Source organism: Dipodomys spectabilis, unplaced genomic scaffold (genome assembly GCF_019054845.1).
Source record: "Dipodomys spectabilis isolate Male_0828 unplaced genomic scaffold, ASM1905484v1 ptg000458l, whole genome shotgun sequence".
In the NCBI taxonomy this organism is placed as follows: Eukaryota; Metazoa; Chordata; class Mammalia; order Rodentia; family Heteromyidae; genus Dipodomys; species Dipodomys spectabilis.
This window is the reverse complement of record NW_024871135.1, coordinates 737,435-809,523: the sequence shown is the minus strand read 5'-3', so window position 1 is coordinate 809,523 and position 72,089 is coordinate 737,435. Positions and strand designations below refer to the sequence as shown.

The following is a 72,089-nucleotide window of genomic DNA, read 5'->3' as shown; positions in this document are numbered from 1 at the left end:
TTGGTGTGAGCTCTTCTTTGAAGGCCTTGTAGAATTTCACTGTAAATCCATCGGGATCTGGGCTTTTGTTAGATGGGAGGACTCTGACTGTTGTTTCTATTTCAGTGTTGTATATGGGCCTGTTAAGATGGTTTAACTCGTCTTGGTTTAGTTTCAGCATGTCAATATTTGATAAGAAAAGGTTCATTTCTTCCAAGGTCTCAAACTTATTAGCATAAAGTTTTGAGAAATATTCCCTTATAATGTTCTGAATCTTGGTTGTTTTTCTGGTGATGTTTCCATTCTCATCCGTGAGTTTATTTATTTGGGTGTGTTCGCTTCATTTTCTGATAAGATTTGCTAAAGTTCTGTCAATTTTGTTGATTTTATCGATGATTCGACTCTTTCTTTTGTTGATTTTTTCTACTTTTTTTATTCTATTTCTTTAATTCTTATTCAATATTAATTATTTCTTTCCATCTACTGCATTGCGGATTCTCTTGCTGCTCTTATTCAAGGAGGCTCAGATGTCTCATTAAATTGTTGGTTTCAGATCTCTACAAGTTGTTTGTGTTGGAATTCAGGGCTATAAACTTGTTTCTGTGTACTGCCTTTGCTGTGTCCCAGAGTAGGTGGTAATTTGTGTGTTCATCTTTGCTGAATACATGAATATTTGATTTTCTTTTCTAATGTCTTTCATGACAAACTGGTCATTCCACAGTTTGTTTATCAGCCTCCATGTGGTACAGGACTTTCTTTGGTGGCTTTTGGTGGTGAGTTCTAATTTTATTCTCTTGTTGTGTGAGAGAATGCAAGGTATAGCTTCAATGTTTTTGAATTCGGAAAAGTTTGTTTTGTGACCTAAAATGTGGTTTATTTTGGAAAATGTTCCATGTGCTGCTGAGAAAAACGTGTATTCTGATGCTGCTGGATGAAATATTCAGTAGATGTTAAATTTAGGTGATCTATGCAGTTGTTTAGAACTCTCTGTTTCCCTGTTTCTCTGTTGAGTTTTTGCTGAGTTGATCTATCTAGTGGGGAAAGTGGTGTGTTAAAGTCCCAAACAATTAATGTCTTTGGATCTATGTCAGATTTGAGGGAAAGTGTGTTCCTTGAATAAATTTGGGTGCTTGGTTGTTTGGCGAATAGATATTTCGAATTGTAATATTCTCGTGAAGGAAAGATCTCTTAATTAGTATGTAGCAACCTTCCTTATCTCTTCTCACTAATTTTAATTGGAAGACTATTTTATCTGTTATTAGGAGTGCAACTTCTACCTGTTTATGGGGGCTGTTTGCTTGGTAAATTTTGTTCTAGCCTTTCACATTGAAAATGTGTTTGTATGGGCAATATGTTACTCCTGAAAGCAGCAGATAGAACGATCTTGCTTCTTAATCCAACTTGACAGTCTATGTCGCTTAATTGGAGAGTCAATCCGTTAATTTTGAGAATTAGGATTGAGAGCTATTTGTGAGTTCCTACCATTTTATGCCCCTTCTTGGTGGCTGCATCACCTGGGTTCTTCCTATTGTTCTTGGATTCTCAGTTTGGGTGTGGTATCTTGGCCTTTATTGTAGTCTTGTTGGTTTTCTATGTGTATGATATCATTAAGTTTCATTTATAGGGCTCGTTTGGTATATATATATTGTTTCAGTTGTTCTTTGTATGGAAGGTTTTTTATTTGGCCTTCGGTTATGAAGGAGAGTATAGCTGGATACAGTATTCTCGGTTGACAGTTCTTTGTCTTTAGGGCATGGAATATATCATTCCAGGCTCTTCTTGCTGTAATTTTCTCTGCTGAGATATCTGAGGTTATTCTATTTGGTTTCCCTTTGTAAGTGGTTGATCTTTCCTCCTTGACAGCTTTAAGGATTTTTTCCTTGGAATTGATCCCTTGGGGATTAAAATGTCACAGTGGGATATCCTGTCTTAGTCTGGTCTATTTGGGGTTCTAAAAGCTTCTTGAATCTGAATAGGCCTATGATTTTGCATGTTAGAAAAGTTCTCTGCTTGGAAAATGTTAACCAAATTTCCTAGATCATTAACTTCTGACTCTAGGTGCTCCTCTACACCCATTATCCTCAGATTAGGCCTTCTGAGGGTGTCTTCCAAATGTTGAATAGATCTATCATAATTCTTGAATTTGTCTTGGATAGTTGTATGTTCTTTCTCTATAATAACCTAGCTGTCTTCAATCCATCAGATTTGATCTTCTGCCTGGTCTACCCTGCTCTCAAGACTTTCCACTTTGTTTTAATTTCTTTTCCTTCTATTTGGTCAGCTTTGATGACTTCAAATTCTTTGTTGGAGCTTTGTTTTAGATCTTATATGAACTTCATTACTTCCTTAATTTGGTGATGTGTTTATTCTCAAATCACTTAGTTTATCGGTTATGGTTTCCTTGGACTCCAATTCTTTCTGTTGGGCTCTATTCAACATTCCCTTTCCGGTCTCCCTGACTTCTTTCAGCTGTCTCTTATTGGATTCCATGAATGCCTCTATTTGGTAGGAAAGTAACACCATTTTTGTGCTAGAACTCTATTTTAAGGCAAGCATCAACCAAAGTCCTGTAGTTGCACAGTCAAAAGTCTGGGCTTTTGTCAGTATCAAATATGGAGCTCTCTGGTGGTGGGAGAGGGTCCGCCTTCCTTCCTCTGCTTTCTGAGAAGGAGTGAGGATGTCAGGGTTCTACTCATGCCAGAGCCTTGGTTACTGGGCTCTCTGGTCTGCAATCTGCAGCGTGAATATATCTGTTCCTTGTCAGTTCTTCTTGGTGTTCAGTAGAATACGCACACTGTGTCTGGCATCTTTTTGACTGGACACTCTCTGTAGGCATGGTGGCTCCAGCCTCTGATGCTCAGATCTGTTTCCTTGCCTGGATACTCCATCTCTGGCCAAACTCACTGTACTCTGATGGCACACTGGGTGTGATTCTCTAGCCTAGGACTGTTGACTGGAACACTAAAACTGTTGTCTATGCGAAACTTTTTTTAGCCTAGACTTTCTACCATCTTCCTCCAAACTCTAGATTATGACTTTTTATACTCTAACTTGAGACAATGATCTGATGTCAGTTATTTTCTTCTCTTCTCCTTCTTTTGCCCTTCCACTTAAATAATTTTTATTTAAAGAAACATATTTGAGCTTGTATTTCTAAATTCTTCAAAATTATCTGAATTTCTTGATACTTCTGGCAGCCTCCTATATCTTTTTCAAGGGAATATTTTGTCACTACCATTTTTATCCCATATGATATCAGATATCTTCCTGCCTAATTCAGTGCAAGATATCAATTACACTCATCCAGATATTTCAACATTTGTACCACCATAAAATCTTTTTTTACATAGAAATCATGATTTTAGTATTTCTGGGGAGGTGTCATCTGTCATTTTTGAATGACCCTAAATGATACTTACATGCAAACCTGTTTTAAACCAATATACCATTCAGTAAATGAATGGATTAACAAAATGTGGTTGAATTCTATGCTTCCAAATCAAAAGGGATTGGAAAGATTTTTAAAAATCCTGCTAAATAAAATAAGCAAGACTCAAAGAAACAGATTCCATAGTTTCCTTCATTTGTAATAATAGGAAATGTATAAAATTACACTAGCAGATGAGCAGAATGGTTCAAAAGCTTTGTATATACGATCATACAAGATCATGTTTAACAAAATGAACACCTAGATATGGAAATAGAGGTTTTTCTTAGTGGTTGTTTTTTTTTTATTGTACTATGTGATTTCTATTTTCTTTTGTGTTTTCCCCTATAGTTCATCCCCTTCTGTATTTGATTTCAGTACTGTGTGTATTGCACATGCATTTATCTCAATTTGACAAGGCAAGATGAACAACAAATTGGGGAGACAAAGGACAAAGGGCAAACCAATGCAATAGCAATACTCACAAGACAACATGTTGGAAATTTACATTAAAACTTGTGAGGGGTTTGGGGGGAAAGGAAAAGTGTGAGAAAAATGAGGTAGTGGGTAAAATTTCGACATGTCATGTATTCACTACCTTACAATTAATGCAACCTCTGTATGTATCACCTTAAAAATAAAATTAAACTAAAAATAAGTTACATAAAGTATAATTTCACTGTTTTGCTATAGTAAATATTATTCTATGTGCATTACCTTTTTAAAAATGAACACTATTTGCATCTAATTTGAATTAATTACACCTTTCTTTATCAGAGGTTTATCAACTTGATTTGTTATCCAAATATACAATATTTTCACAATATACCTGCCATAATTTTCAAAAAAAATATAATTTTAGTATTGTCTCATAGTAAGACAGAAAACAGTTTAATTCTCTGGAAACTCCTAAGTTTTAAAACTGAATAATTGTTAAAAGCTCAGAATATATGTGTTCTTCAAAGTTCTTACATATACTAACCACTCATTTTCAAATTGTGAACATTCCATATCAGAGATATTCAAAACAGTACCTGTTTGCATGTTATTTAATTCTGCAATAGCTGCAGTTTCTAAAGGGGTGTTAGATATTGAGAAATCAACAGAAAAAAATAGCCACATTCTGGTGGAGTTTATAACTACGAAGTATGTGTAATAATTAATTCCTCAAGAGTAAACATTTGTTCATCAGAGTAAGCTATTATTTCTGTGACCATCAAGCCCAAGCTTTTATGCCATAAAGTCTTCCTAGCCCAACAGTTTCCAATATGTAAGGTGCACCTTAAAATTCCCTTAATTCACATCATTAATAACTTATCACTGTTGTGAAAAAATACTACACTTGTGCTAATATGATGCCCTTCGTATTGTGGAAAGTACACTACACTAAACATTGCTGCAATATTTTTCTGATTTCTAGAAATCAGAACACTTGCAAATATTAGTTATATTTTTTATCTATCATAGATATTCAGGAGACTAAGATGAGAAGATTATGGTTCAAAGCCCACCTAGTCAGGAAGATTCCTTAGATTCTTATCTCCAATAAACTTCTCAGGAAAAGCCAAACTCAAGTGGCACTGAGGTTGAAGTGGTAGGGCATGAGCCTTGAGCTCAAACCAGCTCAAAGAGAGTGGCCAGGCACAGAGTTCAAACCTGAGGACAAATCAAAAAATAAAAACCAACTCCAATCCTAGCATTTTTCTCATTGTATACAGAGGCATGTAATTAAGAAAGTTTCTTCCTGTATTACGAATAGATAGAATAACCCAGACCTCACACAATTACTCTCTTCATGCCATGTTACACCAAAGCCTCAAAATTTGTTTGTTCTAAGTTTATAAATTAATATCATCCATTTGTTGATAACTCTGTCTACATTATTCACACTATCATTTTATACATGAAGTGTTGGAATTATCAATTATCTAAGTTCTAATTATACCTCGCTTGAAAGAATATTTTAGGCAAATAAAATGCCAGATTCATTTGTGAATTTGTAAATTAAAACCTTTACTTAAAAAGAATTTTGTAGTATCCTATAGAATATGAATATAGAATATAGAATCCTATAGAATATAGAATATTACAAACAAAACCAAAATATTTATTTTAAATCTAAATTCTAATTTAGCAAGGTCTACAAAGTCCTACATTAGATGAACTTTGTATTTTTCCAGGCTTAAACTTTTTTAATCCTTCATTATTTCTTTGAAATCCAACAGAATGATGCTTACTTTTTCAAATTTTTGATTGGGAATCATGAGCCATTTTGCATCTAGGAATGTTGTGTAATGAAGAGAGCATTTAAAACACAACTGAGGATTATATATGAGTTGCATTTCAATAGGAAACTTGCCTTCTCAAAACATAATGACAAAATTAGCCCAAACTTCCAACTATGTATTCCTGTTTGGCATGTTTCATTGAGATAAAATTATCCTACCTGGTCCAGGGAAGGTATCACTATGTAATCCCACTCTCTAATCTCCGGTCTTAGTCTGAGTGCTAGAATTCCAGGCTTGTATCAAATTTCCCTGCCATAGTTTGGTGGTTTATTTAATCTAGATACCGACTAGCAATCTGAACTTCTATGATCTTATACATTAGATTGACTGCTCAAACTGTTTATGTACTATTTTCAAAGATGTTCTATCATTTGACCCAGGATATGAACATTTTCAGATGCTCCTGAAGGGGTCTCCAATTCATTCTTCCATGGATCCAATCCCTTTAATAATGATTACTTGAAATCTTATTATCTCTGCTCCCTAGGTATGTAATATTCTCAAACTTCTTTGAAGAAATTTCACTTGAGGACTTTATCACTTGATCTAGTCCTACTCAGGATATATTTTCTATTGTTTTCTAACATTTCTCCATATTCTGAGTTGTTTTATTTGTGTAGGTGTGTTTGCACATATATGTGCCTCTGTGTGTATGTGTATGTTTGTAAGTGTGTATGCAAAAGCCTGAGCAACCTTATTCAGCAATCTTGCTCATGACTAGTATTCCATCACTTGAGCTCACATCTATAATTCTAGCTACTCAGGAGGCTGAGATCTGAGGATTGCAGTTCAAATCCAGTAAGAGTATAAAAGAAAGGTTCTGAGGTACTTATCTACAATTAACCACCAGAAAACTGGAAGTGGCGCTGTGGCTCAAGCGGTAGAGCACTAACCTTGAGCTGAAGAGTGGAGAGATATTTCCCAGGCCGAGTTCAAACCCTGCCACAATCATCAAAAAAAAAAAAAAAAGAAAAAAGATAAAAGAAAGAAAAAGAAATGAGATTTTGGCCACCAGTTCATTGCTAGTATAATTCCCGCTTTCTCACCATGGACTATTTTTCCAATTAAGTCCATGCTCTTATATCTAACTTGGTTTGGAACCAGAATTATTCTTCCATTGTACATTTTACAAATTTGTGTGATTAGCAACCATGATTTGGAGATAGAAGTTGAAAGAGAGTGGCCTAATCGTTCATGTTCCTCTTAGTATTAATTATTTCTCAGTGTCACTCTACATAATGGCCTTGGCTTTATTGGTTCAATGTTTTCTTATTTGCAAAGTCTTCTATAGTATATTGAACCATTATACTTAAACACAGAACTTTTCTTTCTCTTATTATTCCTATTGTTTCTTCTACTGTTAGCTTGTGTACACTTGGGAAATAATGCACAACACACACACACGCAAAAATAAACTTTTCTGAGAATCTTCTCCCAGTTAAATTTAATTTAAGAGCACTTATGAATTTTGAACTTAATCTACTCCTGGATAATGGTTTCCTTTATGTTTTTATAGTAAAAATAGTGTACAGAGGGCTTAGAATTACATAAATAAGGTAATGAGTACATTTCCTATTGCTACATCCTATTTTGTTTTTCCTGTGGTATCTGTTCCCTCCCCATCTACCCAATTCTCCCCCCCTTCCCAAGTTGTAAAGTTCGTTTTCTACATAGTGTCTTATTCATATCATTGTTACAATAGGTCATCCTGAATTTTTGTTTCAGCATTTTGTTGTTTCCCTTCTCCTCCCTACACTAGAAAAATGTATATGCAAGTTGCAGGGCACCAACATCACATCCAATGAAAACAAGAGTTATATCATGGGGGAAGAACATGGAGGAGAAATGAAAAAAAATCACATAGTACGTTTTAGATACATTTAAAACAATTGCAATAAAGAAAAAAAACAAGTTGTATCCCTATCTTGGGGCTTATTTTACTTAACATTATCTTATTATATGGCCATATGTACATGAATAATGTTTTTTTAAGCCATTTAAATTTTATATTTTGTATTTACTAAGTTGTGTCTGAAAGGCGTGTTACCTCATGTCCAAAGATGTCTTTGTGCTAGTACAATGAAGGGTAAAAACATTCATTTTTACCTCGAGCAGTGCCATGGATTATTACTGGACGTAGAAGGAACTTTTATTGCAGGTGGAAACTGATACCAAAAGAGAAATTGAACGTGGAGAAATAACAAAGTGCAAGTTAGTTTGTGTGTTACTTTTTGCTGTACAAGAAAAGAACCCATTGTCCAAATTCAGAAACACTGAAGTCATACCTTGCATTCTCTCAGACCACAAAGGAATAAAATTAGAATTCAACAACAAAAGCCACCAAAGAAATTCCTGTACCACATGGAGGTTGAAGAATACACTGCTGAATCATGAGTGGGTCATGGAAGAGATTAGAAACAAAAATCAATTATTCATGATATTCCTCAAAAATGAACACATTGCCCCATTTGTTAGGAAATGGAAAAACTTGGAAAAAATTATATTAAATGAAGTAAGCCAGGCACAAAGAAACATAGGTCCCATCGTTTCCCTTATTTGCAATATCTACTATATGTATGAGTCAAGCGGAAAAGGTCAGATAATGTGATGTTAGGAAAATGAATCCTTAGATATGTATTTTAATGTTTTTTTCCTTTCACGCGTTTGTATCTAACGCATTTATAAGATTATCTCTTTGTAGCTTTGTATGTCCCTCCCCCACAATATAACCCCTGCTTTCACTATATTTGATGTCAGTATAACTTGTAGAGAAGATGGGGAAAAACAAGTCATTTAAGGATACAGGTGGACTTGTTGCAACAATGAGAAGTACAAGTTGTCATGTCGAAAATAAGCTTAACAATGTTGGTGGGGGGGGAAAGCGGGGAGGATTGGGTGGGGGGTGGGAGGGAGGCTGGGAAGGGATGCAAAGGGTAAACAAAGGAGGAGGCTGCAATGCTTGATAAGAAATGTACACATTAACCAGCCCATGTAATTGTAACCCCTCTGTACAGCGTGTACACAAAAAATAAAAATTAAAAAAAAATGAACACACAAATTATCAGCTCCCCTGGGACACAGCAATGTCAGTACTCAGAGGCAAGTTTATAGCTCTGAGTCCCTACATCAACAAATTCGAGAGATCTGAAACCAACAATTTAATTAGACATCTGAGCCTCCTAGAAAAAGAGCAGCAAGATAAACCTCAATACAGTAGATGGAAAGAAATAATTAAAATTAAATCAGAATTAAATGAAATAGAATCCAAAAAACCATAGAAAGGATCAACAAAACAAAGAGTTGGTTCTTCAAAAAATCAACAAAATTGACAGACTGTTAGCAAATCTTAACAGAAAAAGAAGAGAACACACCCAAATAAATGAGCTCAGAGATGAGATTGGACACATCACCACAGAAACAACCAAGATTCAGAACATTCAAAAATTCATCCAAAAATCATACACCACGCTCAAACAGGATTCATTTCAAGGATGCAAAACTGGTTTAATATACGCAAATTAATTAATATAATTCATCACATCAACAGGAGCAAGGATAAGAACCACAAGGTTATCTCAATAGACATAGAAAAAGCATTTGACATGATCCAACACCCCTTTATGTGAAGGTTCTAGAAAAAAGTAGGAATCCATGGAACATTCCTCAATACAATAAAGGCTGTATAAGACAAACCTACAGCCAGCATTATACTTAATGGTGAAAAACTAAAGCCATTTCTCTTAAATCAGGAATGAGACAAGAATGTCCACTGTCTACACTTCTCTTCAATATAGTGTTGGAATGCCTAGATACAGCAATAAGACAAGATGCAAGCATTAGAGACATCCAAATGGGGAAAGAAGAAGTAAAACCCTCCCTCTTTGCAGATGACATGATCTTGTATTTAAAGAATCCCACAGAATCCACTCTAAAATTCCTCAAGCTGATTCAAAATTTTGGCAAAGTAGCAGGGTATAAATTTAACCCTCAAAAATAAATGGCTTTTCTGTATGCCAACAATGAGAAAAGGTTGGCTGAATTTAGGAAAGCAACTCCATTCAGAATAGCCCCACAAAAAATAAAATACCTAGGAATTAACTTAACCAAAGAAGTGAAGGACCTCTATGATGAAAACTTTAAAAAACTGAAAAAGGTAATCAAAACTGAACTTAGAAAGTGGCAAAAACTCCCATGCTCCTGTATTGGAAAGATCAACATCGTGAAATGGCAATACTTCCCAAGGCATTCTACAAATTCAATGCGATACCTATCAGTATTCCAACCTCATTCTTCAAGGAAATACAAAAGGCAATTCAAAAATTCATCTGGAGCAATAAAAGACCCTGAATAGCTAAAACGATCCTTAACGGAAAGAAACGTGCAGGAGGAATATGAATACCGAATTTGAATTCAACTACAAATCCACAGTAATCAAAACAGCTTGGTACTGGCACAAGAAAAGACTTCAGGACCAATGGAATAGAATTGAAAACCAAGAAATGAACCTTCAGACCTATAGCCATCTAATCTTCGATAAGGGTGTTAAAAAACAGAATAGAAGAAAGACACCCTCTTCAGTAAATGGTGCTGGCAAAATGGGTAATATACTTGTAGAAAACTAAAGCTAGATCCTTATATATCACCTTGTATTAGAATCAACTCCAAATGGATCAAAGCCCTCGGAGTCAAAGCAGACACCCTGAAAACATTACGTGATGGAATAGGAGAAACACTAGGTCTCCTTGGCACAGGCCGAAATTTTCTTAATAGAGACCCAGAAACACAACAAATCAAAGAAAGGTTGGACAAATGGGATTGCATGAAATTGCAGAGCGTCTGCATGGCAAAGGACATAACTAGCAAGATCAATTGAAAGCAGACAGATTGGGAGAAGATCTTCACTAGCCCTACAACAGACAATGGTCTCATATATAAAATATACCTGGAACTCAAAAAATTAAATCCTCCAAAAACAAATCTTCAAAGAAACAACTGCCCAATAAATAAGTGGGCTAAAGACTTAAAAAGAAACTTCTCTGAAGAGGAAAGAAGGATTGCCAAAAGACATATGAAGAAATGCTCAACCTCCCTAGACATAAAAGAAGTGCAAATCAAAACAACATTGAGATATCACTTCACTCCAGTTAGAATGGCTATAATCAAGAATTCTAATAACAACAGATGCTGGAGGGGATATGCTCAGCGGAAACCTTACTGAAGTGTTGGTGGGAGTGTAAACTTGTTCAACCACTTTGGGATGCAGTATGGAGGTTCCTCAAGAGACACCACATAGAGCTCCCCTAAGACTCAGCAATCCCACTTTTGGGCATATACCCAAATGTTCACCAAGAAGGCCACACTAGAGGTACCAGCATGACTGTATTTATTGCAGCATTATTTACCATAGCTAAGGTATGGAACCAACTCATATGCTCCTCAGTAGATCAATGGATCAAGAAAATGTGGTATATGTACACAATGGAATGCTATGCCTCCATCAGAAAGAATGACATTGCCCCATTTGTTAGGAAATGGAAAGAGTTGGAAAAAATTATATTAAATGAAGTAAGCCACGCCCAAAGAAACATAGGTTCCATGGTTTTCCTCATTTGCAATAACTAGTATATGTCTGAGTGAAACAGAAAAAGTAAGATAAGTTGATGTTAGGGAAATGAACCCTAAGATATGTATTCCAATGTTTTTTTTTTCTTTCATGTGATTGTTTCTAACACATTTATAAGGTGATTTCCTTGTTCCTTTGTATTTCCCTTCCCCACGGCATAACAATAACCCTTGTTTTCACAGCATTTGATGTCGGTATAATTTGTGGAGGGGATCGGAAAAAAACAAATCATTTAAATAGGGATACAGGTGGACCCATTGCAACAATGAGATGTACAGGTCATTATGTCGAAAATGAACATTACAACTTTGTTGGTGGGGGGAGGAGGATTGGATGGGGGGCAGAGGGGAGGATGGGAAGGGATGGGAAGGGGAAACCAAGAAGTAGGCTACAATGCTTGATAAAAAATGTACTCATTATCTTGCCCATGTTATTGTAACCCCTCTTTACAGTATTTTCACTATAAAAATATATATTCATTGTTAGAAAAAAAAAAGAATCCAAGGTTTGAAAGAAACTCTTTCCCTGACTTTTTTCGAGTGTGTTCTTTATTCATATAAAAATTGTCTGTAAACTTCTTCTTGAAAGTATTACAAAAGGAAACAATGTGCCATTTGAAGGCCAGCATAGAACAAACGGAAATAACGTTGTTTTAAAAGTGTTCTATTGCAAGGCAACAAAGACTTGGTGGTTATAAATTGTCTTATGCATGGATATTTCACTACTGAGATGATTCTGTTGTTGCAGGAGTCACTTATTAATTCCTTTATTGTTGTCCTGAATTCTCCAGCGCAGTTAGCATTCCAAAAAAGCATGACCCAGCGAGTATGATCAGCAAAAGGAGCCTGTTCCCAAACCAGTGCTTTAAGGATGGTCCCAAAGAAATATGTGCGTTTTTTCGCTTGTTTGTTTGTTTAGTTTGTCCTGGTTCTGGAGCTTGAACTCAGAGGCTGTACCATGTCCCTGAACAAATGTCTTCCCTGGCCAACTTCCCCCAAAACTGGTACTCTACTGCTTTAGCCAAAACTCCACTTCTGGCGTTTTTGGTGTTTAGTTCCAGATAAGAATGTGACAGACTTTCCTGCCTGGGTTGGCTTTGAACTGAGAAAGTAAGAAAGCCAAGTGACATCAACTGTACCAAGATTTCTGTTTTGAACCAAGAAATACTAGACGAAGTTTATGATAAAGCTAATATTTGACAATTCTTAAAAGAAAAGAATATGTCTAACAAAGAAGCCATAACTTAAATAACTCCCCAAATGTAGGTGGACTGAATCATTTTGGAAGCATTTTTTCATCTGCTTGGGAAGATAACTATTGACTTCATAGATCCTTTTGGGGAAACAGTCATATTTGCCTGTTGTCACTGGCTTTGTACACATGTATGCTGTACATACTTCTAAGGGCCTTACATAAAGGAAGTATTGAAATTCTCAACAATATTTAAATAAGATGCTCCCTATATTTATTTTCACATTTGGGGATCACTAAGTACCAAAGTTGTGTAGAAGGCTAGGGTTAGAATATGGACATGAAATCTGTCTCCTAATATTATGAAGATAGTTCATGTCATTTTGAGTTACAGTTTCTCAAGAAATATAAAATAATGTAAAACAGTAACAGAAACATAATTTTCTATCTTTCCTAACTTTCCAACAGAAATTAGAGAATCCAGTAAAGTTACACCAATCCCAGGATGGTATAGGATTTTATAGGATCACTAGATGGTGAAAAAGAATATAAAAAAATGCTTCCCCTGGAACAATGGGAAACAAAATCTATACCTACAGATTTTGACATAACTGGAAAATAGTTTCAACTATGCTATGTCTTTGATATTTTAGGTTTGTTTACACAGCAACTTTCCTCTCTCAGGAAATGACTCTATTCCTACTTAAGGTTTTGCAGCTTATAACCCAGCAACAAATAATGCTTCTAAATATAAACAAGCATGAAACTAACAGTAACAAAGGCTACTTCCGTTGCCATAGGTGATAAATAAGAATGCTCTTGGGGAATACTCAAAAAATTTTGAACTTTTTCATACCTTTCCTCTTCTCCAACATGAAAAGTTCTAGCAATTATATGTAAAACATTAATAAAGGAATTTTATATTTTTTATTGTTCACACTAAAGCAAATACACTTTTCCTCCTTGCAAGCCTGACTTCGAAAGAGTCAGACACTCACAATTATATTATAGACAAAAGTTTACTGCTTTGGCTTAGGTGTTTTCCTGCCTTTGGGTGTTGCTCTCTATTATTTTGGCAACTATATAGAAAAACAAGAAAAATCCATTATGTTTTGTTGAATTTTTCAGAGTCAAGCTGTCTTCAAACACAGTTTTCTGTTCCCTTCTTCACTGCTAATTAAAATTTAATTATTGCTCTTTAAATAACAAAAACATACTTTAATATATATTCTCATTAAAACAGATGAAAACAGGAGTGTCTGCCATTGCTTTTAAAATTTTTTCCGAGTATTTTCCTTGGCTATTTTCATTATTGCCTTTGTTCCAGTCTTCTGATCATGAACACAGTGTTACACAAAAAGATCTTTCCAAAATATAGGATGTTGGGCAGAAAAAAATAGATGTATAATTAAAAATTTTCATCTCTTAAGAGATTGAAAAGCTCAGAAGACATTTTGCTATTTCTGGCATGGTGCTTAAACTAAGTGAAATGCATGTAAATGTGACAGTTATTACAAACAATAATTATGGCTTATACTTTTCTGCTCCAATGAGATGAGTAACTTTACTGTCAATGAAATCTCTGACAAGGTTGGAGAGCATATTGATTTTAAGGTAGGAAGGTTAATGTTAGAAAGCCAAGGGAGATTCCTAAAACAGCACTGCCTATCACTTATCAGTTAATTATACTTATAAGTATATATAAATTTGTAAGTATATAAATACATAAATATGAATTGATTGAGAAATGTGTGACTTACACAATTGATTCAATGGTTACCCAAACCAGAAAACACTTCTCATTTATATAAACTATTATATCTAGTGAGGATTTAAAAATTTTTAGAATTATATTTTAACATTTATGCCAAAATATTTGTTTATTTTTAACAGTTTATTTTTAAATTTTTTGGTTGTGGGGCTTGAAATCTGGGCCTGGACGTTGTCCCTCAGCTCTTGACCTCAAAGCTAGTGTTCTACCACTTGAGTCACTGCCAGTTTCCTGGTGGCTCATTGAAAATATTGTCAAGGAGCCGGCTCCAGTGGCTCATGGCTGTGATCCTAGCTAATCAAGAGGCTGAGATCTGAGGATTGCGGTTCAAAGCCAGCTGGGGCAGGAAAGTCTGTGAGGCTCTTGTCTCCAATAAAACCACTAGAAAATAGGAAATGGTGCTGTGGCTCAAGTGGGAGAATGCTCAGCTTGAGCTGTAGAGCGTAGGGACAGTTCCCAGGCCCAGAGTTCAAGCCCAACGATTGACCAAATTAAACAAACAAAAAGTCTCGAGGACTTTCCTGCAAATGCTGGCTTTGAACCATGATTCTCAGCCATCAGACTCCTTAGTAAGTAGGATTACAAGCAAGAACCGCTGGCACCTAGCTACATAATTATTTTTTACACATTTATGAAGTATGGAGTGGTAATCCCATTCATTTATATGTTGTGTAATGATCAAGCTATATCATATCCATTAGTTTCTGTATGTAACATTTTTTTTTAGTGAGACTGCTCGAAAAGTTATCTTTTGGCTGGGATGAAATATCTATTCTTAACTATAATCACTTTGCTCCTTATGGTATACGATGAAATATCTATTCTTAACTATAATCACTTTGCTCCTTATGGTATACAATTAATATATTTACTTTTAGTATTGGACGTCTGTTAATTAAACTCATAGAAAACATGAATTGTATGGTGAGAGAAGTTTATGGTTCCATTACTTGTTTTAGGAAAACAATTATGCCTTTTGTTTTCAATTATATTTCTGTGTGAATGTGAACTATTCATTGATTTAACTGTTAAAGTTGATAACTGTTACATTATATCAAGTTGATTCCAAGTTGCATTTGAAAATTGCACATTTAACACAAATATGCTTCCACTTTCTTCTACCACATAAGTAAAGTAACTGTAAAGCAAATCTTGGTGTTAGTGGCTCATGTGTAGAATCCTAGAAACTCAGGAGGCTAAAACCTGAAAATTTTATTTCAATGTCAGTCTAAACAGAAAAAAAGTGAAAACTTATTTCCAATTGTCCAGCAAGAAGGAGAAGATGAGAATGTGGCTCAAAGGATAGAGTGTGATCAGCCATGAGCAAAAAGTACAAGGAAGAAAATTAAACATTGAGTTCAAGCTCTTAAAATGGCATAGACACATAAGACAACAATAAAAAGTACTATAAACATCAATAATGAAGACAAAATAGTAGAAAAGATTATGAGAAATGTTGCATAAATAGCTGGAAGACAGAAATCATTTGACAGAGTTTTGATTCAGGAGAGGGAAAAATCACAGTCTCATTGGTACAATCTCATTGTACTCATTTGTGTTGAAACCTGGCTACTGGGTAACACGTGAAAGAGTAGATTGGATTACCTGACAGAGCAGACATTGCCTATGACTGACTATGCACCATCCCATTCTGCAAAAATCTAAAATTGTGCTTCCTAATCTAAATAAAACCCCATATTAGATACTATCTGGTCCACACAGACTGGGGTCCTTATTTTGAGGCTTCAGACATATGTGAGGCTTTTGTTAATAACCAGTCCTGTTGTACCCCCTTTCCTTTGTGCACCTATACCTTACAAAGCTGGCACCAAGCCAAGGCGTTGAACTAGACACCATGGCCTTAATCTCTCCCTTTCTCCAGCTACAACTCTTTTCACATGCTATCTCTGTCTTAGTATTAGTTGTTTTCTTACTAATCCCCACCAAAAAACTCTTATATTCACGTAAACGCACTATAAACATCCTAGTTCAAAAAGGGATTAAAGGTTTACCATTGGCTGAGGCTCTCTTCTGTAGGTTTTCTCCCTAATAAATCTGTGCTACAATATCTATCTTTTCTTCGTGCCTTTTGAGTCTGACAAATGATTGATTCGGTTTTATGTAATCCCATTTATCCAGCCTTACTTTGGAAGTTTTGACCTGTCCCAAGGAGCCCTCGTGTTTCCCTTAACTCTTCCTGCAAAATTCTAAGGTATTGGGACTTACATTGAGGTCTTCAATCCATTTGGAATCGATTCTGGTGCAGGAGGATATATAAGGATCTAACTTCAGTTTTCTGTGTACAGATAATTCCATCAGCACAAGTTTTTGAAGAATTTGTCTTTCTTCCATCCTGTGTTTCTGGCTCCCTTATCAAAGATTATGTGCCTATAGGAGTGGATTCATTTCTGGATCATCAATTCTGTTCTATTGATGGAAATATGTGCTTCTATTGAAAAGAATCGCATTACCACATTCCTGAGGAAATTGACTTCTCTGTAAACTGAAAAGCAAAATTGTAAGTTTAGAATACAAAATTGAGGTAAGTTTTGAACACATAAATTATAATATATAGAAAAAAATGTGGGAGAGAAAAGATAAGATGAAAAGTAGAGTAGCTATAAATTGAAGAACTCAAAAACAATTACCAAAACTATACAAGGGAGCTGGGGTAAAGCTCAGTTGTAGGACTAGACTAATATATACAAAGCTATGGGTTCAATCTCCAAGAAGACCTAATAATAAGTTAATAAATAGTAATAATAAAATAATTACTTGAAATAAATGCTTTCATATTAGAGAAGCCTGAATCCTAAAACAGCAAAAAAAATACCCTCAATTCTTGTATCCATTGACATGAAAATACAAGAATGAAGAGGAAATAGTTTACCTTTTCTCTCCTTTCTTTTCCTTTCCTGTTTTCTTCTTTTCTTTTTTCCTTTGGCACTACTGGTGCTTGAAGTTGCTAAGGCTCTGACCACTTTAGATTATTTTTCAGATGAGGTATTCCTTTTTGGCCAAGCCTCCCTTGAGCAATAATCTCTTACCTATGATTTCCACAAACGAGAAATAACAGGGAAATTACCCTATATCTTGCTTTCTTTTTTGGATTTTCTCACGACTTTTTTTGGTCAGAACTGGCCCTGGATATCAGTCTTCTAAATCTCTGCCTTCTAATTAGCATGGCGTAGTTCATCTAAAGCTTGGACCCATATTATTTTTCATTGTAAACATTCAATATTGACTTCTGTTTTCTAGATATCTTTAAATTCAATTGAGGTTAGTATGGATCTTTATGATGTTATAAGAAGAACATAGAGAATCCCTTGAATAGTTTTTTCAGTTTCTTTAAATATTTATAGTATGAGAATAAAAGTAGGACATTAATATTTCACAAGTACCTTATGTAGACTTCAATTGTTTTAATGATTTTGTGCACACATTAAGTTCAATATAATTTTATCAACTCTATATGAATAGTTACAGACACGTTTCTTTAAGTTTGTCTCATGCTTCCCTTTTATAATTAAACCCACTACTTCCCTTGGTCCCATCCCAAACCTGTTTCATCCTGGAAACCAAAACACATTTTTTCTCCGATTTCTAGGTCATGCAATAAATAAGCTTTTAGGATTGCCCTCAAATCTATGGTAGATTATTCCCTGTTGTTGTATGCCGTAATATTGTATTGTATTCACTCGATTAGCCTTCTGGTTCTGTTATTAGAGAATGTAGCACAATTCATTTCCCATTCACCTGAAGAAAGCCTGAATTGATTTCCATTTCTTTAACTAGAGGAAATAATGCTGCTATAATCCTCTGTGTTTTGGCCTTTGGGTGAATGTTACAGCTTATTTCTATGAGACAAACCTGAAGAGCTCAATTCCTGTGCTATACTCTAGGTGGTTGCATATTTCATATTCTAGAAACCTGTCAAAATGTTTTCAGAAGTGGCTTTCCCATTGGAGATTCCTGCCAGCATCCAGTTTCTCTGTTTCTTGATAGCATTTAGTATGGTCAATATTGTATTATGTGCAGTAATTCTCATACATGTTTTATGATGTCATTTTTGTTTTAATGTACCTTTATTTAGTGACTGATGATACCTTTCTTGGGCTTATTTTTCACAAAATGTATTTTGCTAGTTTCTAATTGATGTTCTTTTTTAACATTAGTTTTTGAGAGTTCTATGTAGAGTCTAATTTGAGACATTCTTCAGGTATAGGATTTGCAAATATTTTATCCTTGACTATCGGTACACTTCATCAACATTATCTTCATCATCATCATTATCATCATCTGTTGGGTCTTTGTCCATCCCATGAAAGATGGACGGAGTCTGAGGAAAGGTAAGTGCGGCCGCTGGCCCTTTACCCAGCCTCCCTCAGCCGGGAAAAAAAATCTGACGCAGCAGGAGGTCAAGTCAAGCAGGAAGAAACTCATTTATTAACAAAGAACAGCATTTTTAAAGCAAAAAAGAGCAGGTGGCATGACAAGGGAGGAAGAGAAACCAATCACTGTCAAGGTCACACCCTATCATGAACCTAAGCTTCCATGGGCTGGTTACACACTTAACATAAAGCAAATTGAGCTCTGCCCACTCAACTCCCTCTCAGCACCATCTTTGCTGCCCATGTGCCCTACAATAATCATCACCATAATCATCATCATCATCATCATCATCATCACTATTAGTAGTATTACTACCATTAGTTTTGTACATGTATGTATGGTCCTGGGACATGAACACAGGATCCTTGAGATTAGTCGCAACTTGTTAATAATATACCATTTCAGTCATGCCTCACTTCTGGCTTTTTTGCTGATTAATCAGAGATAAGATTTTCAGGGACATTATTTTGTGGGCTGCCATCCATCAGCAATACTCACATCATAGCCTAACAAGTAGTTAGGTTGAGATACATGAGTCCCCTGCATATGAGCTTTCACAGTCTAAATTATTTTATACATTTTTGAGTTCTACTATATCAAGTTTTCCTTTCCTATAATTTTAATGCCAAATTTAGGTATGCTTCATCTCGAAAATTGTCAAGGCATCTTCCTATGTTATACATTTACATCCCTCTATTTGTTTTATAGGCCACCTTCAAATCCTGCTTGAAGTTAATATTTGAATAAATTATTTTAAGTCAATGTTCACTTTTTAATTCTCCCCAAGATTGTCTAACCTATCACCACTTATTAAAGAGAATGTCACTCCACAAGTGTTTGGTTTTACACTCTTATTAAATATTCCTTGATAATAATTATGTGGCTCTAATCTGGTGCCCTACAGACACATTGAGCTGTATAATCTTTCCTCTATAAATATAACAATTTTACACTAGCAGCTTTAATATTGGATAGAGAAATATATTCAAGTTTATTTTCCTTTGTCCATGAGTCAAAGAGTGATTGTCAGGTTTTTTTTAGAAATTTTCATAATCTTATAAATAAAACTGTGAAGCTTGGCACAGTTAGCTCACGATTATTATAATAGCTGGATAGGAGGCTGAGATCTGAGGATTGTGGTTCAAGGCAGCTGGAATATGAATGTCTATGAGAATCTTATCCCCAATTAACCACCAGAAAACCAGAAGTGGCACAGTTGCTCAAAGGGTACAGCACTCACTTAGAGCTGAAGAGCTGAGGAACAGTGCCCAAGCCCAGATTTCAAGCCCCATGTATGACCCCCCAAAAAGGGGAGTGGGGACAATTAATATCTTTGCTCAATTGTGTCCTCCAATACATAAAAAGTATAAGTCTCCATTTACTTAGATTTTTGCTTTTATATTCAGCATTGCATAATTTTCATTGAGGGAAAGTCAACAACACTTTAATACATTTTGACAATATGTGGAGATGACACAAAGAAATTCACAGAAAACAGATGAAAAATAAGGGGCAATGGAAATGGAGACAGACAGAAATGGATTAATCAAGCCCTTGATCAATATGTGAGTGTGTAAGATATTTCAATAAGATTTCTTTGTACAATTAATATACACCAATTAATAAATATCTTCCAAAGGCATTGGTATTCAAGTATGTCATAAAGGATAAATACAGATTTTGTGGTGAAATGAAAGATAAATGAGAAAATACATACTTATAGTAATTGTGTAAATAAACTAAGAATTTGGTCAACATTCTGAGGGCTCATGGCTCATTAGAATAGAAGGCCCTTGGTATCTAAGATAAGACTAAAATGTTAGGCTTCAGCCTATCTTTAAGACTGCTCAATGGTATTGCCTTTTGAGTAAATATTCTCTTTATTGTTGTTGTTATTGCTGGGGGTGGTCGTGGGCCTTGAACTCTGGGACTGGGCGCTGTCCCTCATCTATTCAGCTCAAGGCTAGGTTTCTACCACTTGAGCCATAGCGCCACTTCTGGTTTTCTGGTGGTTTATTGGAAATAAGAGTCTCATGGACTTTTTTTGCCCAGGCTGGCTTTGAACCACGATCCTCATTTCAGCTTCCTGAGTAGCTACAATTATAAAATGAGCCACAGGCACTAGGCTTTAATCAGTATTCTTAGTACAAAGAAAAATACAAGTGATTTGGAACCAAGCTGTAGAAGGCTGCCTTTTTGGCTTCAGAAGAGAGCTGCCTGGTATCATATGAGTAGATAGATTTAGGAAAAATTAAACATATAAGTCCACATGGAAGGCTACAATACATTTTAGTGAAGTTCCAAAAATGATAAGGACATGAATTGCAATAACTAGCTTGGTAATAAGGGACATGTTTAGGAGTTCTGTCTGTATTGTTACTGTTGTAAATGTACAATGTCATTTTATTCATTTTTGTTGTTGTTGTTTCCTTAGTATGTTCTTTCCTCTATGGAATATCCCCTGTTGTCACTTTTCTCGATTTTGATACCTTGCATCTTGTATATACATGTCTAATCTGGGGAGGGTAATGGGAATTACAAAACGCTGAAACAAGGAAACAGGATGACCTACTGCAACACAGATACCAATAAGACTATATTGGAAATGAACCTTACCACTTCATGCTTCGAAGAGTGGGGAGAAAGGAATGTGGGAGCTCGGGGAGGGAAGGGATAGTGGGATAACAACAAGGAAGGAAAGGGGTAATAATGATCAACAAGTAATATACTCATTGCCTTACTTATGTAATTGTAATCCCTCTGTGCAACATTTTAACAATAAAATAAAATAAAGTAAAATCAATAAACGACACGTTTGGCAAATAAAGTAAAATGCTAACTTACAGACAAATGAAGATAATAATAAACAGGTATGTCTATATACATGTATATATACATCTGTATATTGATATATATGTATACATGTATAGGTATTTGTGTATGTACACATATAAGTATGAATATATGCATATGCACATAGTGTGTATACATATACATTTATTTAAAGAGACTTAAATAAGAAATATATTAATGCCTATGAAAAACCCTAACCATCCTGCCTATGAAAAGCTGAAACTATCCTGAATATGTTATCAAAAAATCCAAATACATATCTTTATAATGATATACCAAAATCCAAATAATATATGGAAAAATCATACCATACCTATACACTGCATACATATAGAGATTAATGGAAATAGAAAAAACAATAGAATAGCAGTGCACAATCAATATGTAGAAATTGGAATCTTTATATATTGGTGCTTGGCACTTAAAGTGATATAGTCCGTTTGTTATAAATACTGGAAATCTAAGATATTACACATAGAATTGCCTCTATGATCCAGCATTTTGAATCATAATTTTTTTTATTTTTTATTTTTGGGTCCGGTCGTGGGGCCTGAACTCTGGGCCTGAGCTCTGTCCCTCAGCTCTTCAGCTCAAGACTAATGCTCTACCACTTGAGCCACAGCGCCACTTCCGGCTTTTTTCTTTTTGCTTATGTGGTGCTAAGGAATCAAACCCAGGGCCTCAGGCATGCCAGGCAAGCGCTCTACCACTGAGCCAACTTCTCAGCCCTTGAATCATAATTTTCTATACAAAATATATTTCAACATATGTCCAATGAAACACATGTACAATTATATACATAAGAAAACCTTTTATAATAACATATAATAAAATATTGAAATGCCCATTGAGGGGATTATAGAATTATACACACACATACAAATCAATATGGTATATCCCTGGGAAAAATTTATATGGACTTGTTTTGGAAGCTAATTTTACTTGGGAAGAATGGATAAAATAGACTTCAATTTCTAATTATATCAGCTTTTTAAAATGGACACAGACGTAGTGGTAGACTATGAAGTAATGGTTGGTCAAGTGGAGGGTAGGTTGAAATGATGACAGGAAGTGTTGAATAATAGATATTGGAGTACTTTGAGAGTGTAGCTATGATAAAATGTTCTAGAACTGAAGATGATATTCATAGTCCAACTCTTTAACATTCTATTAATCATTGTACTTTATCGAAGAATTGCAGATTGCATTTGCATTAACCTTAAGAAAAATTTTAGAATAGTAATGGGTGAATCTGAGTAATAATTTAGAATTTAAAATCACAGAATTCTATAATGCACACGTTTAATATGTTGATGAATAAGACTGTCAATAAAATATGATCGGTGATATATCCTCTGAGTGACTGTATATGACACTGCAAGTCAGTGAATACTCTACAAAATTATGTAAATTGAGGAATGAGATAGGACTGAAAAGAATGAGGGATAATGATCATCAAGATGCATTGTATTGAGCTGGGAATATGGCTTAGTAGTAGTCTTAGGGGAATGGTGTGAAGCCCTGGGTTTGATTCCTCAGTTCTACATTAACAAAAAAAGCTGGAATTGGCACTGTGACAGAAGTCATAAAGTGCCAATGTGAGGAAAAGAAGTTCGTGGACATTGCCAAGGCCCTGAGTTCAAGCCCCAGGAGGGTCAAAAAGAAAATGATGCATTGTATTAAGATAGGCACTAACGGCTCATGCCTGTAATCCTAGATACTCAGGAGACTGAGGATGGAGGTTTGAAACCAGCCCAGGTAGGAATGTCTGTGAGATTTTATCCCCAATTAAATGTCAGAAAAATCAAAGTCCTGCTGTGCCTCAAGTGATAGACTTCTACTGTTCATCGAAAGGAGGTCACACACAACGCCCAGACCCAGAGTTCAAACCTCAGGAGAGAAGAAAGACAGGAAAATAACTCACTAAACACTATTCATAAATTGCATGGTCAAACAGCAACTCCCATGCAACTACTTAAAGTCAATTAAAATATGATTAAAATAGAATACAAGTCATTTTGTGGACCAAACATAAATAGAATACAAAGGTTGTTTACAGGGACAAAGTAAATTTTATCTCTTAGTTAGAGTTGAAATTTGTTCTTCAGTCTTCTTAAATCATTTATGAAATTGACAATACTGCCAATTATAGGTCAATTTCCTTGAGGAACAGATTGAATTCTGATGTCTTTTCTTAGCAAACCATAGAGGTGAATTTTTTGCCTCTTGTTGAAGTATATCTGATATTTTAAAGTAGATTTGTCCTAATGTAATATTTATTAAATCAATCATTTCACTAGGGTGATGTTAGTCAGATTTTTTTCCAGTAAATCCTATCCCTTATAATAAATGAGAGCATGCTGTGTCAGTCTCCTATTCATATGACAAAATATTTTATAAAATTAATTAATAAGGGGGATAGATTAATTTTGGCATCTGATTTTATACATTTCAGTTTATGTTTCTTATCCTCATTGTTTTGGGTTGGTGGTGGCACAGAACCCAATGTCAGGAACATCTGATGGAGTATGTGTTTTCATGGAAGACAAAAAGTAAAGAAGAGGAGGAATAGGTGTGGGATAGAGAGAAAGAGGAGAAGAGGAAGAAGAAAAAGGAGAAGGAGACAGAGAAGGAAAAGAAGGAAGAGAAAGAAAGGACATTTATCTTAACATCTTCATTGATCACAAGTTCTCAGTGACCATACCTCTACAACTGTGCCCACTTGAAAAGGTTCGCCACCTCTTTATGGCAACATAGTGAAAGCTAATTATTAATCTCAATCTTTTATGATTTCAGATTTAATTTCTAGAATGGTGGGTAGATATTTCTATACAAGTGTGATAACTTCTCTTCCTAAATATTTACTTGAATTAATCAGATAAGCTATTTGGCATGGAGTTGGTTTGGTTATACCACTGTTGGAGAGATGAATGAAATATTTTGAACGCAAATACATTTTATTTAACAGATAAAGAAGCTTCAAGATTTACAATTTGTTACCTTCAAAAATGACTATTTCATTCAACTTATAGTGACTTGAACTTTTCATAATTTTCTGGCATTTCCATTGAAGTATTTTGTCGTCTATAGCAAGTTTCATTCTTTCTAGTGAAGGAAAAATGAATGCTATCATGATCATTTATTTCTTAATTATTCTATAGAAAGTAGGTATAATATGAATTTCCTGCCATTCAAATATAAGTTATATTCAAGTCTATAAGAATAATTGGAAAAGTCATGGAATATCTTGCTTTAGTTTTCTTATATTAAGATTGATTCAATTTCTAAAAATGACTGTTGACATAAAATGCATGAAATTCAATTTTTCTCTGAAATGACTTGGTACTCAAACCTGAGAAATACATGACCAGTAACTATGATTTCTTCACACTCAAAAAATGTATGAATCTGCATTTTTATGTCAAAAATTTAGGGTAAAAAAAGAGAAAATCATGTAACATCAGTAGATAATAATCAAAGTTAATGACAAATTGCTTCATTCACCCTGACAGAGCCTATTGATTTTATCTTACATGAGAAATTTGATTAATGATCTCTTTGTCGCTTTTGAATAATAGAGTATTTCAATTTGTCCAAAGATTCTGTAATTTAAACCTTCAAGTGTATATTTTTTCATAAAAATGAACAGTACTTTTCCACAGTGCAGGTTCAGATTCAACAACTAAATAAATATCTAAATGTTAATTAATTAAATTGAGCCTCTAGAATTCAAATAATAAATTTATTTTATTCTTAGATATATCTATGCTGAATATGAGTGTCTAAAGCTTGTAATCCTTGCTACTCAGGAAGCTGGGGACCAAAGCCAGCTTTGGCAAGAAAGTTTTTGAGACAAATCTCAATTAATCACACACACACACACACACACACACACACACACACACACAAACACACACACACACACACACACACACAAAGCCAGAAGTGGAGTTGTGGGTCAAACTAACCTTGAGTGAAAAAAACTAAGGCATAGACCTTGAGTTCAAATCACAAGAATAACACACACCCACATGCACACATGCATATTATGTCTAGATACTTATTTTAGTTTAAAGAAATACACAATATCATGAATAGTAATATTTGTTTCATATCCTGCAACTTTTATGAAGTGGTTTTTAGTACAATTTGCTTTAAGATATAACATAGGTCATTAAAATTAATATTAATCTAGTTAATATTTTTAATTACCCATAACACATTGGTATTTTATGTATACACTTAAGAAATATTATTTGTAAAAGAAAGAAAGGAAGAATAGAAGAAAAGCAAGAAAGAAAGAGAGAAAGAAAGAAAGGAGGAAAGAAGGAAAGAAAAAAGAAGAGAGCAAAAGAGAGAGGTAGGGATGGAGGGAAGGAAGGAGTAAGGAAAGACAGCAGGAAGGAAGGAAGGAAGGAAGAAGGAAAGAAGGAAGGAAGGTAGGAACGAAGGAACGAAGGAAGGAACGAAGGAAGGAAGGGACAAAACCAATTTAATTTATAAAATCTGTTATTTAGCCCAACATAAACTTCATGTAAGTTAACCCTTTTGTAAACGCAAGGTTACAATTGTCACTTTGCTGCATGTTCTCCATGCATGAATGAAACCAACAAAGGAAGGATCAGAAATAACCAGAAAAATCTGTTTGCATCTCAAGTAAATATGTACACAAATCTTTTTCTCATTTTCTATACATCATCAAATAACTATTTGCAAACTATTTAAATTGTTATAAATATTTTAAAAATTGATGTTACCAAAGGATGTCAATATATTATATAATGTGAGCACTAGTATTTATAATGCTATTAATATTACAGTCTTCATATTATATTAATTATAACAATTTATATTATATGTTTTATCAGAAAAATTATCATACTCTGATTTTGGTGTCTGTGGGAGTCTTAATAGCAGACAGCAATTAAAATCTAAGGAGATCTGTATTTCTGAAATCAGTTAACTCATTGGAGATTGCTCAAATACATCAGAACGGCCTTAGAAAGGCTGAACATGTTTACATGATTACCTATGATGTGATTCAAGAGCCACAAAACAATCATACTTCACTTTGTCATCACTACAATTATTCCCATTATAAGAAGAATCATTCACATAATTTACACGATATAGGTTTGTCCTTAAGTTATTATTTTCTATGAAATAATATCCAAATGATACACTACACTGAGTTAAAGAAAAAGTTGCAAAAAGTATTGGACACTGTAACTCCTTCCAATTACACGTATTGAAATTCTATTCCCCTGTCTGATGACATTAGAATCAGCCTTTCAGAGATTACCCTGCAATAATGATCCTGATAAATGAAGCCCAATATAACTAGTCTGCCATGTGAATGTCCAGCAAACAGATTATAATGAACCAGAGAGTAGACCCCCATAAGACAAAGATTTGCTTTGAATAATCATTTTTATAATCAATGCTCAAGCTTCTAGAGTATGGGTAATATACTCCTGATGTTTTTAATCAACTTACTTTGAAGTATTTTCTTATAACAGCCCAATAGTGGACAAAAAGCAAAGTAGTATTGATTTAAATTTCAAATTTTTGAAAAAAACTATTCATAATGTTTTATTATTTGAACTTTATTCTCAAAACCTACAAGTTACAAATATTATTAAATGGGAATTGAATTGAGGTTCAACGCTCTATTCAACTATCATAATTAACCTTTTGAATACTTTTATTATCTTTAAGTATTTGTACAAAGGAGTTGCCATTCACTGAAACAGTTTATGAATACAATTCATCTTGATTAATGTCACTCCATTCAACATTCTCATCCACCCCTCCCAATCAACAAAGTCCATACTTATCTCAACATTATGTTATGTATGGAATTACTTGCCATTTAACAAATCATTTTGTGTATACAGTACACCTGGAATTGTGTTACCACTTCAACATCTTCACCCCCATTTCATACTATCCATTATTTTGTTTATTTCAATTCTGGGAAGTATGCAATAGATTCTTGCCTGTACTCTATCCTTTTCAATTTCCTACCCCTCTCACCTTGCCCCACACTGTCCTCTCTTGTAGTCCGCATTTACTGGTATTTATTTTGTTGGGTTTTGACTTAATCTTTGAAGAGAACTATACTATTTACACTTTCCATGGACTCTGACACTTCAGATAATTCATTTACCTCCTTGGATATCATCCAGTATATTTAACTTTACATTTATGTGTACCTTCTCTCTACCAAACATAAGGAAAGTCATACAACCTAACTTTCTCTGGGTCCAGTTAATTTCACTTAATATGATTATTTCTAAGTCTTTCATTTTCCTTAAGATGGGGCAGTAGGGTCTGGGAAGGTGGCTCAGTGGTAGAGCGCTTGCCTTGCATGCATGAGGCCCTGGGTTCGATTTCTCAGCACCACATAAGCAAAAAGAAAAAAAGCCGGAAGTGGCACTCTGGCTCAAGTGGTAGAGCGCTAGCCTTGAGCTGAAGAGCTGAGGGACAGTGTCCAAGTCCTAGAGCTCAGGTCCCATGACTGGACCCCCCCGCCCCCCAAAAAAGAATGGTGCAATATGATTCTTTCTGATTGATTAATAAAATTTGATTATGTATGTATATATACATACATATTTGTAAATAGGGATCAATGAAATTATATATATATATATATACATATATATATAATTCATATACAGACACGCACACAATTCTTGATCCCTTTTTGCAGTGAGAGGCATCTAGGCTGATTCCATATGTTGGCTACAGAAAATAATGCAACAATGAACATGATTGTACTGGCAGCTTCAGTATGGCCTTGTTTCTGCTCTATTGGATAAATGCCCATAAGTGGAATTGCTGGAGCATAGGTAGCTTTCTATTCAGTTTTGTGAGCAACCTCCATAATGTTTTCCAAAGTCGTTGAACAAGATTACATTTCTACCAACAATGTAATAGAGTTTCCTTTGGACCACATCCCTATTAGTAAATGTGATTGTTCTTTTTTTTCATAATGACATTGTAACAGGGGTGAGAAGAATCTCGGTGTTGTTTGGATTTGCATTTCTTTCATGGAGAGAGATATGTTATTTGTCATTTTTACTTTTCTTCTAAGAAGTTCTCTTTAAGTCATTATCCCATATATTAATAGGGCTCTTGTTGATTTGAGCGTTTATTTATCTCTAAATATGGGTTAGTTATGTAAACCCTGGTCTAATGCTTAGTTAGTAAATATCTCCTTCCATTCTATTCTCTTTCTATATATCCTGCTAATTTTTTCCTTTGCCATGAAGAAACTCTTAAGTATGGTGCAACTCTATTCACCCAGAAAAAGTGATATTACATCATTCATAAGGAAATGGAAAGACTTGGAACAAACCTATATTAAGTGAAGAATGTCAGACTCAAAGCAATAAAGGTTGCCCGATTTCCCTCATTTGTTGTATTAGAATGTGCCTCTAATTCTACAACTTAACACACTTGGATGGTAAAAGAGAAAACATTACATTTGGACATGATAAATTACATGGGATTCTAAACATTTATACAGTGAGATCAAAGGAGGATGCCCTTTGGAGAGGATCACAAAGGATCAATAGCTATATGAATATTATCATATAAAATAATGTTCATCAAATTGACCTCCAAGAAATGATAATGAGAGTTTTTTTTATTATTTTGCTTTTTCCATCTGAATTCGGATGCTGTTATTTCGTTTTAATTTCTGCACCTTTGGTTTATATATAAGTTTGGAAAGGGCAAGGGAAACACAGAAATGGTGGGACAAAGTGTAAACAAATGTAGCACTGCCACTCAATAGACACTACCTTGTAAATGAACTATACAACTTAGGAGGGAGGGGGGTTGAAAGGGAAAAACTGGGACAACATGTGGGAAGAGGTGACATTGTTGAAAAAGAAATGTGCTCATTATCTGACTTATGTAATTGGATCCCTTCTGTATATCATCTTTACAAACTAAAAATGGACCTCATTAATAGGCCAGATTAGTTATATTAATATTAGATAAGATTGGCTTTAAATTAAAATTGGTATAAAGGTAAAAAGAGACTAAAAAGGACATTAAATGTTGATGAAGGAAACTCTCCATCAGGGGGATATAACAATGCTAGATATCAATGCCCTGAATCATAGATCTCTCAAATTCATCAGACAAATACTACTTGCCCTAAAAATATGCATACATCCAAACACATTGTTGGTTGCTTGAACACATCATTCTTACCTTTGGACGGGCCATGCAGGTCAAAATCTAGCAAAAAATCAAAACCAAATACTTGTTTTGACAAGCTATACCTAACAGCTCATGGAACGTTCTCCAAAATAGATCATATCTTAGATCAGAAAGATAATCTGTGAAAATTCAAAAATAAAAATGGAATTACTCCCTATATCCTGTTAGACGACAATGGGACCAAATTAGATCTCATCATCAAAAGGCATCACAAAAAATTCTGAAACTCACAGAGACTGAGTAACACATTTCCAAATCATCAGTGAGTCACTGAAGACATATGGAGGGAAGTTCCAACGTTTATGGAATTCAGTGGAAGTGAACAGACAAAATACTACCTCCTCTGGGACACAAGAACACAGGCAATACTCAGGAGAATTTATAGATTTGAGTATGAACATCAACAAATTAGAACAATCTTAAATCAGCACTAATAATGCACCACTAGGTCCTTGAAAAACAGGAACAAGCCAATTCAAAAACTGGTAGATAGAAATTATACAAATTAGATAAAGAAATAAATGAATCAGTCTCAAAAAACATACAATCATAATTGACTTTTATATACCAGTAGCTCAAAAATTCGCCCAATGAATGTAAATGTAGCTATTTTCAGAGATAGACTCAACCAGCTCAAACCAGTGAACAAAACATACTTGTAAGATTCTAAGAAACAATATTTTGTTTGCCTTTTTAAAATAAATTTACCCTGTTATTAAGTTGATTTATAGAGGTATTACAATTACATGAGTCAAGTAATGTGTACATTTCCTTTTATGAAATGTCTTCAGTTCCCTCATATTTTCCCATTCCCTCACTTCTTTCCCCACCCATGTGTTAAATAGTTCACTTTCATCAATGTTCAAGGAACTTCACTGCTTCATTTTTTCCCCCTTTCCCTAAAGCTTTGTGCCCACCCCCACCTTCCTGATGACATAGAATGAATATACCATGCATAAGGTAAAGAAGACAGAATCATCACAAACTATAAATAACAACATACAGTAAACAAAAAACGGACTCTTCTGTTTCCATACCTCATAATTTGTTTCAGGATGCTTATCATGTTATATAAATGTAATTGTTTTTATAATAAAGTCAATTCAGGGATTAAAGTGTGATAAAATTATAATTTTCTTTCTATTTAGTAATGCTTTTATTTTACATTAATGTTGTAAGTAACACAATTCAAATCCTAGTGAAATTTGAAGGTTCAGGTATAAAGTTAAATACTCAGAAGATCTAATAGTTCCATTTTGGCAAACAAACTGAAAAACAGGCATGTTTTATCCTCAGGAATGTCATTATTTCATATGCAAAAAGTAATTTTACCTACATTTTCTCTTATATGATAACATATTTTCTGCTAATCAGAGAGATACAAAAAGATTTTTAATTATGATATGAAAAATGCATCGACATGAGTGAATGAAATCAGGGAGTAGATGGCTCAGAGCGGGGTGGTTCTGTTAAATATTCTCATTATTTTGAATGATCTGGTGTTTCTATATGTGTGGAATTATTAATGTATTTTATGTCTGGACAAGAAAGTTTGATTAATAGATCATTGTCTGATACCCAATGTCTGGAACCTAACCTGAGTCAGAGTGGTAAGTATGTGTGTGTGTGTGTGTGTGTGTGTGTGTGTGTGTGTGAGAGAGAGAGAGAGAGAGAGAGAGGGTGTGTGTATGTGTGTGGGTGTGGGTGTCTGTCTGTCTGCCTGCAAGTCTGGATTTAGAAGGAAATATCTTATTTCCCTGAGGTATATACTTAATTCTATTAGGTATACTCCATTAGTGACAGCAAATAAAGTTAATTAACTTTTTGTGCCATATATTTATGATTGCATGAACAAACTAAAAATTATGTTTGGGGTATGAGTTTTGTAAAAGGTCAGCTGAAAGTATAAACATTTGGAATCTTGAGAAAGATATCAATGGCAATCATTTCACTGTAGATAAATTTTGACAACACTTGCAGTGATAGATAATCTGATATCAAAATTCAATATTTATTGATTTCCATAGCTACACTATTCTATATATTTGTAGGAAAACAAGTAAAATTATGGAATCATAAAAGTAATGTGATTATTTATTGCAAACTGTTTTACAGTTAGGCCCTGATTGTAAGCGCTAGGATCAACAGAAAAAAAAACACAATATACAACATGGAGTTAGATATTTTATAATGAAGCACATTTTAATATACTCCACATTGTTAGAAAGACTAGAACTTTGGGTTAGTTTGATAACATACCATAATAAGTGATATTGTCCACTTATTAAGCAGAGAGGCTTACTCAGATGTACAAGATTGAATGTTTCAGTGTATGTTCAGCTGGTTTTATTGCTTTGGGGGCCAGTGACAAGACAATGTCAAGGAGGGAAGTATGCCAAAGAGAAATGTTTTTTACCTAGAATGATTAAAAGATAGAAGAAGAAAGAAGATGAGAGTCTATTTTCTCATGAGTTTCACTCTGAATAACTTAATCTCCAGAAGAACTATTCAGGTATGCTCCACAGTCTGGGAGGAATTGGAATGTCATTTTTCTTTAACACATAGGTCTTTCTGGGGTATTCTAAATTCAAATGGCAACATCTTCATCAATGATAATAACTTGTCTAGGAGTGGAAGCTAATAGATATTTCTGTAAATTCTAATCAGATCTCAGCAGACTAAATATTTTAGGGAATTCCTATTAAAAATTTTTCTTTCAGACTGACTGGGTCTTCATAATGTGTATCTGTGTGTTTATATGTGTGTGTTTGAATATACTAATAAAACAATGTGGCAGATAAAAGTATTAGTATGGCCTTTTGTTTTTCTTCTCATACTATGAAAGCCTTTCACAATTCCCAATTAAATCCCATCCAAGATTCAAACATCAATGCTGTCCCAAAATTTCTTTATGCTAACCTAAGTACATCCATCTCATTTCAGATGGCCATGGTATAGGAAAATTTTAAGTCTTCCAATTAAGTTGTCACCAAGGAAACAACGTACAATATTTCTTTTAAAAATACTTAGTGTGTAGAACATGTTAGCCAGAAAATTGAAGGAGTATACATTATAGAACTAAATTTAAATATTAATCACATAAATGGATATTCTTTATCCCCCAACTCAGAGCCTTTTTAAACTACTTAATTGCTCAACTCATCTTTTACCATCTTCCATGAAGTCAGTCCTTGCTGTAAACAAACCAGATGTGGTGAACAAATTAACATGTACACCATTGTTACATGCTGCTGTTCTAAAACATGGAAGTGAAAGACCATTTAATGCCTGTGAAGAGCTGATTCTAGGGATTATGGAAAGTGATTTCTTTGCACCATAAATACAAAAATCCACAGATGTTTCAAGTTGTGTTTTGTTGTTGGCATTTGTGAGATATATTTTGGAAAGCACAATGAATGAAAGCAGGCTATTTTGTAAAACTTTGCTGGCTGACACATTTACTGAAATGTTTCAAATGAGAAAACAGACAATAGGGTGGGTAAGATGTGGTATGCAGCTTTAAATACAGACAAGCAAAACAAGTAATGGGAATTTTTTTTTCCTTAACAAATGCTTTCTGGTTATATTGTGCTATACACTATAATGATGAAATAATCATTTCTTTGGAAAAGTAAGGAGAAAACACTGTCACCTGTTGAATTTCTTTTTAAAGCCAATGTTAAATGTCAAGGTCAAAGAAATTTAAATGCCTTAATAAAATATTATCAAGTATTACTTTCATTTTTGATAAAAAGTTAAAACAAACTGACAGACTGTTCGTCCATTAAGATTTATAAGTTTCCTGCTATATATTTCCTATTGTTCCTCTTTTTTGGTGGGTGATATATTTTTTTGGAATGGCAACCTGTTCTTAACCATTACCCACAAAATTTTTGCTGTCATAGAATCAGAGAGTTTTGTTGTTGTTGTTGTTGTTATTTGTTTATTTGGTCATTCATGGGGCTTGAACTCTGGGCCTCGGCACTGGTCCTACACTCTTCAGCTCAAGGTGAGTGCTCTACCACTTGAGCCAAAGTGCCAATTCTGGTTTTCTTGTGGCTTATTGGAGATAAGAGTCTCACCGACAGTCCAAAATCACATAAATGAAATGCACATCATCTTTTGTCAGTTGATATAATTGTGTTCTACACATTTATTGATAGGTTACAAATTATTCTTAAATTTTAATACATAAAAAAACTTCCTTTTTTTCTTATTTTAGTGGCCAGGACATCAGCACGACCTCAGTCAGCATTTCTCACTTTAGACTTTTCATATGGGTTAGTTAAATTTTGACCTGTGCTCCCGTCTTCTGGGGAGTCACTCATCTGCTTAGGAATTGATGCTGGCTGTTGGAAAAGAGCCCAAGGAAGGATGCCATTTAAAGCCTTATAACTTTATTCTTAATAATCCTACTACTTTGGCTGTTGAGAGTGTCTACAAGAGCAAACATTCCATGGGGAGCAGGGAGACACCATATGACCTATACTTATTTAGATTTCTGAGTGACTTGCTATCACTTGTACTGCATTTTTTCAAGTCGAATCTCTCTAAACCTACCAGTTGTAAGAGATAAGAGGAGTGGTAAAAGAACTCTTAGAGACAAATATATCTTCAACACATTTGTTACCAAGCATTCTGTCAAAGGCATATTCAACAACTAGTGAAACTTTTGTTGGCTATATCTATGTGTCTTTCTCCATTTGTGCATGTGTACATGTGTGTACATATGTATGTATTTGTGTGTATAGTAACATTCATGTGTCCATATATGGGCCTATATACGCATATATGCGTATGTAAATAAATATACATATATAAATATATGTGCATATAAATATATATCAGGTGTTCAGTGATTTAATCTACAGTTCCCAGCACATTGTGCTTATCACAAAGTGTACATCATAAACTGCTCTTAAGGATCTGTGCTATATGAGGGATATCCTTTGTACTTACTTCCCCCATTACCTTGTTTTTCATCCCTGTGAACAACTTCAGCCTACTTTCCAATAGGATAGCTTTGTTTTTGTTACTTACTGATAATAAAAGTAAAAGGTTGCTTGTAAAGAAAAAGAACTTTTAGGTCCCAAGCTAAAAGTATCTCATCAGTCTCAATGATTCATATGAGATAAAATTTATAATAGTACTTAAAGTGAAAAGGAATTCCTAGATCTGTTGTTTTGCCATTTAGAATGGCAAAGAATAATTTCACGTCACTGTTATAACTCTTACAGAATGTAAGGGTAAGTGATGGTCCCTATCATGTCCCCACAAAACCAGTGGATCCTGACGGATAATAGTAGACCAGCAGAAAATCTAAGTAGCAGACATAGAGCATGAAAGAGAAAGAGCAGAAATGAGAGAGTGCAAGAGAGGGAAAAATATCATAATACTTAAAGTGCGTAACAGATAAACGAGTTGTATGAGAATATTCATACTGCTATATTGAGACTCTACATATACATTTGAAGGTAGTTGATGTATGATAACTCATCAACATAAAATATAAAGTGATTTTGATAAAAAATAAAAATGACTCAGAAGAAATTATAAATGCAAAAACAGTCTTCACGGAAGCAAACTCTCAGAAATATTTCTTGACTTTGAAAAGGATAAATTGGCTGCAGTTAGTATAAATTTAGAAGTATGACAATTCACAAAAATATAAAAATATGTTTACATTTTTCATTATATAACCCAAAGGAGAAAGCAAATATTGTTCACATAATTTTTTAAATCACAGTTTCTCAGGTGCTGGGAAGGTGGCTCAGTGGTAGAGTGCTTGACTTGCATGAATGAGGTCCTGAATTTCATTCCTTAGCACGACATAAGCAGAAAAAATGAAAGTGGTGCTATGGCTCAAGTGGTAACACTAGCCGTGAGCTGAAGAACTGAGGGACAGTACCCAAGACCCAGAGTTCAAGCCCCACAACCAACAAAACCAAAGCAAAAAAAACAAAAACAAAACAAAACACAGTTTCTCAATTTTGTGGCCTCAATTCTGTAATAACACTACTTCAGCCTAGGGTTAAGATTTTAGGTGTGAACATTTATCAACACTACTGATTCAGACTCTACTTGATAAAAATTTTAATCAGTATTTTGTTTTTAGTTTTGCTCTTTGTAAATTCACATGCACCTATGAAAAATGGTGTGGCCATCCCAATAATATTCTCAAAGTACCTCTTAATGACGACTCACAAAATGTTTTATTATATTACAAGGAAAAAATGCTATGAAGAAAAAAATAATTAAATATTAATGATTACTAAAATAAAAAACAAAACAATTACCAGGGTTTTCAGTATTTGAAGTGTACATAGTAGATTTTACTATTTTCTCATATTCCTGTACATGTAAAACTGGATAAAGCTATGAGTAGCCTTTAAATTTACCCACTAAGATTACTATTTATAGTTCATCTCATCATTTATATGTGGCTTATATAATTATTTGTTCATCATTAACATATAACGTAAGGGAGCCCTAAAGATTTAACAGAAACTGTGTACTTTAAATCTGAACTCTTCACTCTGCTTCTTTAAACAGTCTTTGCAACTTCTCATTAGTAAAGTTTCTATAAACTCTGAAATGTACATACTTACTAGTATATGCTACTAGAAATATTATATACTTTATCAAAAAATTTTATGACCTGCCAAACAGTCTTAATTTTATCATATATAAATAAATTCCAAAAATAAACATATTTAAATCATTAAAACTTTTAACAAACCTTAACATTTGCTGCAATGATCACTATGACAGGTGCCTTGTGTAGAATAATTGAATTCCTCTTCCTACACATCTCATGAACAACAAATACCTGGAATTATTTTGTTTTTGCCATGTCAATCTTGACTTTAGTCTTAAATGTGTGCTTATGTAAGAAATAAATGGTTCTAAAATTTCACAATTCTTTTGAACTTACTTTTTGTTGAATTGTCTAGTTTAAGAAAATCAATTACACTTTATATATACAATAATGTTCTGTGCTCAATTTGGCTGCACATACACTAAAATTGGAACATACAGAGAAGATTAACATGGTCCCTGCAAAAGGATGACACGCAAATTAGTGAATCGTTCCATACTTTTACAACAACAGATGCTGGAAGGGATGTGGCCAGAAGGGAAGCCTACTGCATTCTTGGTGGGAGTGTAAACTTGTTCATCCACTTTGGAAAGCAGTTTGCAGGTTCCTCAAAAGACTCCACATAGAGCTCCCCTATTACACAGCAATCCCACTTTTGGGCATTCCCCTAAATGATCAGAAACAAGTCCATACTAAAACTACCACCACAACAATGTTTATTGTAGCATTATTTGCCATAGCTAAGATATGAAACCAACTCCGATGTCCCTCAGTAGAAGAATGATCAAGAAAACATTCTGTGTGTATGTGTGTGTGTGTGTGTGTGTGTGTGTGTGTGTGTGTGTATGAGAATGTAAACTTACACAACCACTTTGGAAATCAGTCTGGTGAGTCCTCAGAAAGCTAAATATTGACCTTCTTTATGGCCCATTCATACCACTTCTAGGCATCTATTCTGAACAACAGGTACTAATATTCAAGGACACATGCACCTCCATGCTTATTGCAGCACTGTTCACAATAGCCAGGATATGAAAAAAAACCATATGTACCACCAGAGATGAGTAGATCCAAAAACTGTGGTAACTATACACAATGGAATATTTTCCATCCATTAGAAAGGACAAAAATAATGGCATTATTAAGGAAATCAATCAAGCTACAGGAAATCATGTTGAGCGAGGTAAGCCAAAAGCAAAGAGACGAACGGCACATGGTCTCCATGATAAGTGGATGTTAAATCCAAAATGTAAGGTGATATGAAAAAATTAACAACACTTAAGAAACCAAGAACTTCCACTCATCTGGTCGAATCACTACTAAATAACCCCATTTTGCTGATCATATGTGCACACTGAAGGGAAACCAGAGGACGACACAAGACTAGAGAGAATCAGGGAAAAACATACAATAGTGGGATCCATCAGCTGCACTGGACATTGACCAAAATAAACTAAGCAACTCCATGTCACTGAAGGGAGGGAGGGAACAAGTGGGAAAGAGGGAATAACTGACGCTATACAAAACAAAAAATATACATATTTCAAAACAAAAGAAGTATATATATATATATATATATATATATATATGAAATAACTCTATTGCAAAGCTCATAGAACTCATAAATGTTGTAGACTATGATAGACAATTTGCTCCATCAAAGTTAGAATGTGTTTGTGACTTTAACTAAGCATCACTATCCCACAATATTGTGAAATTTGGGAACTTATGTAACCATGTAATCACAATAAAAACATTTGAAAAAATGATGTAGGTGGAAAACTAAGTTGCTCTAAAAAACAAAAAAGGAAAATGTTCTGTGTGTATATGTGTGTACAAACACACACTCACACATATACTATATATATATATATATATATATATATATATATACATATATATGTCTATATATTAATTCTATGCCTCCACCAGAAAGAATGACATCGCCCAATTTGTTAGGAAATGGAAAGTCTTGGAAAAAATTATATTAACTGATGTAAGCCAAGTCCAAAGAAACATAGGTCCCATGGTATCCCTTATTTGCAATAACTAGTATATGTCTGGGATAAGCAGAAATGTTGAAAAGCTTTGTGTATATGACTAAATAAGTTGATGTTAAGCTAAGTGACCCCCAAGATAGAGACAAAATTTTTTTTTCTTTCTTGCTGTTGTTTCTCACATATTTATAATGTACAACGTAATTTTTTTTGTTTTTTATACGTTTCTCCCCAACAGTATAACCCTCGTTTTCACTTTATTTGATGTTGGTGCACCTGCATCTTGTATATACACTTCTCTAATTTGGGGAGGGAAAGGGAAAAAAACAACATGCTTAAATAGGAATACAGTTTGACCCATTTTATAACAATAGATGCACAAGACATTATTTTGAAAAACGAACTTTACAATTTAGGCTGGGGACATTGGGTGGGGCTTGGGGTTCTGAGGAGTGTATTTGTGGAGGTGGAAGGGAAGGAATGGTGGGGGAAAAACAAAGGAGGAGGTAACAAAGCTTGACAGGAAATGTACTTATTACTTTGCTCATGTTACTGTAACCCCTTTTGTACATTATTTTTACAAAAAAATGTATAAAAATGTTTTGAGATGTAAGAGTTTATTTTGCCTATTTTACCCATATATTATCATTAACAAAGAAATTAATGCAAAACACTGATATGAAGATATTTTGAAAAAAGTGAGTGTGTGTGAATTCCTGCGTGTTAGCATGCTCAGAGTTTGAAATCAGGGCCTCAAGATCTCGCTACGTCTTGCTCTCTAGATTGGTGAGCAACTATATAAGCTACATCTCCATTCCTGGCACTTTGCTAGTTCATTAAAATTTTTGAAAATAATCTCATGAATTTATTTTACCCTGATTGGCTTCCAAATGTTATCCACAGATGTTAGCCTCTTGAGTAGGTATCTCGAGTAGTTAGGATTACAGGTGTGACAAACCAGCACAAGGCTTTCAGAATAATTTTAAAAGTAGAAGAAAATTTACTTCACAGAGGCCTGTTTTATCATCTCCTAGTTTTAAACATTTTGGAGTGATTATATGTGAATTTTTTCATTCTTGAATTCTTAAAATACAGTAAGTGATGATATTTAAAAGATTTAGTACTTTGTAAAACCTATAATGGAACTATGGGACAGAAGAAATTTGCCTCTCTTTGGACCATAATTTATGAGCTTAGCTCTGTGCATAATAACCCAATGTCACAAACACAGTCTGTGTTGAAGACAAAATGTAACAGAAAACAATCACCATGGAAAATAATTGCTATGCTATTATTTCTTGGACAATATGAATATTGAATTGAGAGTACCAGAGAATGGAGAGAATTTATTTACCTTTTGTGTATTGCTGAAAGACTTTTGGAAATTTGACTCATTTCCTTCCTCACTGTGTGTCTTGGGCCATGCTCTTAGTGCCTTTAATTACAATTTTTCCAAACACTAAAATGGTAATAATTAGCATCATAGCAAATATTATCTTAAGGATTAAGGGTCCTTAGGATGATGAACTCTTTTCTCATTCTTGTAGAGGCATTATCAGATGAGAGGAACTGTATTTTTGTTTGCTTACTTTCATTTATTCTTCAGTTTGAAATCTGAACTACTTAGAACCGAAAGAAACCAAAATTAGACAGGCAAGCTTTGGAAAGAGCAATCAATGTAAAATAAAAGAAATACATATAGCTATGTAAAAGGCCTAACTAAATTGTTATATAGTTTCAAGCATAAACAGAAAATGATTTAAGCAATATCAAGTTATTGAAAATGTTAGGAGTTGCTTAATTTTTTCCTTTTTACTACCTTGAATTAATTATTTTTTATAGAGACATTAAAAATGAGATTAACAAGATACTTGATTAAAAATGGACAAAAGTTTGAATAGACATGTTTTCCATAAACCCCTCTATATCAAAAGTGGGTTTACACAGTTGTGTTTAATATAACTTCTGTGCTGGCTTAATGCATTGTGAGCAGAAGTCATTAGAGAAATGTAATTCAAAATTACTATGATACTACTTTATAATTATTATAACTCTTATCAAAAAAAAATCAAAGGAACCAGGTGTGGTGGTAAAGGTTTGTAATTCCAAGCATTTAGGAGGTTGGATTTCAGTCTTAAGACAGTCTGGGGTACTGAAGATAGTAAAAATTTGCCCTTTATTACCTTTTAAATAAAAGGTAATAATGTTGGTGAGAGTGTGAGGAAAAGGAAATTTTCTACACTCTTGGTCAAAATACAGGTTAGTATTCTCCTTGTAGAAAGTAGTATGAAGTTTTTTAAAGAAATCATAGTTGAAATACCATCTGACCCACCAATCATGTGATTATTTCTCTCCGGGTAACTCGTAATATATCTGTAGTTCATTGTTATTCACATTATTCACAACAACAGCCAAGATATAAATCGAAGTTCAGTGTTCAACTACACTAATAAAGCAACTCTGGTACATGCACAAATATCTTTTTCTGTTTCACCCTTAAAAAAACAAGAGACTTCTCCCATTAGCCACAACTTACAATGACCTGAAAGATGGATTCGAAATGAAGAAAAATGTTATGTTCTGATCTTTGTAAACACACACACACTCACACACACACACACACACACAATCCTCAAACATTAAGACAGAATTTTTTTTTTAAAAGTAAAGCAAAGTGGAACTTCTGGGGCATTTAGTTCAAAATGCATAAGATACTAGATATACATTATGACCAGGTATAGAGTTGTAGTGTACAACATGAGGATACAGGGGACAACATTGGCCTTACATAGGAATGAAGCTAAGTAAGTAGGAGTTGTTCTTCCTAGTAGTGGTTACTCCTTTAGTTGTTCTTCCTTCAATAATGGATGAGATGAATGTAATTCTTTAAGTATACCTGCATATTTTCAGAAATAATAACAAACAATATAGCAATAATGTTGCACACTCAACATAGAACAAAATGTCAAGTTAAAATACATGAGATTATCCTTGATGTAAACTAATTAATACAAATAAGGGAAACCATGGGACCTATGTTTCTTTAAGTCTGGCTTACTTCACAATATGATTTTTTCAAAGATCTTCCATTTCCTTACAAATGAGGTGGTCACATTCTTTGTGATGCAAGCATATTTTTCCACGTGTGTTTATCTGTAAGTGTGTATGTGTGTATGTGTGTGTGTCATTTTTGGTAAGTATTACTGTGATACATAGTAGTATCTTCACTGTGGCCTTGTTTGTGATCACCTGGTTATATGCCCAGAAGTGGGATTACTGGGTAATAGGGGAGCATTATTGTGTACATCAAGGATAATCTTATTAGATGAGCAGAATAGCTCAATAGCTATGTACATATGATCGTATAAGGTGATTCCAAGTTAAATGAACTCCAAGACATGTTCTTTGTTATTGTTGTTCTTAATGTACTATGTGATTTCTTTTTATCCTTTTGGGTTTTCCCCACCTATGATTAATCCCCTGTAGTCACTGTATTGGATTTTGATACCCTGGGTATTTTCAATATGTTGATCTGAACTAGGGAAGGGAAAGGAAAAAAAAAACTAAATGGTGAGACAAAGGACAAAGGGGGAACCTATGCAACAGTAGTACTCAAAAGAAAATATTTTGTAAGTAAACTTGGGGGAGGGCATTGGGAGTGAAGAGGGAGAAAAATAGGGGTAATTTAGAAAAGAAATAAATTAATTACCTTACTTATGTAACTATATCCTATCTGTATATTACCTTGAAAATAAAATTTAAATAAAAATAAAATAAAATAAAATATATGAGAGCAGCAATACAGGAGATGGGAGTGGGGAAATACTGTAGTATCATAGAGCAGAACAGCTGTGGAAAGCAGTAATTTTACATTAACATAGCAAGTAATAAACTAGCGTACAGATTTTCAGCTTCATGTCAATCATTAAAAAGGGAAAACAAAATGCACAATCAGCATACCAATAGAGATAAAATAGAAAACTAAACAATTAAGATGAAGCGATGACTTGGACCAAGAATAACAAATGACACAATTAGGAAACAAATAACAAGCTGCTGCGCTGGGAGGGTGGCTCAGTGGTAGAGTGCTTGCCTTGCATGCCTCAGCACCACATAAGCAAAAAGAAAAAAGCCAGAAGTAGTACTGTGTCTCAAGTGGTAGAGCACTAGCCTTGAGCTGAAATGATGAGGCACAGCACCCAGGCCCAGAGTTCAGGCCCCACGATCGGACCCAAAAAAAAAAATAAAAAATAAAACAAGCTGCTAAGTTTAAAAATGATCACCCTTAATTCTATTGGCTTGCTTACATCACAATTTGTTAGAAGTGTAATTCAAATCACAGTTTAATAGTATGTCATTTTAATAATAGTTTACTTATTATTGATTTCTTAATATTGAATGTTTAATATATAATTTTCATTTCAGCAGCTATAGAAAAGAAGAAAGTGAAAATAATTTTAATAATATATTTAATGAATTGTAAAATTGAGAAGCATTAGAATTTAAACAAATAACATATCATTATTGCTTCATTTCTGTGAGTTAATGTAATAATTCAAAGTGTATTCTACACTTAGCACTCATCTTAACATCAAATAATAAATTATTGCACATGACTCTTGGTATTAGTTGGAAGGTTTCATCACTGTGGTAAAATTCACACCACATAGTACACGAGGGTATGACCCCTCTCGTATAGCTTAAATTGAGGAAATTTGATTTCTACATGCATGGTAAATTCTTTTCTAGGTGACATCTATAAAATTATTTACAATTATATAGATGAGGACTATTTCAGATAATACTTAAAAGTCAAATTCATTAATTAAATTTTTATTATTTCATACCAAATAAATATTTACAGAGAGACTGAATTTTTGAGTAGATGATGGTGTACGTGTGCCAGAATATACCTGTTAAGGCTTATTTTATATTCATGACATTGTTTCTAGAGTTGGATTTATTTGTCCATTACGGGTTATGTGTATTATATTGGATCTATGAAAGTAAACTGAATGTTTATTCCATTAATCCTTTGTCTAATCCCTATATAAATTATCCATCTGTTTGAAGTAATGAAAATAACAACAGATAAAAGCAAGATAAATCAGTCTGTAGTAGACAAGTATTTACACTGTTATTTTGAAAGTTGTTCTTGTTTTACACTACAGAATATTCTTGGGAATATGTGCTCCAGGCTTGCCACAACTGAAGAATATTATGGTTTGATCTATCATAAGAGAAGAAAGGAAGGGGAAGCTTCCTTCCAAAAGTCTGATCCCAGGAATGTGATCTACTTTATGGTGCCTACTTGGAAATGAACATTTTTCACAGTCAACCTTGAAAAGCCATTTTGATAGACGACTTCTGTAAGTGGTTACAAAGCATTGTTGATGGCTTTGCAAGGATGCCTGATTGCCTCATTTTGAGACAATTAACAGGAATTTAGTCAGTTGTTCTTTGTATCTTTAGGAGAAAAACCCATTGACTCTAGGCCAGGTGATCACAGGGACCCAGAGAAACTACTATCTTGAATAGTAGTCCTTGACATCTAAAACAACACACACACACACACACACACACACACACACACACACACACACACACACACACACACACACTCCATTAAGCACAGCCAGGCAGGGTTGCTATCACAGCCTAGATGAAATCAGGCAAAAAACAGAAGCTGAGAGTCATTTAACTGATAACTAATATATTTTTTATGAGGTAGACTCAAATGAGACTCCAAAGAGAGGATCAGAAAGACTGATCAGAGAGACTAAAATTGGTCACACAAAGATTGGAAAGTAGAATTCCTTGTAGAACTAATAAATCATAGAAAGCTTGTGTATGTAAGAACAAGACAGAAGACCAAATTCCAGAAATGCACATTTTCTTAGAAGTCAGCTTAATCAATTATCAGTGCAAATCTTTGAATTCTTAAATATTTGACCACATGTGGGAGAGGTTGAAAAGAAAGAAAATTTCATCACTCTATTAGGAAGTCCAATATCACATTAGGAAGTAATCAAGCACAGATTTGTAATAAAAAGAGAAAACAATTATTCCAAATGAGGGTTTCATTTCTTTTGAAGTAAAAGTTCTTAAATTAGGTGCTAGCAATTATCATACAATTGATCCAGTCCCCCAGATGAGTTGATAATTGACTGCAGTATTCCCACATGAAGGAAAAGAGAAAATTTACAAATGTCTGATGAAATGAGGTGAAGATGAAGTGTTCTAATAGTAATATCTGAGGTTTAGACACTGGTGAAGAGGTGGATTTTCTTTTCTAAAAAGCCCCCATCTTTACCTGGTGCAGTTGCTCACAGCTGAAATCCTAGCTACTTAGGAAACTGAGATCTGAGGACTACGGTTCAAAGCCAGCGTGGACAAGAAAGACCCTGAGACTATTATTTCCATTTAACCACCAGAAAACCAGAAGTGGCACTGTCGCTCAAGTGGTAGAGCACTCAGCTTGAGTTGAAGAGTTCAGGGACAGTGCCCAAGCCCAGACTTCAAGCCCCTCAAACAACAACAACCAAAAATCTCCCCTTTATGGACTACCTTCATCTCTTCCTGAGATTCAACAAAGGAGCCATTTATCACCCATTACATTTAAGTCCTAATCTAGCTACTGCAAATAGATTGATTTGGGATCTTATATAAAACGGTTCATATTTGCGGAAACAAATACCAGGAGTGGTAACTTTTTCCAGTCCTTGAACTCTGGGCCTGAGCCCTGAACATGGTTATGCTGGTAGCTTTCATGTGAGCTTGTTTGTTATTTATTGGATTACTGCCCATGAGGGGAATTACTCGGTCTTAAGGGAGATCTATACTTACTCTTTTCAGGAAACTCCGTACTGCATTCCATAGTGGTTGAACATGTTTAATTTCCCACCAACAGTGTAATGGAGTTCCCAATTGGCTACATCCATGCCAGCATTTGCTATTGTTAGTTTTCTTAGTAATGGCCATTAGTAACGGCCATTCTAAGGTAGAATCTGTCTTGTTTACTTATAGATTTTTATGCATCTTCTAGCTACAACAAACGAATGAATCCATGAAACTTATATTGCTCTGATTCTGCATTCCTTTCTCTTTTCTCTTAATATAATTTTCCCAAACCTTTCATTTTTCTTACCACTGGTGAAAAGTAATCTTTCTGATGGGTGAATATAATTCCATTGTGTGAATGTGTGTGTGTGTGTGTGTGTGTGTGTGTGTGTGTGTGTTTGTGTGTGTAAGATGACTATAGGCCAATGAATTCATTTCTAAGCATGCTGTTTCATCTGTAATTTTGTAATTCCATATTATAGTTGCATTGCTTTCTCTTCTACAGTGAAGAATATTGTTGGGATTTTGATGAGTATTGCATTGCCAATTGTTTAGGGGAAGTATTGCAGTTTTCAAAATGTTAATTCTTCCAACCAGAAATACTGAACGACTTTCTATTTCCTTGAATCTCCTTCAATTTCCCTTTTTATATTTTTTAAGTTTTCACATACAGGTCCTTCACAATTTTAGTTCAAGAATAATTCCTAGTTTTGTTGTTGTTGTTTTGTTTTGTTTAGATTTGATTTGATTTTGAGGCTAGTATATATGAGGTTGTTTTTGGATTTCACAGTGGATCTTCCCATTGTTGGTAACAGAAAAACTACTGATTCTTGTAGTTTTTATATCCTGCGACAGTGCTGAAGGTTAGCATCACCTTTACTAACTTTAGGGAGGAATCTACAGGGTCCTTTAAATATAGGGTCATTTCATCTGCAAAAAGGGATAGTTTTACTTCTACCCTATTTTGATCTGCTTTATGTTTTTCTCTTGTCTATTGCTCTTGCAAGAAAGTCCACTACAATATTGAAGAGTAGTAGAGAGTGGACATCCTTTTCTCATTCCTCATGTTAATGTCTTCATGCTTCCACCCTTAGGTAAATGCTAATTATCTCTGTCATATACACACTCAGTTTAATATTGAGGAATGTTCCATGCATTCCTAGGTTCTTAGAACTTTTAATCATAATGGGGTATTAGAGCTTGTTAAAAGCTATTTCTACATCTCTATTGACTATCATGTGTTTCTTGCCCAGGTTCTGCTGATGGTTTGTATTATGTTTATTGACAAGAATATTGAATCAAATAGTATCCAAAATGAATCCTATTTGATCATACCATATGATTTTTTGTTAGTTGCTGAAATTGATTAGTGAGAATTTTATTAAGAAGTTCTGCATTAATGCTTACCAAAGAGTTTGGTTCATAGTTCTCTTTCTGTAGTGAGTCCCTATGTGATTTGAGGAGGAGTCTAATTCTAGCTTCTTAAAATGTGTTTGATAATGTGTCTCTCATAGATACTAGATGGACGCATCTTGGTTTTTGATACTACTATCTAATCTATGTCTTCTATTTGGAAATTTAAGTCCATTGATATTGAGAGTTCAGACAGAAATATCTGATAAGGTCTGTTATGTTATACACCTGTTGTTAGGAGCTGTGTCTCATCTACTCTTAACATATTTACCTTTTTCTCTGGTAGGGAGCATTTTATATAACCAGTTCCTCTTCTTCTTGATCTCCTCTATGTAGGATATATTTGATTATATTTTATCCTGATAATTTGATGGAAATACGTTGTTTCAAGTTTTCTTTGTCATGAAATATGTTTATGTATCCTTTAAATGTAAAGGAGAGTTTGGCTTGGGACTGTATTCGTGATGCTAGTTGTTTACCTTTAATGTTTGTCATATATAATGCCAGGCTTTCCTTTTTACAATATCAGCTAAGAAATCTGTATTTATTCTGACTGTATATCCTTTATAAATAATCAATCTTTTCTCTATGGCATCTTTAAGAATCCTTTCCTCGATTTTTAATAATCCTCTAATGGATTATGATGTCATGGTGGATTGTTCAGTTCTAGAATTCTGTTTGGTTTCTACAGGCTTCTCTTCTCTGAATGAGCCTATCTCATGTTTGGCATGTTCTCTGCTAGAATTCTGCAATATGCTTCCCATCCATTTAGTTTCTTGCTCTTCTCCTTCTTGATACATATCTCCCCGAAATATGATCTTCTAACTGAGTCTTGAAGTTCTGGCAAGATCATTTCTTATTTCTTGGATTTGTTCTAAATGATTATTTCCTCTTTCCTATTATATCTATTCTGTCTTTGACCCTGAGATTATCTTCTATGTCATCAATTTGCTGTGGAGACTTTCTACTTTGTTTTTGATTTCCCTGTCTTCTAATTGGTTATTTTTAGGGGTTATTAATTTTCAGAAGTGGCAGTTTGGTTATTCTCTTTCACTAATATATTCCCTCTATTTCCTTTTTGTTACTCCTTCCTCCTAAAATCTTGTTTTTTACATAAAATTATATCTTTATATATGCACATATAAACTCATTTGGAGGATTTAAGGTAAACTGCAACTTAATTAAAGATATACAGAGGATTATCAGGATGAACAAAAACGAGTATTTTTTGTTAACTTCTGAATTGAACTATCATTATTATTATGGTTAGGGTTAGGATACCAGACAGAATTAGAATTAGGGTTAGAGAAATAGCAAATTTAGGTTCAACACAGGATGACCTATTGCAACAATAATACTCACAGCACATTGTACTGAAAATGAACTTTACAGCTTGGGGAGAGAAGAGTGATGGAGATGGGAGAGGGAAGGGATAGTTGGACAACAACAAAGAAGGGAGTAACAATGGTCAACAAGAAATGTACTCATTACCTTACACATTTAACTGTAATCCTTCTGTCAGCCTCATTACCTACTCAGGAAGCTGATTTCTGAGGACCGCAGTTCAAAGCCAGCCCAGGCAGGAAAGTCTGTGAGAATTTTATCTCCAATTAACTACCAGGAAACCAGAAAGTGGTGCTGTGGTCAAGTGGTACAAGCGCACACCTTGAGCTAACGAACTCAGGGATTGTGCCCAGGCCCAGAGTTCAAGCCCCACGACCGACAAAAAAAAAAAAAAAAAAGAAGTGTGTTAAATATTAAGTAAAGCTGAACTTTTTTAGGTTCTAGGAATTCAGGAAAATCTGGGATATTGGAAGTACAGTGTATTTCGTAATATCAGGATTTGAGATCAATGGGTATAATGATTCCTCTTATGGAACAAGATAGGTTCAGAGTGAGAAAATCTGTAGGGTTTAGGAAAACCTGCAATTTATTTCGAGGATTACAGTGAAATTTCAATTAGGATTGCACAAAACGAGCATTTTTCATAAATTTTAGAATTGGGATACGATTAGTAGCAAGGATATGGTTAGGATTCCAGCCATAGTTAGGGTTAGAGTGAAGGAGAAAAAAAAATGAGGGTCAAATTGAAGGTAAATTTTAATATAAGCCTGGTAAGAATTAGAATGAATGTGAACTAGAGTATTGCTATTAATATTAGAATCTACTTGCAATATTCAATATACAAGTTAAGATTAAGTTTAGAGTTAGAAAATGACTAAGATATTGGAAAAAAATTGAAACCTATGTTTGGAAGGCTTATTTGAATCAAGTTGGGATGAATGAAAACTAGTGTAACACTAACTAGTTAGTGTTAGTATTAACATAATTTGGATTAAAATCAGGGTCAGTATTTTGTTCTGATTATGATCAGTGTTATGAATAGGAAAGTTTTACTATAAAATTGAGTTTTCACTAACAAGTAGAAGCAAAAATGTGAGCGTGAATAATAACTAGAGCATTAACATTATATTTATTTCTCAGTGACCATTCTTGTAATGATTAATGAGGGTTTTCCAGCCAGGTATAGGTTGAGAGTTAGCGTTAAGTAAAGGACTAGATGATATGTAAATCTGAAATTGTTTTAGGATACAGTGGTTCAGGAAAAGGTAGGACTAATGGAAGCTACAATATTTTTCCTGGTAAGAGAATGTGAGGACAAGTAATATAATGGCTCATGTTAGGGAACAAGATCACTTCAGAAGTAGAGTCAGGATATTTGTTGGAATTAGGGAAAATTGAAACTCATTTCCAGAGTGCAAACTGGAATATTCATTACAATTAATAAAAAACTAGAGTATTTTTAATGTTAATTTTAGACTAGCAGTAGGTTGAAAATTAGGTTTCAGTTCCAGCTGGGCTTACTGTTAGCATTAGGGAAATGGAAAATTTAGGGTCAAACTGAAAGTAAATCTGTGACTAACAAGTCAAGATCGAATTAGGATGAATATGAAATAGGAAACTGCTAATAATATTAGAATTAGGGTATGATTAGTGTGAGGGTTATCATGAATGTTGTGTTAGAAAAATGGCACGATGTTGAGTAAAACTAGAAACTATTTTAAGAAAGATGAGTTGAATCAAGGACAGGATGTATAAATTTAATGTACTTTTGTGGCTTTTAGAATCCAAAGGCAATTGGTTCTAGGGTTAGGGTTACTTTTCTAATTAATGAACTAATGAATTAAAGGCACAATTCTTTTTTTTTTCAATGCATATAAGGTTTATTATCCTTATTTATTTAGTATTATACATATAACACTTCATTTATTACATTATATCACCTAGATTATATTTGCATATGGATTATTTTTTTTTAATTTTATTTTATTTGTGAACATACTGTACAGAGGGGTTACAAATACATGGACAGGATAATGCATACATTTCTTACCAAGCATTGCAGCCTCCTCCTTTGTTTACCCTTCACCTCCCTTCCCAGCCTCCCCCCTCCCCCCCAACCCAATCCTTCCCCCCCTCCCCCCCACTGACATTGTAAAGCTCGTTTTTGACATGACAATTTGTACTTCTCATTGTTGCAACAGGTCCACCTGAATCCTTAAACGACTTGTTTTTCCCCATCTATTCCACAAGTTATACTGACATCAAATATATTGAAAGTGGGGGTTATACTGTGGGGGAGGGACATACAAAGCAACAAAGAAATAATCTTATAAATGCGTTAGAAACACATGCATAAAAAAAACATTAAAATACCTATCTAAGGGTTCATTTTCCTAACATCACATTATCTGTCTTTTTCCGCTTGACTCATACATATACTGGATATTCTTACAAACCAAGACAGTCACAATTTGCGGGAAAAAACAATTTTCTACATGAAAATGTGTCTTAAAATATTTTCCAACCAGGATTAAATAATAGTGAACACGGTGTCATTCATTAAAATTAGGTAAGTTGATGATAAAACTTTCAAAAATATCCAAACACATAAATTGGAACTCAGATATGTTATTGGGAAAACAAATACTTGCTCTTGCTGGGAAATTTTGTGTCTCTGTGTGTGTGTGTGTGTGTGTGTGTGTGTGTGTGTGTGTGTGTGTGTGTGTGTGTGCACCCACCACAGGTCTTCAAATGAGGCCTGGGACCTGTCATTAGCTTATTCTGTGGAAGTATGGCACTAAACCACATAGCAACAGGCTTTCTTATGGCTTTTTAGTAGTTATTTTGAGATACATATCTCATGGATTCTCCTGTCTGGACTTAATCTTCTGATCTCCAGAAATCCTTGGGTTAGTGTTACTGTGGGTGCTACCACAAAGTGACAGTTCATTAAACTGGGAGCAATATGGAAGTACTCATGCAATATATGTAGTAACCAGTTCATTAATGTGGGAGTAACAGGATCACATTAGATTGCCTTCAAACACATTATTTCTGATGAGTTTAACTGAAGGCCAAAGCATAATCCAAACCTATTAGCCACACTGTATGAAGTAGCACATATTCATGGTGCAGAATATGTACAATGAATTAAATCCTGAATCAAAAGACTTTGATGGGTTTGCACCAAAGAAATAGAGTGTCATTGAAATGAAGTCAAGACTGGAGGCCTGTAGTGAGCAGGAGAGCATCTGCTTAGTGTGTGTCCAACCCCCAGGACCATAAAAACGTAGAAGAGAAAGTGCAAGAGAAAGAGGAAAGGAAAGGAGGAGGAAGTGGTAAGAGAGAAGGAAGGGCATAACAGGAGGGAGAAGAGGATCAGACAGGGAGAAAGTAGAGGTAGGAGAGAAGGAAGAGGGAAACAGGACCCTGGAGAAGAGGAGCAGGAAAGGAGGCAGGAAGAGGAAAATAAATGCAATATAACACCAAGAGTTGTTGGAAAACATTTTGCATAAGCGATCTGCATATGCATGGCAGGATTATTTTCTAATCAGAGAGACAGCTAGCACAGTGACTATATGGGTGAAACCTGTTGCTCAGTCATTTTATTCTCTTTCTTCAGTGAGGAGTTCAGAAGAAATGCTGAGTTCGGTGTTTTACAGATATACTTCAGGAATTCTTTTTCATGATTCAAACAAGGGAAAGAACTAAATGCAACTTGCCTTAATTAAAAAAGAATAGAAGCTATATTTATTTGTATTACTATGCATGAAGAAATCCTGAAGATTTCTGGTTAATTCAGAGGGCCCCATGAAAAATATAGGACAAGAGGAAAGCAAAACTGTTTTTAAAGTATAATAGGTTATCATTGATGAAAAGTTTTACTGGACATTTTTCGTTTTTCTTTTTGTTTTGTTTTTGTTTCTGTTTTTACCAGTTGTTCATTGCTCCAAGGCTGTGCCCTGGAGCCCTTTCCAAATCACCACGTGAAACTCCATTTCTGTAGTCCCTGTGGGTGTGGGTGCCTCCTCAGGTCACCCGTTGAGATGTGTGGCCAACTCCTTTACGGTGGATGTGCAGTGAGTGGATGTGTGTGCATGCTCCCCAATATTGCCAGATGAGCCCCGCCCACCCTTCCCACCTAACTTCCCAGTCTCAGTTGCTCCATTTCACCCAGGAGCTGGCAGCCATGGGTCTGTAGTTGAGGCCACTGCTGCCCTCTCCTCCTCCAGCTGTGCTGGTACTGGTCTTCTGTGCTCCTGAGTGCGTGGCCCATCATACGGAGACACTGCCTGCCCCCATGAGTGCGGGGTGGGGGATACCATGTTTGTACAATGCACAGTCCATGGGTAAAGGAAGGCTGGGCATGAAGTCTGCCCCCATGGAGACAGGCAGCCCAACCTTGGTTCACCTCATCAGTTTTTAAGGGGGTCTGGGTACTGGAGCCATGTGTTGGCCCCTCTGCCAGCTGGCTTGTGACAGCTGCAGCAGCTCAACAACCTGGAGCCCCTTCAGCATCTCTGTGGACCTCCATTTTCTGGTCCTTGTGGAATCGGTACAGGGCCAACCCTACATATGCCAATCAGTGCCAGAGAAACCTGGACTTGCAGCACACCAGCTGCAGCACCGGGGGAATGAATCCCCTCTTGCTTTGCTGTGTAGCCTCCTGTGTCACCCTTCTGGCCCACATGGGCCCAGCTCTGGGTGCCATTCTAGGGATACTCCATTTGGAGGCAATGGGCTCACACCCTACCCTTGTTGTTCTCCAAAGCAGGAGAAAGGACTTGGCCTTGGAAATGTAGGCTGCACTGATGGTAGCCAGGATGGTAGCCAGGATTTGGCATCTGCCCTGCCTTCCCTCCTGGCTTTGGCACTTGAGTCTGGGTTGCTTGGTTTGGTCACTAATGGAACCTTGTTGGCTACAGCCCACCGCAAAGGTCCTGCACCTGCTGCAGCAACAATGAGGTGTCCTGGACCCCCTTAGGGTCACCACATGGACCTCTGATGTGTCTACTTGGGCGGGGTGTGCGTTTCATCTCAGGACTCCCATTAGGAAGTGCCACTCCCCTTCGTGGTACTGCAAGCAAGAGGTGCCACATATAATTTCTACTTTCTAACATTTTCCTTCACTGAGATAAACAGAACTTAGAGATTTAAATAAGTTTTATAAAAACAAAATATATAACCTATATCACTTCAACGTTTTAAACCATTGTAATATTTTTTATCCAGTAGGAATTCTGTCTGTAATTACTTATTTTACATTTGAACGTAACTAATGTAATGTATTTTGTGTGTATTTTACTATTGTAGTTTAATTTCATTTGCACTACTTACAAACAATTTTTTTTCAAATTCTGAGTTTTAATCAAGTGTTTATGGATAAGAGTTTTGTTGTACTTTTATTTCAGTTTTCCATTATGGCCTTATGAATACAAACAATAAAATCTATTCTTGCTATTATAAAGTTCAATGATTATGGACTATAGACTCAAGGATATAGCATTACATATCATACAATAATGTGTATCACTTTGTTTAATACTGATCCATAAAATAATTAATAATTCAGGTGGCAGCCACTTCATCTGGCATGCTGGTCTGTCTGGTGAAGTAGGATCCTAGTGGCAGCCTGCCCATATCGGGCCATTGCAGGCACCTCCCCTGGGACTGTGGGAGAAGATCAGGGTACAACTGCTGTTCAGCTAGGGCAGCAACACGGCAGCTGCTGTGTGAATGACAGTGTTACTGACTCACATCTAACACATGCCTGCCCCGTGGACTTGGGCCCTGAGGATCAGCCCCTGGGAGCCACACACACCGCGGGGCAGGGGGCACCTACCTAGGAAGGTGTGCAGACCAAACAGAAGCCACTCTGCAGATTGGCTGGTACAATATTTATTCTTCTTAGAGCAGGGGACAATTCTGCTCTGCTGTGGGGAGAAAACAAGGAAGACAGTCACAGATGGGTGAAGCCATCTTTTTGTACTCAAGCTGGCAAGGAAACTTTCCTCCATACCCTCTCCAGCAGGCTCAGGAAGCCCTTTCATGCTCCTTGTTCATGAAGTAGCAGCCAGGGACACTCATGTCTGCTACTCCTGGCTGCCCTTTTGGGTTTGTTTGTTAATTTATAGAGACAGTCCCTCCCTCAGACAGCAGAGTTATTCTGGGTTGGTAAAACGTTCTGCATCTGATCATTCCCAATGTTTGGTTTTCATTGTTTCTTGTAAATGCTTTGTGAAATTTGCGTTTTAGGTGTTGAGGTGCGAGAGAAGGAGCCAGATTATGAACATAGTTTCCTACCAGTCTTTCATTTAAAAAAGAAAACAGATTCTCTATAAAAATGTCTATCAGGAACTAAATTTGAGAGGGGGGAAAAAGGCTGCTTTCTCATAAGATCCAAATATGCTAGTTTTATAAGCATATTTTATGTACACAAAATACAATTAAGTAACACATTATTTAGGAACAATTGTCCAGAGCTAAGAGTTAAGTGTCTGGGAGCTAGAGGCAGCGTGTTTGTGAGCTTTATCCAAAGGGAGGGAAGAAAGTTAAAATTCATAAATGACTTTGTAGAATCAAGGTGGCAATACAAAATGAGGGTCACAATAAACTTCTTTGCTATTCGGGGTCTTTTATTGTTCCATATGAATTTTTGGATTGCTTCTTCTATATCATTGAAGATTGAAATTGGGATATTGGTAGGTATCACATTGAATTTGGATATAGCCTTTGGCAGTATTGCCATTATCATGATGTTAATCCTCCCAATCCAGGAGAATGGGAAGTTTTTCACTTCCATAGCTCTGCTTTAATTTTCTTTTTCAGGTTTTTAAACTTCCCATCATAGAGGTCCTTCACCTCTTAAATTAACTCCTAGGTATTTTATTTTTTGTGTGGCTAGTAAAAATGGGTTGCTTTCTTAATTTCAGCTGCACTCTTATCGTTATTAAATTAAAAGCCTTTATTTTCTGAGGGTTAATTTTATACTCTGCTAGTTTGCCAAAGTTTCTGATCAGCTCGAGTAACTTGGGAATGGAGTCCATGGGTTTCATTATATACAAGACCATGTCATCTACAAAGAGGGAGAGTTTTATTTCATCTTTTGCTATTTGGATCCCTTTAAGATTGCATCTTATATTATTGCCCCAGCTAGCATTCTAATACTAAGTTGAAAAGGAGTGGAGAAAGCAGACATCCTTATCTCATTCCTGAATTTATAAGAAATGGGTTTAACTTCTCACAATTAAGTATAATGCTGTTTGTAGGTTTGTCAATTCTTAGCAGAAAGAACAGCACTAGAGCAATATCAGTTCCAAATTTCAAATGCTACTAAAAAGAGATAGTAATAAGAACAGCTTGGTTCTGGCACAAGAACAGACCTGAGGACCAATGGAGTAGGACTGAAGACTCAGAAATGAACCCCCTGACCGATAGCCACCTAATCTTTGTCAAGGGATCTAAAAAAAGAGAATGGAAGAAAGACAGCCTTTTGAGTAAATGGTGTGGGCAAAATTGGTTAAACACCTGTTAAACTAAAGCTGGATCCATATATAACATCCTACACAAGAATCAACTCCAAATGGATGAAAGACCTTAAAATAAAAGAGGACAACATGAAAACATTACATGAAGGAATAGGATAAGCTAGGGCTTTTTAGCACATACTGAAATTTTCTTAGTAGAGAGCCAGAAACATAGAGTAAAGAAAAATCAGTGAAGAAATTCATTCCTTAATTCATCTCTTTATGAAACAAGTAATTTACTATTACAAGATGCGATGGAATTATAAATTCCAAGTGCTAATGCAGTCTGTATTTAATAAACATATTACAATAGTTAATAAAAAGAAATCAAAGAAAGGTTGGACAAATGGGATTACATGAAACATGAGAGCTTCTGCAAGGCAAAGGTCATAGATAGCAATATCAATAGAAAGCACACATTCTGGGAGAAGATCTTCACGAGGTATAAAACGGACAAGGTCTTATATCTAAAATATACTTAGGACTCAAAAAACTAAATCCCCAAACAGCAAATCTTCAATGAAACAACTGCTCGATGATTAAGTGGGCTAAAAACATAGAGAGAGACTTCTCTGAAGAGGAAATAAAAATGACCATTAGACACATGAAGAAATGCTCAACTATTCTAGCCACAAAAGAAATGCAGATCAAGACAACATTGTGAATGCACCTTACTCTAGTTAGAATGGCTATAATCAAGAAATTTAATAACATTTTGGAGGGGATGTGGCTAAAACGGAACCCTATTTCATTGATGATGGGAGTGTAATCTTGTTTAACCACTTTGGAAAGCAGTGTGGAAGTTCGTCAAAAGACTCCATGTAAAGTTCCCCTATGTCCCAGCAATCCCATTTTCGGGCGTTTAGGCATTTACCCAAATGATCACAAACAAGGTCATACCAAAGTTGCCTGTGCAACCATGTTTATTGCAGGATTATTCACCATAGCTAAGAGCTAAGATATGGAACCAACCTCGATGCTCCTCAGTTCATGAATGGATCAAGAAAATGTGATACACACACACACACACACACACACACACACACACACACACACACACACACACACACACAGAGGAATGCTATTCCTCCATTAGAAAGAATGAAATTGTCACATTTGTTAGGAAATGGAAAGACTTGGTAAATATTACATTAAGTGAAGTAAGCTAGGCCCAAAGAAACATACGTCCCATGGTTTCCCTGGTTTGCAAGGACTAGGACATGTCTAGGACAAGCAGAGAAGGTCAAATGCTATGAACGTATAACCATATAAGATGACATTAAGTGAAAGGTACCCCAAGTCAGACACACAAGTGATTTTTTCTTTCTTGTTTTTGTTTTTAGTATACTTATAATGCACTATATGATTCTTTTGTAGGTTCATCCCCCCATGGTATAATCCCTGTTTTCAGTTTATTTGATTCCAGTGTTCTGCATTTTTATATACATTTTTGTAATTTGGGGAGTGGAAAGGTTACAGCAGAATGCTGAAATAGGGATGCAGGTTGACCCATTGGGATGATGAGATGTACAGGACAGTGTGTCGAAAATGAATTTACAATGTCGGGTAGGGGTAAAGGAGGGAGGAGTTGGAGAGTTGGAGAGGTAAAGGATAGTAGGGGAAAAACAAAGGAGGAGGTAACAACGCTCAATAGGAAATGTACTTATTACCCTACTCATGAAACTGTAAACCCTCTGTACAGTATTTTTACAATAAACAATATAAAACTCTCTTTCTGGTATAGATTTCCAGTGTTGTCTTCGGCATTGCATTTTTTGCCTTTTCTGGTTGTGGTTAGGTCCATCTGCCTAGTGGATCAGTAGTCTTCAAGGCTTCTTGGTCCTGAAGTGGGACATGGATTATCCAGTGATGGATGGAGCTAGGCCAAGGACAGGACAAAACCAATTCCAGGGCATGGCTTCTTCATTGCCCTCCCACCCCATGGAACTAGGATTTCAAGCAGAATTTCTCTGAATTTGACTCCAGAAAACAATCACTGAACCAAAAGGCAAGGTCACCAAACACCTCCCCTCTTCCCCCCATTTCCTCCTTTCTTCCTCCTTGGGAAAGTACATAATAATTTTGCAGGTTTTGGCAAACACACAAATTTCCCACCACCTCCCCTTTTAAACTAGGTTTAAAGTCACTAAGTCATGTAAATGGATAATGTTGCACTCATTATTCTGGACAACAACTTCAGGTTTTTGATGCTTTAATTTGTTGTTGTTGGTGGTGGTGGTAGGAGGGCCTAAACTCTGGGTCTGGTTGCTGTACCTGATGAGCTTTTCAGCTCAAGGCTAGTGTTCTACCACTTGAGCCACAGAGCCATTTCCACATTTTTCTGCTTATGTGGTAATGAGGAATTAAACCCAAGACCTCATGCATTCAGGAAAAGCACTCTATTGCTGAGTCTCCTTCCCAGCCTTAATGCTTCAATTCTTTAAATTTTATTTTTGTCAGTCCTGGGGTTTAATCTCAGAGTGTTAACATATCCTTCAGTTCTTCAGCTCAAGTGGAACCCTTTACCAACTGAGCTACAGTGCCAATTCCTGTTTTCAGATAAGCATCTTTCAGACATTCCTGCCAGGGTTTGCTTTGATCAGTGAATTTTTAAATTATATTTCTTCTATGTATTTATTGGAATATTCTAGTTTATCTGAAATTAAAGGTTTCTGTAAAACTTTGTCTTCAAGTATACAATAGTATTAAATATTACATTTACAATCTATTCTGTAGCAATGCATTGTGAAATTATTGGGTTAAGATGAAAATCTTGTTTGTAGAAAAATCCCATTAAAGTCCAAATGGGAAATATGCTCATTTCAGCAGCTTTGAGTCTCCTTCGAATTTATTTATTTATTTATGAAAATACCATACAGAGGGGTAACAATTATAAGGACAAGATAATGAGTACATTATTCATCAAGCATTGTTGCCTCCTCCTTTGTTTCCCCTTCCCATCTGTTCTCATCTCCCCCCCCCCCCCCCCCGCCCCCGTGCTCTTCAGTCACCCCTTTGCCCATCCCCCTTCCTCGCCTGCCAAGTTGTAAAGTTCATTTTTCTTTTATTTTTTATTTGTTTATTTTTTTATAGTGAGACTACCAAACAGACGAGTTACAATTACATGGGCAAGAAAATGAGTACATTTCTTATCAAGCATTGTTGCCGTCTCTTTGTTTCCCCTTCCTATACCTTTCCATACTACCCCCCTCTCCCCACCCGATTCTCCCCCCACCCCCCATCAAAGTTGTAAAGTTCGTTTTTCGACCTAACAACTTGTATATCTCATTGTTGCAATAGGTCCACCTGTATCCCTAGATAAAAGATTAGTTTTTTTCCCTTCCCCTCCACAAATTATACCAACATCAAATACCGTGAAAGCAGGGGCTATACTGTGGGGGAGGGACATACAAAGCAATATAGAAATCATCTTATAAATATGTTAGAAACAATAGCAAGAAAAAAAAACAACATTGAATCCTTATCTTGTGGTTCATTTCACCTAACACCAACTTGTGTGACCTTTTCTGCTTGTCTCAGACATATACTAGATATTGCAAATAAGGGAAACCATGGGACCTATGTTTCTTTGGGACTTGTTTACTTCACTTAATATAAATTTTTCCAAGTCTTTCCATTTCCTAATAAGTGGGACAATGTTACTTTTTTCTGATGGAGGCATAGAATTCTCTTGTGTGTGTGTGTGTGTGTGTGTGTGTGTGTGTGTGTGTATATATATATATATATATATATATATATATATATATATATATACATATATATACCAAATTTTATTGATCCATGCAACTACTGAGGGGCATCTGGGTTGGTTCCATATCTTAGCTATGGTAAATAATGGTTAATAAACATAATTGTGCTGGTAGGTTTAATATGGTCTTGTTTGTGACCATTTGGGTAAAGGCCCAAAAGCCGGATTGCTGGGTCATAGCGGAGCTCTATGTGGAATCTTTTGAGGAAGCTCCATACTACTTTCCAAAATGGTTGAACAAGTTCACATGCCCACCAACAATGCTATAAATTTCCCTTATGCCCACATTCTCTCTAGCATCTGTTGTTATTAGAGTTCTTGATTTTAGCTATTCTAACTGGGATGAGGTGGTATCTCAGTGTTGTTTTGATTTGCATTTGTGTTATGGCAAAAGAGGTTGAGCATTTCTTCATGTGTTTATTGACCATGCTTCTTTCATTTTCAGAGAAGTTTCTCTTTAAGTCTTTAGCCCACTTATTTACTGGGCAGTTGTTTTATTGAGGATTTGTTGTTGGGGAATTTAATTTTTTTTGAGTTCAAGGTATATTTTAGATATGAGACCCTTGTCTGTTGTATGGTAGTGAAGAGCTTCTCCCAATCAATGGGCTTTCAATTGCTCTTGCTAGCTATGTCATTTGCCATGCAGAAGCTCTGCAATCCAATTTGTCCAACTTTTCTTTGATTTGTTGTAATTCTGGGTCTCTATTAAGAAAATTTCAGCCTGTGCAAAAGAGACCTACTGTTTCTCCTATTCCATTCTTTAATGTTTTCAGAGTGTCTGTTTGACTCCAAGGTCTTTGATCCATTTGTAGTTCATTCTGGTGCAAGATGATATATAAAGATCTAGCTTTAGTTTCCTACAAGTTGTTAACCAATTTTGCCAGCACCATTTACTGAAGAGATTGTGTTTCTTCCATTCTAATTTTTTAGCTCCCTTATCGAACATTAGATGTCTATAGGTATATAGGTTCATTTCTGGGTTTTCATTTCTATTCCATTGGTCCTATGGTCTGTTCTTGTGATAGTACCAAGCTGTTTTAATTACTATGGCTTTGTAGAAGAGTTTGAAATTTGGTATTGATATTCCTCCAGCTCTGTTGTTTCCGTTAAATATCGTTTTTGCTATTCGGGGTATTTTATTGTTCCATATGAATTTTTGGATTGCCTCTTCTTTTTACTGAAAGAATGAGGCTGGAATATTGATAGGTATCATATTAAATTTGTAGAAAGCCTTGGGAAGTATTGCCATTTTCATGATGTTGATCTTTCCAATCCAGGAGCATGGGAGTTTTTGCCACTTTCTAAGTTCTATTTTGATTTCCTTTTTCAGGTTTTTAAAGTTTTCATCATAGAGGTCCTTCTTTTCTTTGTTAAGTCCAAGGTATTTTATTTTTTGTGTGGCTATTACGAATGGAGTTGCTTTCCTGATTTCAGCCATACTTTTCTCATTTTTGGCATACAGAAAAGCCATTGTTTTTTGAGGGTTAATTTTATAGCCTGCTACTTTATCAAAGTTTTGAATCAGCTTGAATAATTTGGGAGTGGAGTCCGTGGGATTCTTTAAATCCAAGTTCATGTCATCTGCCAAGAGGGAGAGCTTCTTCTTTCCCTATTTGGATTCCCTCTTATATTTGAATCTTATCTTATTGCTGTACCTAGCCATTCTAATACTAGTTTGAAGAGAAGTGGAGTGATTAGGCATCCTTATCTCATTCCTTAGTTAAAAGGAAATACCTTTATTTTTTTACCATTAAGTAAAATGGATGTAGATTTGTCATATACATCCTTTATTGTATTGAGGAATGTTCCCTGAATTCTTAATTTTTCCAGAACCTTCATAATAAAGGGGTGTTGGATCTTGTCAAATCCTTTTTCTGCATCTATTGAGGTAACTATGTGGTTCTTATCCTTGCTCTTGCTGATGTGAGTTGTTGTTTTAATTGATTTGCATATATTTAAGCAGCTTTATATCCCTGAAATGAATCCTGTTTGATCATGAAGTATGATTTTTTGGATGAATTGTGAAAGTCGATTGACCAATATTTTGTTGAGAAGTTTTGCATCAATGTTCATCAAAGAAATGGATCTATAGTTCTCTTTCTTTGATGAGTCTCTGCTTTGTTTGGGGATGAGGTTTATGATGGCTTCATAGAATGAGTTCGGTAGTGAACTTTCTCTTTCAATTTCATTGAAGATTTGGAGAAGTATTGACGTAAGCCCTGCTTTGCAGGCCTTGTAGATTTCTGCTGTAAAACTATCCAGTCCAGGGCTTTTCTTAGATCGGAGTTCTCTTATTGCTATTTCTATTTCGTTGCTTAATATGGGCCAGTTAAGATGGTTTAACTCATCTTGTTTTAGTTTCGGCATGTCTATATTTACTAGGAAACAGTACATTTCTGACACGTTCTCAAACTTATTAGCATAAAGGCTTGAGAAGTATTCCTTATAATGTACTGAATCTTGGTTGAGTCTGTGGTGATGTTTCCATTCTCATCTCTGAGTTTATTTATTTGAGTGTGTTCTCTTGTTCTTCTAATAAGATTTGTTAAGGGTCTGTCAATTTGTTAATTTTTCAAAGAACCAACCCTGTTTTGTTGATTCTTTCTATGATTTTTTGGATTCTAATCCATTTAGTTTTGATTTATTTTTAATTATTTCTTTCCATCTACTGGATTGTGGTTTTTCCTGCTGCTCTTTTTCAAGGAGGCTCAGATGTCTCATTAAATTGTTGGTTTCAGGTCACTCCAATTTGTTGATGTAGGAACTCAGAGCTATGAACTTGCCTCTGAGTACTGCATTTGCTCTGTCCCAGAGGAGTTGGCAATTTGAGTGTTCATTATTATTGAATATTATAAACATTTGAATTTCGTTTCTGATCTCTTCCATGACCCATTGGTGTTTCAACAGTGTGTTGCTCAGCCTCCATGTATTACAGGACTTTCATTAGTGGCTTTTGGTGTTTAGTCCTAATTTTATTCCCTTGTAGTCTGAGAGAATGCAAGGTATAACTGCAATGTTTTTGGATTTTATAAGTTTAATTTGTGACCTAAATGTGGTCTCTCTTGGCAAAAGTTCCCTGTGTGCTGAGTGAAATATTCGGTAGATTTCTGTTAAATCTATGTGATCTATGCAGTTTTTTATATCCATGGTTTTTCTGTTGATTTTTTTTGCCGAGTTCATATATCTAGTGGGGAGAGTGTGTTAAAGTCCCCAACAATTAATATCTTTGCATCTATGGGAGATGTGAGAAAAAATATAGTTTCTTGGATAAATTTGGGTGCTCTTATGGGGAATAGATATTTAGAATTGTAATATCCTCCTGAAGGAGAGATCCCTTAAGTAGTATATAGCGACCTTCTTTATCTCTTCTCACTAATTTTAATTTGAAATCTCTTTTATCTGATATTAGGATTGCAACTCCTTCCTGTTTATGAGGCCGTTTGCTTGTTAGATTTTGTTCCAGCCTTTCACTTTCAACGTGAAACGTGTTTGTTTTTATGAGCAAGTTATGGCTTCTGAATGCAGCAGACAGAAGGATCTTTTTTTCACCCAACTAGACAATCTATGTTGCTTAATTGTATTGTTAAGTTTGTTAATGTTGGGAGACAGTACTGAGAGATATTTGGGAGTTGCTGCCATTTTATGCACCTTCTTGAGGGCTGCGTCCAACTGGTTTCTTCCTATGGTTCTTGGATTCTCAATTTGGGTGCAGTTTCTTACCCTTTATTGTGGTCCTGTTGGTTTTCTCTGTGTATGACATCTTTAAGTAACTTTTGTAAAGCTGGTTTGGTAAAGATATTTTGTTTCACTTTTTCTTTGGTATGGAAAGTTTTTATTTGTCCTTCAGTCATGAAGGAGATTAAAACCGGGTACTATTTTCTTGGTTGATAGTTGTTTGTCTTTAGGGCATGGCCTACATCATTCCAGGTTCTTCTTGCTTTAATTGTCTCTGCTGAGAAATCTGAGGTGATTCTAATTGGTTTCCCTTATAGGTGATTGATCTATTCTTCTTGACAACTTTGAGGCTGTTTTCCTTGGTCTGAATTGATCCTGTGGGGATTAGAAGGTGTTCATATGATGTCCTGTTCTGGTCTGGTCGATTTGGGGTTCTAAAAGCTTCTTTTATTTGAATAGGCCTATCTTTTTGCATGTTTGGGAAGTTTTCTGCTAGAATCCTGTGAAACACAGTTCCTAGACCTTCTGTTTCTAGGTGCTCCTCTACACCTATTATCTTCAGATTAGGCTTTCTGATGGTGTCTTCCAAATGTTGAATAGATCTATCATATTTCTTGGATTTGTCTTAGATAGTTGCATGTTCTCCCTCTATAATATATAGAGTGTCTTCAATCCCCGAGTTTCAGTCTTCTGCATGGTCTAACCTATTCTCAAGAATTTCTACTTTGAGAGCTGGGAAGGTGGCTCAGTGGTAGAGCACTTGCCTTGCATGCATGAGGCTCTGTGTTCAATTCCTCAGCACCACACAAGCAAAATAAAAAGCCGGAAGTGGCGCTGTGGCTCAAGTGGTAGAGTGCTAGCCTTGAGCTGAAGAGCTGAGGGACAGAGCCCAGACCCAGAGTTCAGGCCCCACGACCACACCCCAAAAATAAATAAATAAATAAATAAAAGAATTTCTACTTTTTAAACATTTTTCTTCCTTCTAATTGGTTGGCATTGATGGCTTCAAATTCTTCGATGGAGCTTTGTTTTAGATCTTGTATGAATTTGTTTACTTCCTTAATTTCGTCTTCAGTGTTTATTCTCAAATCACTTAGTTGATTGGTTATGGTTTCCTTGGACTCTCATTCTTTCTGTTGGGCTCCATTCAACATTCCCTTTCGGGTCTCCCTGACTTCATTCAGCTGTCTTTTAATGGATTCCATGAATGCCTCTATTTGGTATGAAAGTAACACCAGATTTGTGCTAGAACACTATTTTTAGGCAAGCATCAACCAAAGTCCTGTAGTTGCACAATCAAAAGTTGACAGATACAATCTATTTCACAGGTACTATCTATTCAATGTAAAACAACAATGTATTAATGGGCTAAGAACAGCAAAGTAGAATTTGGCAAACCAGAAATTATTAGTTTTAGGGAGAAAAGTGGGAAAATAGGATTAGAGAGATGTAGAAAGGTAAAAGGAGAGTGAAATTAACCAAGTCCTAATCTCAAAGAGGAAAATAGATTGGACAAAATGATAGGAGAAAGAGAAGAGAAAATAAAAGAGGCAAGAAAAAATGGAAAAACAAAAATTTAAATTTAAAAAGTGAAACACAAAAATGATGCAAGTTTAAAGAGGAAATATTGAGAGAAGAACAGGAATAGGATGAGAGGAGCGGACAAGTAGAAAGGAGATGTGAAGAACTAAAAATACTTAAAATAAAAATAAAAAATAATTATAATATTATATAGGTATTATGAGATAATACTGTTATTAAGGAATTTAAGCCTAAGAGTTTTTGAAATAATTAATAAATTTTTGGATTAAGTGTGTAAACAATGTGGGATAAGGTCTAATAATCAATAAAGGGTATATCTGAGGATGAGGAGAACAGCAATTAAGTCACCTAAAAAAGAATGAAGAGAAGAAAAAGTGAAAAGAATGAGAAAGAAAGGAAAAAGATCAAAATTCAGTAGAGATAAAATAAAAATACAAAAGTGCACACACATATACACCTAAAATAAAAATTATAAGAGGAAAAAACAGATTAATAGAAAACAATTTTCTTAAAAAAATTACAAGTTAATGAAAAGGTAAAAAGAAAGGGTTCTTGGGGAGGGGGGTGAATGGGAAGATCCTATATCTCCCTTGTGTCCATAACTAGTCTCTTGGTGGAGTCTCTGGTCTGCTTGTGGTGTTTGATTTTCCTGTGGCTTGATTGGTTTCTTAAGTTAGTTTGTTTGGCAGGCAGAAAAATGGTTTGCTTTACCCAGAATTTTGTGATCCTCCTCCCAGGCTAGTTCAGTGGGAGAGAGATCTGCTTTGTTTCTCACAAAAGAGAGAGTTGGCAGTTTCCTCTTGTTTGGAGATGCTGTGATGAGGCTAGGTTCTGGGTAGAGTTGAGGCCTTTCATCAAACACTAGCTTTTCCCTGAGGGGCTAGCTTCTGAGACACTCACAGAGCCCAGCATGGAGCCATTCTCAGGGTTTATGATTACTGAATTTCAATTGATTGTCTAGGCTGCTATAAGGAGGGGAAGCCTCTGGCTCTGTTTACACAGTGAAGAAAGACATTCCTCTGGGGGCTGAGTTTTCACTGCCTGGGCTGGGTGACTTTCTCTTGAATGGAGCTGAGCCTGGCAAGTCAGGATAGGTTCTTGTGACCTGCTAAATGACTTTTGTTTTCCTCCAAGTCCTGGATTGGAGCTATATTCTCAGCCATGCCTTTGCCATTATCAAAGATGGAGATCTCAGGTAGTGGAACAGTGGGGAGGGGAGGGGGAGGGGTGACCTTGCCTCCTCTGCTCCCTGAGAAGGAGTTATTATGTCTTGGTTCCTGGGTTGTTTCTGGTCTGTGATCTGCAGGATGAAGATACCTTACCTGCACCTTGTCAGTTCTTGCTGGTGTTGGGTAGAATCCGATCACTCGCTGTGTCTGGCACATTTGTCCAGGACTCTCTGTGTTGTAGGTATGGCCACTGCTACTGCAAGTGCTCAGATCTGTTTCCGTACCTGGATTTTCCCTTTCTGGCAAAAGTCTCTGTACTGGGATGGCACACTTGGTGTAATTCTCCCGCCTAGGACAGTTCACTATTACACTAAAACTGCTTTATGGTGGGAGCTTGTTTAGCCTCCAAGTTCTCCTCTGCCATCTTCCTGGAACTACTCCTCTTTTTTTTCTCTCCAGTATATTTTCTTGTTTTGGAACAAGTGTGATGGACTGTCCAACCATTCAAAATGAAGCTTATTCCATTAATTTAATAGAAAAGGAATGCAGCCTGCTTACATCTCAAACCAACTTTGAGTATAATGTTAATCTGATAATTCACATCATTGAATTTTCAAAGTTGTATTAATAATTTTTTGTTAAACTATTCATTAAAGAGGTTCTAAATAGCAAGAATAAAAAACAATGTTTTGCTTTCTAAGAATGTAAAAAGCTAGTAATTCAATAAAACATATTCTATTCTTCCAAGATTCCATGGTGAAGAATTTCTCTTTTATCATAACCCTTACCACTGACCCCCTCCCATCAAAATTGTAAGCTTTATTCAGTTTTCTTGTTCCCGCATTCATTTTGGTACTAGGACGAATAATCTCCTTGTTGTATTTGACAATGAAATTCCAATTGTTGTTAGAGAGGTCAATATATATTGCCAAAGGCAGATTCATGGGCACATCATAGAGCATGAACTATTGAATATCATTAACGTGATCCTATTCAACTATTCCATCAATTAATAAAAATACCACATATATGTGCATATTCATATAATTTTTAAAATGCAATGTAGTTACATATCATATGTCATAAAATAATTCAGACAACTGGTAGAAGAGACTAAGCTCAACCTTTTGCATCGTTCCTAATACTATTTGTAAAATTTTCTTTCTCAGTAACTTTTACTGCAGGGCCTTCTTTTCCTAGCAATAAGTTATAAGTCATGTCCTTGGATTTTAGTCAACTTTGAGTAAGCTGTTTCTTTCCACTACCAGTTAGTCCCTCGAGTTAAATACCTGAGGAATAACTTGTTCCATTATGCCTGCAAGAGGAGTATCCAAGTCAACTGTCTGTGCCCACTCTTCGCTTGCTTTTTTGGGGAGAATGGGGTAACAGAGAAAGGGGAGACAGAGGTGTCAAGGTTCAGATGGCTGGAACCATGGTGTTATGAATTATGGGTAGCAGAAAAGAGTAGTAGAGAGTAGGATACCAGGTAACGGTTAACTGTGACTGTAATTGCTGAGTTCCAGTGTAAGGAAATTGGTTAGCAGCAACAGCTTTGCAGGGGTTGGGGTAGCTAACACAGGTATCCAGAACTGTTTTGCAGGGACAAGGAAGCATAGACAAAGTGAAAGAGTAAAATAGTTGTGAGGGATTGTGGGGCACAATCAGGGTAACAAGGTCATGGGTGTGCAAAGTGGGTAGCCAGTACTGTGGGAGAAGCAATTGACATGGTGGCCTGATGTGGTGCAGAGCTCTGGGTTTGCCTGTCCAGTTTTGGCTGTTAGATCTTTAGAGAAAGTACCTCTAGCAGCTCATTATCAGCTTGTTGTGTTCAGGCACGTGCCATCTATAAATGTCTACTCCAAATAGATTGCATTCTTTGACACCAACTATAGGATCTTTGCTCTAAGCATCCTGAGAGACCACACTCCACAATGCTACAGAAATGGCTCCACATAGTAAGCTGCAACAACCTCATACAACTCTTGCTGCTCCTCCCCAGTGTCAATTATCATGGTAGCAAGGGATCTGAGATGTGCTCAGCAGCAGTGCTCTGAGAAGCTACCAATTCTTACCATCCCAATTGGGGAGCTCCCTAGAAATGGGCAAGAGCACTTGCTGATGTTCTTCCAACTTCTCTCTGTGGCTATGCACAACCAGATTGTTGTACCTCAGGTGGATTACTTTAATGTCCACGTAGCATCAAACTTGCTCTGTCTTCTCTCTCTAGGTGCTCTTCTTCTGTTTCAGCTGCCTCTCCATTTCCCAGGTAGCTCGCTTCATCTCCACATCTTTTGAATTGTGCTTCATATCAACCCGTGGCTTTCACACCAAGCCCTTCTATTTTCTCATCTACCTCTCTAGCTGTGAATCTGGTACAACAAGCTAATTTCTGTATCTGTTTATCAAGATTTGAGCCGGAATGCAAGATGGTACTAGCTAACTGAGAACATGGGGAGCTTCTTAAATACTTCCCTGCCATTCACTGCTCATTGAGAAAGACGCAAATGTGTCAGTCTCTCCTTCTCCATATCTGGTTCAGCAGAATAAAGTGAATTCACAATGGAGCTACCAGACAGCTGCTATGTCAGCAAATGATGAAACCAAAGATAATTTAGTGAGGGGATACTTACCAAGTGTACTAGGATAAATGCACATATTTGTGGGATATTACTAAGAACTTTCATCAAACTGGTTATTTTATGCCCAAAATGGTAGACCAGTGTTAATCTCTCCCTGAGATCTTCCTGTTCTGAAGACCCTGAGGACTCCTACATACAACTCAGACCTAATGACATGGGTAAATAAAACCATAGGTGGTATGGATTAGTATTTTGAACGTGTGGTAAAGTGTTGTCTTGTCATGACCACCATGAAATCAATGTCCTTTCTCTGACCTACATCATATCTCTTTATTTGGCATAATTGGCAGATTTCTTAGTGTGTTATTTTCTTCTGTTAGTTCAGTGCACAAGTTAAAACATTAAGCATGCCAAACCATGGGTTTCCATTGTCCTAGTAGATGTTTTGCCTTCTAGGACCTTCTTTCCAGGTAACTCTTTGTTTAGTATATTGCACAATGCCCCAATCAATGAAATCATTTTGAGCCTAGGAGAAAATCTCCATTTGTAAAGCAGTACACATAAGAAGGAGATGATACCCCACACACAAATGCTCCAGGAGAACAGAGTGTAAGGGTGTCTACATATTTGGGAAATAGGATTCTGAGGGGTGGAAAGGGATGAGTTTAGATAGCAAACCTAGAAGTAATTATAAGTTTCTGAATTTCTAACCTTTTTTCCTTCTGCCCCTCAGATTCAATTCAAGAAGTGGTGGAATGTTTATGATCACAAAAAGGAGTTTTTAATCCCAGGCCCAAACTCTAGGTGTTCTTGTTACATCTTCCCACCTACCCCTGATGTAAATTGTCAGAAGGGCAAAGGCGAAGGGAGCCCCTTGCTCAGGAATATAAATGGAGCATTCAAGTAACTGCAGTCTCTGACTTTCTATTTTGAAGGTAAGATAAAAGGAAGTTTGAGATTTTAAGAAATCAGTTTCTAGGCTCTATGGTTCCTTCTGACTTCTTTCCCTCCTTCTATGTTTTGAGAGCCACAGTTAGTACAGTGCTTCTGTCTCTTAGAGGGCAATCCTTCTCTTCATACCATGCTTAAAGTAGACAATAGGTGGAAGCTGCCAATAAAAAAAAAAAGCATGAAATAGCACACAATGAGTGCTTTTCCTGAATTCCTATACCTAACAAGTTCCCAATTCTGAAGAGAATGTGATTATGGGTGAGTACTAACAACATCCACTGAATGGTGAGCTTGGAACTCTTTTCCCAAGGCAGGTTCTGTCCAGGTTATTAGGATGGCTGAGATCTACTGAATCAATGAACTTACAGACCATGCAAAACAGAAAATTCTAAGAGATTGAGATCCCAAAAAGAAACTGGACCAAGAAGAGAAAACTTATCATTGCTGAAAAAGGAGGAAGACTTAACTAGGAGAATGTTCTTCTGAATACAGATATGGGTATAATTATAAGGAAGTTTTAAGTTGTGGCTCATCAGTAGAAACTATCAAGTCAAACCTCACTAAACTAAAAATAAAACTTACAAAATAAAAAAAATCTATTTGGATTTCAGTACTAACATCTGTTTTAAGGAGTGTGATTGTGGTGTGTGTGTGTGTGTGTGTGTGTGTGTGTGTGTGTGTTTGTGTCTGTATGTGTGTGTGTGTGGTGTCTGAGATTATTTACGGGACAACATTAGTTCTTAAAAATCATCATATTGTCAATATTCTTTAGGTTTCCCACTCATGTCTGGTGGCGTTCTAGCTCTACCACGTGAAACACACAATTCTCGCTTCCTTCTGGTTAAATGGAGATAAAGATATTATGGATATGTCAACCTGGGTTGGTTTCAAACTATGATCTTCAGATCTTATTCTCTGGAGTAGGTAAGGTATAAGAGTGAGCCAATATGCCCAACCCAGTATTTCCAGTGAGTTACATAATCTTTCTGAATCTCAGTTACTTCCTGGGTGCAAAGTGAAAAGAATTACTGTGTGAACCTTAGAATCAGGTGGGAGTTATGACTGGGTGTAGGAAGTATACGTGTTTGGGATGTGTGTACAGAGCCTGACACTCTCATAAAACTACTGATGTTTATATTGAAATGTATTCCAGGAATTGAAACAAGAGGAATTTTTTTTGTTCTAGTTTATCCATTTATGGCATTGAGGGAGCCAGAGATAGTCAAGTAGAACAGGGAAACAAATGCAGCACTTGTACACTGTAGCTATTGTGTTCACAACGAGCTATACGACTGTGGACAGGGACAGGAGAGATGGGATTGTCAAACAGGAAATGAACTCATTACCTGACTTACAAAATGGTTATCCATATAACAATTTTAAAAGTACAATAACAATTTTAAAAGTCCAGATTGATGAAGATCTTCTCCAGTTTGTGTAGGTGTCCTTAAGACTCAGGCCCACCGATGGAGTTTTTGAACGTCAATTTATATGATAATTAATATAAAGCCATAATCTCTTAAGAAATGTTGTAACAAGTAGTTCATTCTTAGTAGTGGTTTCTCTTTGAGTAGCAATTCTATATATTGTTGGCCGAGCTAATGTTTTACTTTCTGTTTTTCATATTTGTTAGGTGTTGAAATCCCTCTTAAAGTTTTGCAACAGAGTTCTGCTGTATCTTGGCACCCTGCCCCTAACTAAAATGGTAATCAACCTTTGAAATTCAGGTACTTGAGTATGAGTTTTATTTATTTAATTTGTTGATGATGGTGAACTGTCGCTGTCCTTCAGCTCTTCAGCTCAAGACTAGTGCTCTACCACTTGAGCCAAAGTACCTCTTCTAGCTGTTTCTGCTTAGGTGGTGCTGTGGAATCAAACCTAGGGTCTCATGCATTCAAGGTAAGCTGTCTACCACTGATCCACCTTCTCAGCCCCCACAAGTGGTATATTTGTGCAAGGGTCTATCAAACAAATCTATTGAGCAAATGTATTCATTAGCCACTAGACATAATCAAAATTATGAATTATCTGATATTTTAATGAATAAAACTGTTATCATTGTTACTAGGAATTATTTGTCTCCCCATGCTGTAAATATGGAGGAGGTATTTTAAACTAAAACTACCAAAGTAATTTTAATGTCTTGGTGCTAACAAATCTGTCCAGGTGTTATTACACTAAACAGAGAATTCAAAATGATTTTTCTTCATAAATACAGAGATTAAAGGACTTATAATACTTATTTCAAAATGCAAATTAAAGGGAAAATCAGCCAGGAGGTAAAATTTATATTGAATGTTAATTTTTGAAGATGAAAAGAAGATCTTAGATGGAAGACTAAAAGCAACACACTATCAGAGCTCTTTATGCTGAATTATAAAAAAAGAAGCTTTAATTGAAAAATTGACCTGGAATGTGCACATCAGGCAAAGGCAAGCAATCAGAGCATACCACCAAGAAAGAAACGCCATAATGTATATCTTAGAAAAAAGAAACAAGTACAGACTCGGGCTCAACATCCTTATCCTTGATTTTAATGATACACATATACCCCCCTACACGCAGATGCATTCACACACACACACACACACACGAACACATGAGAATGTATGCAACAGCTCAACCTACTCACTTCCATTCAACATGAATCAAAGATCTTCCTGTAATATTTGAAACTTTAAAAGTTTCAAGTCTTGTAAGTAATTGATAACAGATGCATAAGCAATTATTTTCTGAATAGACTCTGCTATAGAAATGAGAGTTCATGATGGTTATAACTACTTAAACATCTTTGAATCTCGAAAGAATTAAACAAGAGACAATCCGAATTTTGAAACTATATTTCTACCAGCTATTCTTCAAAGGCTTAATAAGAGGTTACAAAATCCAACATTAAATATTAAATTAATACAACTAATACTTGTGTA

The 72,089-nt window shown here is 35.5% G+C and overlaps 1 non-coding gene across 1 annotated transcript; it reads left to right on the top strand.

Moving 5' to 3' along the window:
* Positions 1 to 36,754: 36,754 nt before the first annotated feature.
* Positions 36,755 to 36,860, top strand: LOC122098108. Its single transcript, XR_006145667.1, has one exon. It is a non-coding gene; the product is annotated as a U6 spliceosomal RNA (small nuclear RNA).
* Positions 36,861 to 72,089: the final 35,229 nt, after the last annotated feature.